Source organism: Pinus tabuliformis, chromosome X (assembly GCF_031772625.1).
Source record: "Pinus tabuliformis cultivar Carrire ecotype Pingquan chromosome X, CPIR1, whole genome shotgun sequence".
NCBI classification, from domain to species: domain Eukaryota; kingdom Viridiplantae; phylum Streptophyta; class Pinopsida; order Pinales; family Pinaceae; genus Pinus; species Pinus tabuliformis.
In genome coordinates this window covers 1,190,011,984-1,190,084,072 of record NC_142308.1, presented here as the reverse complement: position 1 = coordinate 1,190,084,072, position 72,089 = coordinate 1,190,011,984, and positions in this window count along the sequence as shown.

Genomic DNA, 72,089 nt, shown 5'->3' with positions numbered 1-72,089 from the left:
AACCCTTAACATTCCAAAAACTAACCCTAGAAGATGAAATGCCAAACTATGGGCCCCGTTTGGGTAAATTGGTACATCAACTTCCCGGGGTCGTAACATTGGCATACGATCTCCGTTTGACGCGCATGATAGCCCGTTGGAAAGATCTCTCCGAGGACTACAATGGAAAAGATGATTTTTTACCTAAAAGAACATGGAGGTATATTTCCCAAAAAACGTTGTTTAGGGCCTCAAAATGGCTCCAGAAATTTAGGACCCGAAAAACTGCTAAAAATAGTAAACTGCGCTATAATTAGGGAAACTGAAAAACTGAAAGAGATAGTTGTGGGGGTCCAAATGGGATAGGTGGGTGGCCACCAAAATCCACCTGGATCAAAACTTCCCACTGACAGCTTAACCATCACCTCACCATTCACTTGATCAACTGTGACCTAGAACAATGCAAAAGCACCAAGCAATTCTTTCCAAGTTGCACTGATCGCAAGCGATTCAACCAAATTTCATGTTGGCCACCCAGAGTGTCGGACCCGACAGTCACCCCGAGACTGACTCCCCTCAAAAACTGCACAGAGGCTGTTGACCTTGCCTTCTCTACTAACTGAGGAAATTGCACAGATAGGTCATATAGACATCAAGTGCCCATCCCTGTCTCCCTCAGAAAATTGCACAGTTTTCCCAGTCAGTCTTCTTGACAGTTGACCAACTGCTCATCTAGGAATTTTCGTAGTTTTCATGAGTAGGCCTTCTATTTCCTAGCAGTACTTTCATCTCAGAAATTGCATAGAGATGATTAGCAGGCTAGCCTCCTAGCCTTAGTGCAGTTTCCTTCGCTAGCATCTCCTAGCAGCAGACTGCCAGTTCCCTCCAGGGATTGTGCAGTTCTTACTACCAAGCTCTGAACAGCTGATTACCTATTCCCCTTAGGAATTGTGCAGTTTCTACTACTAGTGACCCAACGACCAACTGCAAGTTTGCTCTTGGAATTACGTAGTTTTGGCTGAGAGGCTCCTGGCCAGCTCCTCCAAAAAATGCGTAATATTTGTCTATTGATCCTCCATGCAACTCGACCTGTTCCCCCAAAAAAATGTGCAAATTTTGCCTTCCATCTCCTGTTTCCCGCTCATTCCAAAAAATTCACAGATAATGTATGCCTTGCCTTCCTACATCCTAAACTTTCGCTCCCAAAATTTGTGCAGTTTTTCCTTCTAGTTGAGCCAAACCTTGCAAACAATCACTGTCGACTTGGATTGCCCATCTTCGTCACCTAGTGACTCTTGCAAATCTTTCATCAGCAGTGCCAGGAACCATCATCCCACCTTGCAACCTTAGTACCTCGCCCAATCACCTGCATCCTAAATGATCATGTGTCATGGTAGACTAGGAGGTTTTTGGATTTGATGTCGTCTTGTCATGAGCGAATGTAGGAACAGGTACACTAGCAAGCATGGCACGATGAGGAATGGGATGAACGAAGGGAGAACATGTAGAAGGATAGATTTACCAATGGACGAATGAATGATGCATTTGAAGAGATGTGATCACGAATAGAGGATCATGCAGACATGTGTTCACGGATGGATGGACAAACAAACATGCAAGACATGCTCATGGATAGACGAATGGACAAACATACACCTTTTGTGAATAGATGAGCCTGTCAAGCCTTCCAACATACAAGTAAGGAGCAATGTGCCAAAGAAAAATCAAGAAAACTAACAACCATTGAAGACTCTATGCACTTTTCCATGCGGAGGTGAAGATGTGATACACCATGAAGACATCCATCACCCAACAACACTATAGCTCAACATGCACTACAACATCAACACGAATGTACTAGTAATTTCATGTTGATTCATGTCATGATTCATGTCGCCCAAATCTCTACTATGGGCTATGTTGTCAATCAATGTAATGTAACATGGAAGTCCAGGAGACCCACTTGCTGGACAAAGAGACATGCAAAGTTGAAAATTCATGGAAGTCAAGTAGTCATGAGGGTACTTGAACAACCATAAGGGTTAGTTTCAACCTTGGCTATAAATACCCCCTCATTTGTAAATGCAAGGGAATTTTCACCTCACCTCCTCCCACATAGCCAAGGTAGTCTGTAATATTTTCTTTGACGAGTAAGTAGTGGCTCCAATGCCACACACTCAAGGTTGGTGATGCATGGTGTAACGATGTGTCTTGGAACTTTCGCTTAATTCAGAGGCCTGCTAGTAGGCCAACACATTTTCTCACATGTATTGTAACTATCATAAGACTAATCTTGGACACTTGTACTGCATGTTTCTTTAACCTGTGTTGAACACTTGAACTTATTTCACTTGTTGTAATACATAATATGTTAATGAAAATGTTTTGTATACGTTGTTAACGTTGTCTTGCCCGTGGCAGCTACCCTCCCAGATAGAAGAAAAACATTTCACATAAAACTTGTGGTAACAACCAGTACACTCATGCGGACTCATCCACTCAGTGTTGTACGTGTTATCTTAACTTGTATGTTGTGAATACCTTATCCATGTGAACTGCTCCTCCAGAAGCTATGCACTTCCTGTTGTGTTGTGTGTTCCTATCCAAGTTGGGACTCGATCCCAAACAACTTGGGACTCACTTCCACCCTCTCCCTCTATAGTGAACGAACCATTTACACAAGTACACTAGCATTCACCAGGCACATGAACATCACTTCTCGAAGACAAAGACAACCACTTTCCTGTGCTGACAAACAAGAGTTGAGGCAAATCCTTAAGACAATGGGAACCGGGCCATCATACCAGATGGGAATCCAATACCAAACAATGTGATGTCTAGTTGGGACTTCATACCGAGGTGATCCCCTGAATGTTGGCGGGTTTAGCACTGTCAATGGGTCTAGACTAAACCCCTACTAGCTAGGACAAACATTTCATCAACCATGTCACAAGTATATTATCTATAGTTTTAAGCAATATATTTGACCATAGTGGTATCATACTTATCTGAGAATCACTAAGAAGCATTGTTTCCTTATATCATTAGTTTCACTATCATCTATTAGGTATGTTGTTGCACAGATTGTCACAATAACCCTTAGACTGGGGGCTGTCACCCTAATCCCCGATCTCTCCGTTTAATCCATCTCCCGAGGCTAAGGTGGGTAGACCCTATGGGATGAAGGAAGACCAACTGTCGACCAATTGGTTTGGCAGACATAGCAAGGTGATTTAGCACCTGCTTGATTTTTGGAAATTAAAGTACCAGTGCCTTATGGAGATAATGATTAAATGATTGTTTATCAAAAGCTGTAGAAATATGAACTTTATAATTCCATGATTACTAATCATTTATAAGAAAAATAAAGATATTCAACACATGAACAATGCCTTAAACAATAATCCAATGATTAAATTTATAAAGATTGAATACATTAAACCACAAAATTTAAATGCTAACCAACTATCACTTTTATATAGCTAATATTCAAATGAGCATTTGAGCACATTAACCACATAAAAATGATAAATATTAATCCCATATCAAAAGTCTATTAGCCTTAGCGAAATATACCAAAATTTGGAAACATGACAAAATATGCTAAGACTAAATGCGACACAAATATATATATATATATATATATATATATATATATATATATATATATATATACATTACTTTTTTAATAAAACTGAAAATGCCTGATTTAAAACTAAAACCTAAGTCAAAAATTAAACTAATAAATCAAAGGCTCATGACAGTATTAAACAAAAAAAAAAAAACCTAAAGATTAAACTTTTTATGCTTTTTTAGGATTTTTAATTTTTAACTTTTATATTTTAAAATTAAAAAATAGAATAAAGCCTAAATCTATTCTAAACTAAAGTTCTTAAAAAAAAAAAGGGAACTTTTTAACTTTTTACGAATTTTTTTGTTTTTTATTGAATTTTTTATTATTGTTTAAAATCAAACTTTAAAAAATTCAAATGTAAAACTAAATCTAAATAAATCCTAAAAATAAACTAACCCTTTTTAACTTTTTTGTTTTTTATGAATTTATTTATTTATTTTACATATAAAGTCCTAAGTTAAATATACATATAACTTAAATAAACAAAATGAAAATTAATATCTAAATTAAAGAAATCTAAAACTCAACAAAACTTAAAACCTAAAAAGAGCTACGCTAAAAGGAACTACCACCTAATACCATCGAATATACAATGAAATCGATTTTTTTTTTTTATTATATATTATTTTTTATGTTTCTGAGTTTGGAATTAAAATGAAGCTAAACTAAAATGAAATAAATTTGAAATCAAAACGTAACCAAAGAAAAAAAAAATTCTAATCCTAAACTAAAATCAAATATATGCCAACTTAAAATGTAAATACATAAACGCATGTAAAAAAAGAAGGAAACCTAACCAAAAAATTGAAAGGCATTTTTATTTGTAGGTTTGACATGCAGGACGGACGAGGGAGAGCGAGGGAGCTGGAGTGGATTTGAGTATAGTTCTGGCAATGTGGAATGGTGAAAAGCATTGGACGACGGCAATGTTTCTTGATAGCGCAAGACACAGTGAGCAGCAGGGAGCTGTGGATGAGGCAGTGGGCACATTTTTTGCAGGTGATGGTACACAGGATGAATGAGGGAGAGCAGCGCAAAGGCATCGGTGTTCACTAGTAAATGCAGCAGATAGGTAGCATGCAAGTGCAAAGAAACTTGGCCGCTAACGTAGGGATGACTGCGTGGATGGCACAGCTGCATGAAGAAAAAATGGATACTGCATGAAGAGTGAACGCGTTTCTGCTGCATGGGAGGTGCGTGAATGGCAGCGTTGAAGAAAATGTGGGCTTCAAAGTTGCATGCTGATGTATGGAAATGGATGAGGGAGAAACTAAGCAGTGTGGGCAGGGACAAGTGAGAATTACAGGTATGGCAGCGTGATGGCTTGTGTGATAGAGCAACAGAAATGGGATAGCTACGTGACAAATTGTTGAAGGTTAAGTAGTGGCAGGATAGATGGAATAAGGAATCACACAGATAAGTAGAGAAAATGAGGCATGGAGAGAATGGTGAACAACAATCGCACAACCTCCCTAAGAAAAATTTGGAAACTTTCCTGTACCACAATGAAACCCTGAGTAACAAAACTATACACCTATAGAAAACTGGTTCTAAGGCTAGATCTTACCCTCCAGGGCCTAGATCTAGCTTCAAACAAAATGTTTTCTTCCGACCTGCAACTTGCAATAACAAAAACCGAACACCAAAAATAAAATGTGCAAGAAATAAAACTAGAAAACCTAAAACCAGCTAAAAAAATTTACAATATTTACAGATTTTCGACTCTTAAGCAGCCAGATTTGTCAACAATCCATAGTAATATTTCTAGAATTTAAATTTAATGTGAGATACTTCATAAAATCCTTCATGCATTCATAAATTGTTTTCAAATGATAAGCTCGAGATCAAAACTGATTGGGCTCTTTCAGAAAACACAATCCAGGAGTTGGTTGGTTCACCCGAGAACTTCCTTGAACGCTCGGTAATCTAAAAAAAAGGATTTCCTGAATAGCTCAAAATCAACCATTAACATAGAGGGATAAAAAGATAGTGAAATCCAGATCAAATGGAGATACCTGGCATTATATTTCAGAATCTAAACTATCATTCAAACCCCAAAGATCAGACAAGATACCTGTGCCTAGATTGATCTTCATCAAGCTATTATCAATGGTTGAAAAATAAAATTATGCAAAAAAATAAAACATCTTACAGCATTTCCAGAATAGTAACACTAGTAAGATTTTCAACCCCAAGGTCTTTATTTATTGCACAAAAAACGACTACAAGAGAGCTTTCTTTAGCACAAGACTCGAAGATCCAATCTGATCTCAAATGACCCCTGACACCCTATTTAGAGGAAAAATTCCCAACGGCTAGTTCGAGTGATCCATGTCAAAATGATCTCGACCGTCGATGAGGATCAAGATTTCTTTTAATCTCATCCGTCAAATTTTTAAATGCTTTTTAATATTTTAAAAAATTAAAATTTTGCATTTATTACTCAAAAATTTGACTTATTATTATTTTATTATTATTTTTTTAAATTTTATTTTATTCTATTTTTTATTTTTTAATTATTTTTTAACTTTTTAAATTTTATTATTATTATTATTATTATTTATTTTTTAATTTTTTAAATTTCTTTAATTTCTTTAATTTTTATTTTTTGGATCCTCTAACTTAGCCTTTGGAAACATTACCTAGGACCTAGGACTTAGGATTCAAGACACATCAGGGGATTAAAACATTTTCTAACCCTCAAGACACTTTACATCATGACTTTTACAATTTTACATCTCAAGGGCGAAAACCCATTTGATATAGACCCTCATAGACCACCCAATTCTACGACACAAATATAATCTAGCAGATCAACACACTAGGATTCCCCTAAGATTCTAATGACAAAATCCATTCCGACTTTGGGGTTAGGCTGAAGGAAAACTCTGCCATTCATGGATCGGTGAGACAAAAAACCTTCTGGAATGTAGATTATCACTAGAAAATTATGTCCACCTAGGCAATTTAGATACATGACTCTGATCCGCTAAAATTATTTATAATTTACACATGCAAACTGGGTTTACAACATAAGATGATCAAGTCGACGATGACTGCTGAATGGCACAAACATATGGATCAAACGCTATCCCTTTTTTGAAGAAACGGGGGTGTACTGCTATGGGTAGTTGACACATAGTGGTCAACAAGGTCATAAATACATTATTCATTCATTTATAAATAAAAACATGAAGACAACCATACATCATAATTGCCACAATACATGATTATAACCAGCATAATAATAAAAAAATATCAAGGATACAATAGTCATCGAATCCACATATAAACCAAAACATTTAGACATAAGATACCAAGGAAAGAACCTCTTATTAATGAATGCAAAAGCCAATTGGTATGGGACTACCACATTCTTCCTAACCACTGATTGACTAAGCCAAAACTATCTTCTTCCAATCACCCCTATGACGTATTCCAAACATGACTGTGGGACTTTAACCAAAAGAAACAACCCGGAGGCTAAACCACCTCAACCTCATCAATAGAAATGAGGCTTTACTGCTATCCACACTAGATCACTAGACCAAAACAATAAACACGTAATAACAATCTTTACCATAATCTCCAATAGATTACTAGGTTAAAACAAGCATGGATTCCATTGATCTGTCCACCTACACCGTGAGTAATTTTCCTATCTCCTAGTATTTTAGGATTTATTGCAATCCACATTGGATCACTAGGCCCTAAACTGAGATTCCACCCTTTAGGCTTTACCATATATCCCCCCAATGACCGCCAATTATTCCAAGGATTAATCAAGGGAAACCACCTCTAGAGTATATCCCACCATTAACCAGCCGAGGATTCCTAGGCCCACCAAGGCACACAATACCTCTCTTTACCATAATCCATAGTCCATTTTAGGGGTTACTAGGCTAGTGGCTTTACCATAATCCATAGTCTTCTTTAAGGATCACTAGGCCATGTTTTCTTTCTTTCACAGATCCACCTCACTTAGCTTCGAATCCATCTAGATATCCATCTCAACCAAGACATGAGAACCCCATTAGACCATGGCTATACAGAAATGGCAAGTCTATGCTGAAAACATTGTAACACCTAGAAAAACCCATGCCATGCCAAATCTATTAGGAAAATCACACATGCAAAGAATCATGTTTTAGTTTCTTGATCCTTCTCTTCCTTACTTTCTCCTTCCTTCCTCTTTCCTTATTTTCCTTTCTTGATCTAATGCGAAAGTTCTCCAAGAAAAAATTAAGTGAGACTTAGAGAGAGAGAGAGAATAATGAGAGAGCTCCAAAACTAAACTAGCAAAAGGTTACACTAACCAAGCCCTTCTCGCTGATCCTCATAAGAATTTTTATCAATTAAGCCTCTATTTTCTTCATTTTCCTCCTCATATGCAACATGTGACCTTTCATCTTCCTTTTCTCCTAATTTCCATTAATTTAATAAATAAATGTGTCAAAATGCCATTTTGCCTTTCCAAAGCCTTTTCCATTGCCTTTTCCAATTTCCTTTAGCCATAATAAGTGAAATGAACACCCACTACGATGTTTTTCCCACCATTTAGCCTGGAATATATGTCCCATGACCATGGTCTTATATATTTTTACATGGATTTTTAACCAGGGTTGTTATAAAACCCTACCCCTTGGGGGAACATTATCCTCAGTGTTCAATGACACCTATAACCAATAAAACCATTGAAAACAAAACATACTTCCCATGGAGCTTTATAGCATATCTTGTCATAGTATTTATAATGACCACCACTAAAACATGACAATTTATTGTTTACTGGACCTTTCTAATGTAGCTCATTACAATATTTACAACAAAACCACATATACTTAAGCACATTTTCTTCAAAAAACAAATAAGGATACTTTCTATGGAGATTTATAAACTAAATAGATAGAATATTTATAATAATATATACATATGCACATTTGCTAAACCAGCAAATAAAAGGATATGATGTTTGCATCTGCAACAAGGGAATCAAAAGGATCACACCTCCACCCACAAAGTAATACCGTGATTCACCTTCTTCCAAGGAAGTCCAGAATCCACTGTAAGGTTATATCTATATCCAATGTCCAGTGCTACAATCCTACTCCACTTTTCCTCTCAGTGAATAATTACCCATTCATTATTCAAGGGCGCACTCCCAAGCTACATCTAATTAAATCTACAAATGTTAATGACCAAAAAAAATCCATCCCTGGCCTTCCCTTCTCTACTACACAGTCCCTCAGGAAATCTGATCACCCTCTTCTGTGCAGTCACACACTTTCTAAGTTCGACTAACACCCCCTTCCCAGGAAGTCCATCCCTCAACAAGGTTTCCTCGCATCAAAGGTCCATAAATCAAGGAAAAGACCTGCCTCAAACCATCATACCAGTCATAGTATGCTTATGGAAATCAATGGACAATATTAGGTACCAGCTGGTGAGCTCCTGTATTGTAGCAATAATGCTACAACTCCTGGGGCTTCCTATCTCTAATTTTATCAACCCGGTAGTTCGTACAAACTTGGAAGCGACGGTGCTGTATGCACAAGTACTAGCTCTTGTCGCAGCTGTCACTTGGTCAGCTGGCACAAGTCCGCTAGGGCTCAAGCCAACTTCTATATTCTCTCAGAAGAAGATTTCTAAATGATGGACGAAGGCTATCTCAAAGGAAATTAATCTACTTTGCAAAAATGAACTGAAAGCCAACCAAAACATGGAAACCCTAGTAAACCCTAATCTGACTAGCTTAATCTCTATGATGCCATGGTGGGAGTGCAAATGTCTAAGAATGATGCCATTACCTCTAGTAATACGAAATGCATGAACTTAAACTACTTCTATTGAAAAGAACATTGTTTTTGTGTTTTTGCTTAAGTTGTTGGAGTGATTATGATTTTGTTTCTTATTAGGGTTTGGCTGTGCAGAGGTGGTGCGAAGGGAAGGAAAGCTTGGAAAAGGTCAGGGGGGCTGGGAGAGGTCCCAGGGGATCCCTAGCATCAGTCCACAGAAGTCCACAACGTTCAGATGCTCGGCAACCAAGTTTGCAGGCTCCTACAGGATGTCTGCAGGGGATCCTACAGGAAACTCGGGAATTCTACAGGAAGTCTGCTAACTCCTACAGGATGCTCTACCATGGGAGTTTTGGGTGATGGTGAAGTGATGGAGCGGTATGGGTGGATAGGTAAGGTGGAGATGGAGCTGTGATGGCTCAGGGACAGAGAAATAAGATGGAGAAAGAGTGCATGAAGTTGGTTGGTGGATAGAAGGATGGAAGCAACGAAAGGTCAAGAAAATGGAGCTACGTGGACAATGGAAGAGTTGGAAGGTAAACGAGCTGAACAGAGGTCGAGTAGGTGGCTTTAGGCGTGGTTAAGAAGAAGAAGAAGGAAAGGGAATGATGCTGAGCAGTGTAAATAAAACAAATTGCTTATGTCTTGCACCAAAAACAAGAATTCATCAACCTGTGCTACCTGTGCTATTAAACAAATGAACAGCAATGTAAATCGTGAAGAGAAGTCGTGCATGGAGTTAAAATGAAGAAGTATGGTTCAAGATCAAAGTGCATGGATGGATCTACAATTAAAATGACTGTATTGCAGCTTGCATGAAAGTAAAAGACTACGTTTTTTTGGTGGTTGGGATAGACTGCACCCAAATCTCTAAACAGAGATGGCAGTGAAGGCACTATCAACCTTTTCTTGGAGCTCCAATGAATTACAATCCTTCTATTCTAATCTAAGCAACTGAAAGCGTTTTAACCATAAGCTAATCCTACTCAATCTCATTAAAGAAACCAAATCAGCAGACTGTAAATTCTAAATGCATGTCAAACAGAGGAAATAAAGTGCTGCAACGAAAGGCAAATAACACTACAAAGAAGAGGAGGTCTATTGCTCTCAGGTTGGGCCCTAACCTGAGAGCTATAGCTCCCTTAAAAACTCAGAATTAGATCCAAATCTGCTTGCCTTTATTCATAATCAAGAGTCTAATGTCATGCCAAAACTGGCTTACAAAACAAACAAACACCGAGCTGTAACTCGTGCTCAGAAATTACAATAGTAATTCAAAAGGTCAAAAAGCTCCTATCAAAGGCTACGGCCTTCATATTTATACACAATGAAAATTAAGTTGGCTTCCTCCATTCGTGGAGCTTGGCTGTCCAACTGAAAGTTAAACAGCTGATCCTGTAGAATCTGTTGGCTGCCTTTAAGCTCGGTGGGGAGAGCTGTTGGAGCTCGGAGTTAAGGTGAAAATCACGAGGGAAGTCATTTAAGGCTGTAGACAACCTCCCTATAAACCTGCAATGCCACCTTTGCTGTCTCCTTGTCTCCTTCTGCGTGGTCTTTTGCTCTCTTTAATGCCAAAAACCTGAAATCATCATGTATTAGCCACATAGATATAATGCCTGCCCTTCTTCCTACAAATAACACAAATATACTAAGAAATGAATGCATAAGTGATAAAAGATGAATGGTTGAGCAAGGTAAGTAGGCCCAATGAGCCCAAATTGTACCAAAAATTGGGGCTCATCATCACCCCCCAGCTAAAACATTTGCTCATCCTTGAGCAACTAGTCCAACTCTTCATCCTTCATTGCTTTGACTGCTACCCTTACATCCCAAGCCTCTATGGTAGTGTCCTCCTTGCTGATATGAAACCCAGCTTTCCTGTTCACCTCTTCCCATTGTTCACTGTCATCCTTCTCTGTGCTACCTTCAGCCAATCCTAGCAGCAGTGGTGGGCTGAGTTTAAGGCCAATCCAGCTGGCCTGGAGGCTTTGCATTGATTTCTTGTAAAGGTCTACCCTTACCAAAGCTTCCCTCATCCGAGTTGGGGTATGGTACTCTCGGATCTTTAAACTGTGTGCCAAGGTATTCCATCTGCGTGCACATGCTTGGGCAGCAGTTTCTCCTAGCAGTCTTTCCATGTCTTCAAAATGAGCTATGGCTTGGGCCTGTTGGTCCATAAATCTCAAGGAAGCTGTGGGATCAGTAGACAAGTGTTGGTGTGCTGAGATGAGTGCTACTGGATCCTCTGGTTCCGCTCGAATGAGCAATGGTTCGTTTATTTCTCGGCTCATGACCGATTTTTCTTCTGCTGCTCTTTGATCCTCATGGTTCAACCATGAAGCGAACGCCATTAATTGCATATCACCCAAGGCAGTATTGGGATCCCAGGAAGCTTCATTAGGCAAGACCAAATTGTGGAGGTAGAACTCTGCTAATTTAGCCTTATCCTCTGACGAACTAGTACTGCACAATTCAGAAAATTGCTGGGGGTTTTGGATCTGAGAAATACCTCTTTGTGCCAAGGTGTTTATTTGGAACTGCAGCCATTGGTCTTTCAAGTACAAACCATAGGATTTTGCAGGTTGTCTGCACCTTATTGCCTCCATGGCCCAACTGGCCATGCAGGCCAATTGTGCTTCCTTTTGCTGCAGCTGTTCTTTTAGAGCTTGCACTTCAATTTGGCCTTGTTGTTCTGCTTCCTGTAGAAGTGTCATTGGCTCCTCAAGACTGGTGGTCAGCTCCTTTTTTCCCTGTTGTTCTTCTGTGGTGTCTTTGGAGGATGTACCTACCCCTGCCCTTAGCTCCTGTAGCTGCAATCTCAGCTTCTGGTTTTCTTCCTGTAGAAGCACACGTTGGCAATTAGCCACATGCTTAGCCATGGCGAATTCACTCCTGACCTCCTTGAGTTGCTCTTGTAAGGGACCTATGTCCGCCACACCCTTTGACTTGGCGATCTGCATCCATGTGTGGGTACGGACTCTTTCTTCCTCTAATGCAAAAAATAGAGGCACAGTAAATTTCTGCGGTATGATTTTGCCCGCCTCTAAAAAGGTGTAGTATGAACTCAGACTAGGCGAAGGGCTAGGTTCTGGTATATGTTCTTTTTCTACCTCTTCAGGTGGCTCTACCTCACCCTCCCTTGGTGGTGATGAGGGTCCTTCTTCTTCCCTCCTTTCTGTTTCCTGTAGCCGGGTTAGAGTTTCCTGTAGAACATTTTCAGCTTCCTGTAGCCGAGCTTTTTCGGTCAACAGGTCTAACCTTTCTTGCCACTTAGTCTTCTTTGGGCTCCCCTTCTCATAGGTGACTGTGATCCTTGAGGGAGACTTTTCCTTGGGTGAATTAGGGGTATCTTCAATAACAATCGGGCTGTTGGACAGAGGTTGTGGTTTTCCTGTCTTTATTCGGACACTTCTTCGAGCTTTAAAGTATAGAGGGGCCTCCCTCTTCCTTTTCTCTTTGGGCTTAGGTGGCGTGCTGAGGGCGGCCAGCACAGCTGCTGCCTCCCTCTCACGAATATCAGCCTTCTTCTCCTTGGGTTTCACTTTGTCAGGGCTTCCTGTAGAAGACCCTGTTTTAGCAATTTTCGGGCTTCCTGTAGAAGACCCTGTTTTGACCAATTTCGGGCTTCCTGTAGAAGACCCTTTCTCTGTTTTCGGGCTTCCTGTAGAAGCCTGTTTCTGCTTTCCTGTAGACACAGGTGTCGCCACCTTGGCTTGCTTTGCTGCCTGGGTTTTGCTTTTTGGTTTGGTTGCGGGTGCTGATGAGGTACTTGGGCTGACGTGGACCATCTCAGCTTTGTCCGTTCTGCTCTGCAACCTCTTCTCTCTTGCTGACAAGATGGGTGTGTCACCTTTTTCTTTGTCCTCCTTTTTCTCGTGCTTCCTCTTTTGTTCTTTCTTCTGCACTGTGGTCGGGGTCTTCTGGCCTGTTTCTCTCTTTCCCTCGGCCACTGATTCTTTTTCCTCACTGCTGGAGGAACCACTTTCTTCAGTCAGCATCCTTATGTCTCCGTCTCTTGTTAAATTCCTGAATGATTCCCATGAGAGGGGAACCTTATATGAATGAAGTGCATCCTCCACAAGAATTTTGATCAACCCATGGTGGGCTACCTGATCTGGTATGCCTTCTTTTAGCTTTGTAGCACACTCAATCAAAGACTGTAGCAGGAAATAAGGAATGCTCAGTTTCTTTTCTACAGGAAGATCAATCCGGTGCCTCAATTCAGTGAGCAACCGAAAGTGATACCCGTACACGATGCTATAACGGCCTTCACAGGTTATATACTTCATGATTTGCAGGCCAACTTCGTTCCATGGTGGCAACAAACTTGTTCTTCGCACCCCATTTTTGTCCTCCGAGAATTCCTCCTCAGGTGGAAAGAATTCTTTCTTGGCCTGCTGGCTCAACTTCCGTTTTTCCTTATCCCATGGTAGACCCATTGGAAGTTCAGTGACTCGACTGATATATTGCGGGGTGAGCTTGAGGCTTAGGCCGCTGAAATTTACTGTGGCCAGTGTCTTGGATTTCGGCCTCAGAGCCTGCAAGAATTCTTCGGCCACTTCATCGTCGTAACCCTGCAGCTTATCACAAAAGGATATCCATTGTGCTCGTGTGAAGAGCTCCACCACCTCCTGATTTTCCCTTAACTTGGCTGAATCAGTGGGTTCTCATCTAATAAACCCACCCGGCATGATAAAACAGTTTCCTTAACCAGAGGTGGTGATTGTGGAAGAAATTTGGTCTACTGAGACAGAGCGTAGAATTACGCTTCTGTCATGTACATAATCCACAAAACTTATCCCTGAGGAACTTAACACAGTTTAACTACCCTGACATCCTGTAGAATGACAGTATAGGCACAGCAGACAATAATTTCACCAATTTTCTATGACCAGACTGTGGACGACGATTCTGCCACCTTTAAAAACCAATTGCATGAGGAGTTCAGGGTTACCTTTTAATTTGCCACCTTTTTACGTGAGGCACCCGCCTTCCTGTAGCAACTGCGTTCCTGTAGGAGCAGCTTTCCTGTAGAAGCAGCGCGTGATTCCTGGGGAAGACTGCAGTTGGTCTGCGCTCTCGGTGGTGCTTCTCAGCCGTTCTGATAGCCAAAGGCTCGGAGTTTCGAACTGCAGAGGGATCTGAATGTTCACTCGAGGTTCAAACGGCGCATGATAAATGCATGCGGTCAATCTAGCCGATTAGATTTGAACCGGCGGAATCCGTGGCGCGGAGGTGAGCTGTCCCCGCCGGACCGTTGGATGACGTCGTCCCATCATTTGTCTGCGCGTTCACTTACTACCGCATCATCCCTTCAGCAGATCCGCCGCCGTTTCTTCTGCTAAATCCGTTTTTTCCGACGGGGGTTGTTCTCACGTGTGTGCTGATCATTCCTTTTGTCACGGCCGCCACCCAAACATCTGACTGGACCATTAACCGGTCGATGTGGCCAGTCAACTGGCCATACAGCCACTCAACCCATTCACCTTTACACTTTGCAATCAATTCAAAGTAAAATTCATGCGATCTGATGGAAGGAAGGGTCGAGACACTTACCTGCGCGGCTGCACACGATGTTTCGGTTTTTGGACGATGATGAGTGGATCTACCTGCTGCTGGCGAACTTACACAGGCCCGGAGGTTCACGGTTACAGGCTGCCGACGATGGATTTGATGCTTGGCTGCATGCATCCGCGTTCACTGCATATGGCCAGCGCTGTGAAGAGTATACACTCTAGCGGGCTCAACTGTTACAGGACTCCGCGGGATGTCTGGTAACAGTTCTTCCTCCTTGGGTGCATGTTGCACGATGAAGGATCTGGCCTCCCGATCACACTCTCAGGGCTTCTGGATGACTGAGATGGATATGGTATGAGATCTCCAGCGTTTTTTCATTTAGAACTTGCTTTTTCTTGAGAACTCATCGATCTGCTTTGCTGGTGCAGGTAACTTCGTTGCATGTTGACAAGGATAGCAGGACGAGGTGACAACAATGTGCAAGGGAGATAACAATAGCTTGCATGCGTCCAAACCGATCCTTAGTCGTTAGATCTCCTCATAAAATGGATTCTGGGCCGTTCTGAGCTTCTACAGGAAGTTTCCTGTAGAAATACAGAGCTTCCTGTAGAAAGGTTGCGTTTCCTGTAGAGAGTCTGCACCTTCCTGTAGAAAATCTGCATCTTCCTGTAGAAAATCTGCGTCTTCCTGTAGAAGACTCAAGCTGTAATAAAATTGCACATACCTTGGAGAAAATGAGTATTCCTGGAGGAGGGGCTGGTGAGGTGTCTTGACAGCATGATGAGGACCTTTGGCTTTGAGTTGAGAGGCTTCCTCTCCTCCATAGACACCTGCAACCTGCATGCAATTTTTACAATATGAACTTGCTAACCTTGTTTTTTTCTTCTTTTCTCTTTTTCTTTTTATTTTTTCCTTTTTTTTTTTTTCTTTTTTTTTTTGAAAGATAACAGGGGTGCCCCAATGAGGTTTTCACCCTTGCCATCTGCCCTGAGCGCCTCGGAGAGGTTTTCACTCAAGGATCTTTTCAAATCTTTATCTTTTTTTTTTTTTTTGAAAGACAATAGGGGCGCCTCAATGAGGTTTTCACCCATCCCACCTGCCTTGGGCGCCTCAGAAAGGTTTTCACCCAAGGATCTTTATTTATTTATTTATTTATTTTTATTTTTAGATTCTTCAGGGTATGCCCAAAGCAGAGGCAGAACCCTTCTCTATGACCAACACTGACTTCTCCATAGTTTTGATGAACTCTTGTCTTGAGAGAGGCTTCCTGTAGATCTTCAATCGATGCCCATTGACAAGCATGGGGATGGATTCCTCATCAATGGTCCGAATAAGAAAAGATCCATTGTCATGGCATTTTTCCACTGCATATGGCCCTAGCCATCTGGTTCTCAGCTTCCCCTTGAAATATTTGTATCTGGAGTCATACAACAAGGCCCAATCTCCCGGCTGGAATTGCTTGTCATGGAGATGTTGGTCATGCCACACCTTTCTCTCAAGTTGAACCACTTCCGAGTGAAGGAGGGCCTGCATCCGGTGCTCATCCAGTCCATTCAGCTGCATTAACCTCTCTTGTTGTGCATGGCTGAGATCTAGGTCCAGCTGAGCTGCCATTCTCAAAGTGTTGTATTCAAATTCAATGGACAGCAAAGCTTTCTTCCCATAGACTAGCTCATAAGGTGTGAAGCCGGTGGTGGTCTTCCAAGTGGTGTTGTAAGCCCATGTGGCTTCAACCAGGCGATCTGCCCAGTCCTTTCTGCTGCTGCTCACCACCTTAGTCAAGATCCCTTCTAATGCTCAATTGGTGACTTCCACCTGCCCATTTGCTTGAGGGTGATAGGGGGTGGAAGTCCTATGCTTGATCTTGTGATGAGCTAGTAGATCTTCAACCAGGTTGGATGTGAACTGGCTCCCTTGATCGGTGACTAGCTCTCTTGGATAGCCAAACTTATAGAAGATGTTTTCTCTTAGGAACTCGGCCACCTTTTCTTCTGTTGCTGCTTTGATTGCTTTAGTCTCTGCCCACGTTGTCAAATAGTCAGTACACACAATGATGTAAGACCTTTGCCTCGAAGGAGGGTTGATTGGGCCCAGAAAGTCCATACCCCACTTCTCAAATGGCTCAAGAGTCACTTGAGGTTGGAGAGGCATCTCATCCCTTTGGGTCGGTTTCCCCATTCTTTGGCATTGGTCACACTGGTTGACATATCTTCTGACATCTTGATGAAGTGTGGGCCAATAGTAGCCTGCCTGCAGGATTTTGAAAGCAGTTCTCTTTGCTGCAAAATGTCCTCCACAAGGCCCATCATGATAGGTGAGGAGGATATCAAAGACTTCCTCCTCCCTTACACAACGCCTTAAGATATGATCGGGGCCAAGCTTGAACAGATTGCCCCCGATCCAAGTAAATGAGGCACTTTTTCTGATGATTCTGCTCTTCTCTCTTGAAGATAGGTGCGGAGGGAACTGTGCTGAAACAAGGTAGTTTGCTATATCAGCAAACCATGGAGAGAGTACTGAAATAGAAAACAGATGTTCATCGGGCATCTGGTCATCCACTGTTCCATCCTCATCTGCAGACAAATCCAATCTAGATAAAAAGTCAGCAACAACATTTTCTCTACCTGGTTTGTCAACAATGGTCAAATCAAACTGCTGCAATAAAGGTAACCATCTAATAATACGAGCATTCACATCTGGTTTATTCATTAAATATCTAATTGCAGCATGGTCAGTATGTACAAATGTTTGATAGCCAGTGATATAATGTCGGAACTTGTTCAGTGCATGGACCACAGCCAAGAATTCTTTCTCGGTTACAGTGTAATTCAGCTCAGCTTTGGACAAGTTTTTGCTAACAAAGTAAATGGCATATGGAAGTTTTTGCTCAACTTGTCCTAAAGCTGCACCTATGGCTTTGTTCGAGGCATCAGTGTGGATGTGGAAAGGTAGGGCCCAGTTTGGACCTCTCAGGATTGGGGCTGACACCAACTTGTCCTTTAATTCATTCAAACTCTTCTGACAATCGTCAGTCCATTTAAACTCCACATCTTTTGCCAACAGGCCAAACAATGGCGAGGCTAGCTTGCTGAAGTCTTTAATGAATCTCCGGTAATATCCTGCTAATCCCAAGAAACTCCGAACATCCCTTACCTTTTGAGGAGGTGGAACCTTCTTGATGAGAGCAATTTTGTTAGGATCCACCTGTAACCCTTGGCAAGAAATGGTATGGCCTAGCACGGTCCCTTCAGTCATTAGGAATTCACATTTTTCAGGACTAAGGGACAAGTTCATCTCAATGCATTTGGTTAGGACTTTTCCCAGATTGGACAATGCTTCCTGGAAGTTGGCCCCATAAGGAGTAAAGTCATCCATATAGATTTCCACTGCATCATGGACCAGCTCTGAGAAGATGCTCAAGACAGCTCTCTGGAAGGTAGCAGGAGCATTGCATAGCCCAAAGGGAAGAACTCGGTAGGCAAAGGTACCCCAAGGACAAGTGAAGGTGGTCTTATCTTAGTCTTTCGGGCTGATTTGGATCTGGTTGTACCCGCTAAACCCATCCAGGAAAGAGAAGAACTTCTTTCCTGCCAGTCCATCCAACACTTGATCTATGAAAGGTAGAGGGAAATGGTCTCTCTTGGTAGCTTTGTTCAGTTCTCGGTAGTCCACACAGATTCTCCATTTCCCATTTTTCTTGGGAACCAAGACCAGAGGGGACACCCACTCACTATCTGAGATGGGGTCAATGAATCCGGCATCCAACAGTTTTTGCAATTCTTCCTTGACGATGTCCTTAAGGGCTGGATTCATTCTCCTCTAAGGTTGCCTAACCAGTTTACAATCCTCTTTGATGTATATATGATGGGTACAGACCGAAGGATGGACTCCTTTCATCTCCTTATAGCTCTAAGCAAAAGCATCTAGGTGGCTGGCCAACAGGCTACACAGCTCCTTTTCCTGGGAAGGAGATAGGGAGGAGCTGATCTTCAATGCTCTCTCAGGGCCGAACTCCACATTCTTGACTCTGGGAGTAACAAGGTTGGTTGTACAAAGATCCACTAAGGTGCTAGCTTGGGCATCCTCCACCAATTTCTCTAAGGGTAGTGCACTGGAAGGTGGATTCTGGATCAAGGTCTCAATCAAGTCATCCTCGGTTGGGGGGTCTCCTCTAGTGGTATCTAGGGTGCACAGAGGTGCTGAGTACACCTCGTCTTCCTCTCCTTCTTCCAACCAGAGTGGTAAGTCATGCTCTAAGGAGGGTTGGGCAGGAGGGTATAGGACTAGCTGCTTGGACATGGGACCATTTTTGATGGTCATGTTTCCTGCACGACAACTTATGTAAGCATCTGCAGTAGCTAACCAAGGCCTTCCCAAAATGAGAGGATATCCAGTAAGCTTTGCCTTTGGTTGCAGAACCAGGAAGTCTGCAGGGTATTCCCAAGAGTCAATAGAGACCAAGACATCCTCCACAATCCCTTCGAGAGTCACGGTGGAGTGATCTGCTAGTTGCAGTACTGTCGAGGTCTTCCTCAAGGAACCCTGAAGATTGAGTTTGAGCATGGTATCCCTGGTCATCACATTAATGGCAGCCCCCAGATCAATCAAGGTGTGAGGTATGATGGTGCCATTGATGTGGACATCTACTGCAGGACTTCCAGGATCTAGGTACTTTGGGCAGATGACTTGTCCTAGCATAAGGTCAGACAGTTGTCCTATGACATTAATGGTTGAAGCATCTTTCTTCCGCCTGCCTGGGTGTTTGAAGCACTTTTCCTTAACCAGTTTGTTGTATATTGGCACATCCTTGATGGCTTGGAGAAGTGGTATTTTCACACACAACTGCTTGAGCTCACCCAGAAGCTCGTCCTCCTCTGGGTTGGGTTGTGTGGTGGCTGTTAGTCTCTCAGGAAAGGGTGGAATAGCCTTTGGTTCACTTTCCTGTTTATCTTCCTCATCCTCTGGGGGAGGAGGTTGGCGATCTGGAAGAGTCTTTCCAGATCGAAGATTGATCTCCTGGATCTCCACAGCATAGGTAGGGCATGAGGTTTCCCCAGTGTATACCTGCTGAGCCTGTCTATTGTTGGGGTTCGGGTTTGGTTGAGCAGGCATTTGAGGTTGCCTTAGAGGAGCAGGAGGTAAAGGCTGAGGTTGAACTGGTGGTGGAGGCAAAATGGCAGGAGGAGTGTTGTATTGGGGCCTCCACCCCGACTGAGGTGCATTCCACTGAGGCTGTGGCTGGGCATGTGAATGATATGAATGAGAAGTAGGTTGAGTAGGGTACTGAGGTGGATAAGACCATGGAGGAGGCATGGACCAGGAAGGATGAGCAGGGGGACCCCAGGAAGGCATAGGAGTCGATTGGTTGGGGCTGTAATAAGATTGAGGTGCCCCTTGCATTCCCTGCTGATAAGGTCTAGATCCTTGTGGCCTCCTTTGGTTGATGAAATAGAGAGGTTCGATGGGGGCTTCTGTCCCTTGGTACATGGCTTTAAACCCAAGTAAGGTTGGACACTGATTTGTGGGATGGTCCTCCTCACAAACGAAACACACTTCGACCGAATGCAATGGGCATTCGTTCTTAGGGTGTCTCCTTGTGCACCTAGGGCAGAAGATAGCCAAGGCTCTCTCAGCTTCTTCTTTCTTCTGTTGGATCCTGAATGTGTCCAGCTGCATGGCAATGGTCTGTCTCACCTCACTCTTAAGATCTTCTAATTGATTTGCAAGCTCATGTTTGGAGAAAGGGACACCAGTTGAGAGGAGGTTTCCTCTACCTCGTTTCCGTGCTGCCCTGGAGTGGTTTCTAAACACAGTCTTGATGTCCTCATAAGGCAGTTGGTAAATGTCCCCCCAGCTAACATGTGAAGGGTATCTAAGAGGTCTTCAGGGACTCCTCGGAGTAGAACCAACTTGAGGCATTCAGGGTCAAGTGTGCACCTGGCCCGCTTATAGCTAAGTTGGAACCTCTCCTCATAATCCTCTAAGGACTCATCATTTCCCATGGTCATCTGAAAGATTTCTCCCTTGGTTTCCTTGGACCTACAGTAATCCCGGTACTTGGTATTGAAAGCTTGTTGCATCTGAGCCCAAGTGGTGATACTATTCCCAGGTAATCCCATGAACCAGCGCAATGCTGCATCCTTAAGAGTTGAAGGGAAGAGTTTCAGCTTTTGCTCATCTTCAGTATAGTCATAGGTTCTACAAAGGACAACAAACTCAAACAGGAAGGTATCAGGATATTCAGTGGTCAGTCCATGGAAGTGAGGTAAAGCAGAGGGGCTAAAGTTCTTCATTTTCATCTCTCCATTGGTCTCTCGGATGGGAAAGGCACCCTCTATTCTCTCATCTTCTCCTCTATTGTCAGCCATAGCTTCAGATGGAGTGGTCTCTAACTCTTCTTTTTCTATAGGATCTTTGTATATCTTAGGATGTTCACCTATAGGTTCTTCTGGGTCACTATCACCAAAGAAGAGAGAAGGGTGACTCAGTGATGTAGTGGGGGTGTTGGGTAGGAATTTGCCTGATTTATCTCGGTTCCTACGAGGCATGAAATGGAGAAAACTTCTTTTTGATTGCTTTTGCTTTTTTCTTGGTACCTGCAAAACTGAAACAGATTGATCTACAACTAACTATCTTACTGAAATAAAGATGCGGAATTGAATTGAAAGCAGGAAAGAACTAGTCTACTTTGCTCAAATGAAATTGCAGAAATGGAAATGCTAATCTACGCTTGCAGAATTGAAATTGCGGAATTGAAAGGCTAATCTATGAAAGAAGGAAATGCTAATCTATGAAAGCAGGAAATGCTAATCTATGAAAGCAGGAAATGTCTATGCTACTTTTGCAGAATGGAAATGAAGTAAACTACTGAGCAGAAGGTAAGAGTAAGAAAATAGAAGAATAGCAACAATCACCAATACTCTGCCGCTTCCCCGGCAACGACGCCAAAAAGATGGTGGGCTCCAGTATTGTAGCAATAATGCTACAACTCCTGGGGCTTCCTATCTCTAATTTTATCAACCCGGTAGTTCGTACAAACTTGGAAGCGATGGTGCTGTATGCACAAGTACTAGCTCTTGTCGCAGTTGTCACTTGGTCAGCTGGCACAAGTCCGCTAGGGCTCAAGCCAACTTCTATATGCTCTCAGAAGAAGCTTGCTAAATGATGGACGAAGGCTATCTCAAAGGAAATTAATCTACTTTGCAAAAATGAACTGAAAGCCAACCAAAACATGGAAACCTTAGTAAACCCTAATCTGACTAGCTTAATCTCTATGATGCCATGGTGGGAATGCAAATGTCTAAGAATGATGCCATTACCTCTAGTAATACGAAATGCATGAACTTAAACTACTTCTATTGAAAAGAACATTGTTTTTGTGTTTTTTCTTAAGTGGTTGGAGTGATTATGATTTTGTTTCTTATTAGGGTTTGGCTGTGCAGAGGTGGTGCGAATGGAAGGAAAGCTTAGGAAAGGTCAGGGGGGCTAGGAGAGGTCCCAGGGGATCCCTAGCATCAGTCCACAGAAGTCCACAACGTTCAGATGCTCGGCAACCAAGTTTGCAGGCTCCTACAGGATGTCTGCAGGGGATCCTACAGGAAACTCAGGAATTCTACAGGAAGTCTGCTAACTTCTACAGGATGCTCTACCGTGGGAGTTTTGGGTGATGGTGAAGTGATGGAGCGGTATGGGTGGATAGGTAAGGTGGAGATGGAGTTGTGATGGCTCAGGGACAGAGAAATAAGATGGAGAAAGAGTGCATGAAGTTGGTTGGTGGATAGAAGGATGGAAGCAACGAAAGGTCAAGAAAATGGAGCTACGTGGACAATGGAAGAGTTGGAAGGTAAACGAGCTGAACAGAGGTCGAGTAGGTGGCTTTAGGCGTGGTTAAGAAGAAGAAGAAGGAAAGGGAATGATGCTGAGCAGTGTAAATAAAACAAATTGCTTATGTCTTGCACCAAAAACGAGAATTCATTAACCTGTGCTACCTGTGCTATTAAACAAATGAACAGCAATGTAAATCGTGAAGAGAAGTCGTGCATGGAGTTAAAATGAAGAAGTATGGTTCAAGATCAAAGTGCATGGATGGATCTACAATTAAAATGACTGTGTTGCAGCTTGCATGAAAGTAAAAGACTGCGTTTTTTTGGTGGTTGGGATAGACTGCACCCCAATCTCTAAACAGAGATGGCAGTGAAGGCACTATCAACCTTTTCTTGGAGCTCCAATGAATTACAATCCTTCTATTCTAATCTAAGCAACTGAAAGCGTTTTAACCATAAGCTAATCCTACTCAATCTCATTAAAGAAACCAAATCAGCAGACTGTAAATTCTAAATGCATGTCAAACAGAGGAAATAAAGTGCTGCAACGAAAGGAAAATAACACTACAAAGAAGAGGAGGTCTATTGCTCTCAGGTTGGGTGGTGGGCTCCAGTATTGTAGCAATAATTCTACAACTCCTGGAGCTTCCTATCTCTAATTTTATCAACCCGGTAGTTCGTACAAACTTGGAAGCGACGGTGCTGTATGCACAAGTACTAGCTCTTGTCGCAACTGTCACTTGGTCAGCTGGCACAAGTCCGCTAGGGCTCAAGCCAACTTCTATATGCTCTCAGAAGAAGCTTGCTAAATGATGGACGAAGGCTATCTCAGAGGAAATTAATCTACTTTGCAAAAATGAACTGAAAGCCAACCAAAACATGGAAACCCTAGTTAACCCTAATCTGACTAGCTTAACCTCTATGATGCAATGGTGGGAGTGCAAGTGTCTAGAAATAATGCCATTACTTCTAATGATGTGAAATGCATGAACTTAAACTACTTTTATTGAAAATAACATGTTTTTGTATTGTTGCTTAAATGATTGGAGTGATGATGATTTTGTTTCTTATTAGGGTTTGGTTGTGTAGAGGTGGTGCGAAAGGAAGGAAAGCTTGGGAAAGGACAGGGGGGCTAGGAGAGGTCCCAGGGGATCCTTAGCATCTGTCCACAGAAGTCTACAACATTCGGATGCTCGGCAACCAAGTTTGCAGGCTTCTACAGGATATCTGTAGGGGATCCTACAGGAAACTAAGGAATTCTACAGGAAATCTGCTAACTTCTACAGGATGTGTTGTAAGTGGAAGTTTTGGGTGATGGTGAAGTGATGGAACAGTATGGGTGGATAGGTAAGGTGGAGATGGAGCTTGTGATGACTCAGGGGCAGAGAAATAGGACGGAGAAAGAGTGCACGAAGTGGTTGGTGGATAGAAGGATGGGATCAATGAAAGGTCAAAAAGATGAAGCTACGTGGGCAATGGAAGAGTTGGAAGGTGAACGAGCTGAACAGAGGTCGAGTGGATGGCTTTAGGCGTGGTTAGGAAGAAGAAGAAGAAAGTAGAAGGATATGGAGCAGTGTAAATAAAACAAATTACTTATGTCTTGCACCAAAAACGAGAATTCATTAACCAGTGCTACCTGTGCTATTAAACCAATGAAAAACGTTGTAAATCATGAAGAAAAGTAGTGCATGGAACTGTAGTGACGAAGTATGGCTCAAGAGCAAAATGCATGAAAGGATCCACGATTAAACCAACTGTGTTGCAGCTTGCATAAAAGTAGAAAAGACTGCGTTTTTTTTGGTGGTTGGTAAGACTGCACCCCAATCCCTAAACAGAGATGGCAGTGAAGGCACTAACAACCTTTTTCTTGGAGCTCCAGTGAATTACAAACCTCCTATCCTAGTCTAAGCAACTGAAAGTAATTTGACCATAAGCTAATCCTACTCAATCTTGTTAAAGAAATCAAATCAGCAAACTGTATTCTTTGAAATGCATATCAAAACAAGGAAACACAATGCTGGAAAGAAAGGTAAATACTACAAGAAGAGGAGATCTATTGCTCTCAGGTTGGGCCCTAACCTGAGAGCTATAGCTCCCTTAAAAGCTCAGAATTAGATCCAAATCTGCTTGCCTTTATTCATAATCAAAAGTCTAATGTCATGCCAAAACTGGCTTACAAAACAAACAAACACCGAGCTGTAACTCATGCTCAGAGATTACAATAGTAATTCAGAAGGTCAAAAAGCTTCCGACAAAGGCTACGGCCTTCATATTTATACACAATGAAGATCAAGCTGGCTTCCTCCATTCGTGGAGCTTGGCTGTCCAACTGAAAGTCAAACTGCTGTAAAACTGCTGATCCTATAGAACGTGTTGGTTGCCTTTGAGCTCGGTGGGGAGAGCTGTTGGAGCTCGGAGTTAAGGTGACAATCACGAGGGAAGTCATTTAAGGCTGTAGACAACCTCCCTATAAACCTGCAATGCCACCTTTGTTGTCTCCTTGTCTCCTTCTGTGTGGTCTTTTGCTCTCTTTAATGCCAAAAACCTGAAATCATCATGTATTAGCCACATAGATATAATGCCTGCCCTTCTTCCTACAAACAACATGAATATACTAAGAAATGAATGCATGAGCGATAAAAGATGAATGGTTGAGCAAGGTAAGTAGGCCAATATGAGCCCAAATTGTACCAAAAATTGGGGCTCATCATCACCCCCCAGCTAACATATTTGCTCATCCCTGAGCAACCTTACTCCAGCTCGTCCTTGGCCGAGAACTAGGGCCTAGAGCATGCTTTTCCTTTCCTATTCTCGGTGGCCCTGCCTCTTCTGCCCCTGGTGGTGACGAGGGTGGCGCTTCTTCCCTCTTTTGCGTTTCCTTGAGCCGGGCTTCGGAAGCTAATTGGCCTATTTTTCGTGTCCAGGAAGTTATTTTTGGGCTTCCCCTCTCAGGGGTGGCCGATGTTTTGGAGGGGGATCTCTTACTGGGTGAAGTAGGGACACCCCCTAAGATGGTTTGGCTGTTGGGTGGAGGCTGCGGCTTGCCCGTTTTTGTTCTCTGACTTCTCCTAGCTTCAAAAGGTAGAGGGCTCTCCCTCTCTCTCTTCTCCTTTGGCTTTTGTGGTGTACTGAAAGCGGCCAGCGCAGCTGCTGCCTCCCTTTCGAGAATGCCAGCCTTCTCTTCCTTGCGTTTTGCTTTCCCAGGGCTCCCTGTAGAAGGCCCCTTCCTTTCTGACTTTGGGCTTCCTATAGAAGACCCTGCTTTAATCACTTTCGGGCCTCCTGTAGAAGACCCTTCCTTTACCAATTTTGGGCTTCCTGTGGAAGACCCTGCTTTAACCCCTTTCGGGCCTCCTGTAGAAGCCCCTTCCTTGACCGATTTTGGGCTTCCTGTAGAAGACCCTGTTTTGACCAATTTCGGGCTTCCTGTAGAAGACCCTTTCTCTGTTTTCGGGCTTCCTGTAGAAGCCTGTTTCTGCTTTCCTGTAGACACAAGTGTCTCCACCTTGGCTTGCTTTGCTGCCTGGGTTTTGCTTTTTGGTTCGGGTGCAGGTGCTGATGAGGTACTTGGGCTGATGTGGACCACCTCAGCTTTGTCCGTTCTGCTCTTCAACCTCTTTTCTCTTGCTGACACGATGGGTGTGTCACTTTCTTCTTTGTCATCCTTTTTCTCATGCTTCTTCTTTTGTTCTTTCTTCTGCACTGTGGTCGGGGTCTTCTGGCCTGTTTCTTTCTTTCCCTCAGCCACTGATTCTTTTTCCTCAGTGCTAGAGGAACCACTTTCTTCAGTCAGCATCCTTATGTCTCCATCTCTTGTTAAATTCCTGAATGATTCCCATGAGAGGGGAACCTTATATGAATGAAGTGCATCCTCCACAAGAATTTTGATCAACCCATGGTGGGCTACCTGATCTGGTATGCCTTCTTTTAGCTTTGTAGCACACTCAATCAAAGACTGTAGCAGGAAATAAGGAATGCTCAGTTTCTTTTCTACAGGAAGATCAATTTGGTGCCTTAATTCAGTGAGCAACCGAAAGTGATACCTGTAAACGATGCTATAACGGCCTTCACAGGTTATATACTTCATGATTTGCAGGCTGACTTCATTCCATGGTGGCAACAGACTTGTTCTTCGCACCCCATTTTTGTCCTCCGAGAATTCCTCCTCAGGTGGAAAGAATTCTTTCTTGGCCTGCTGGCTCAACTTCCGTTCCTCCTTATCCCATGGAAAACCCATCGGAAGTTCAGTAATTCAACTGATATATTGCGGGGTTAGCTTGAGGCTTAGACCCCTGAAGTTCACTGTGGCCAGTGTCTTGGATTTCGGCTTCAGAGCCTGCAAAAATTCTTCTACCACTTCATCATCGTAACCCTGCAACTTGTCACAAAAAGATATCCATTGAACCCGTGTGAAGAGCTCTACCACTTCCTGGTTTTCCCTTAATTTGGTTGAATCAGTGGGTTCTCGTCTTATAAACCCACCCGGCATGATAACACAGTTTTCTTAACCAGAGGTGGTGGTTGTGGAAGAGGTTTTGGTTTACTGAGACAGAGCGTAGAATGTCATGCACATAACCCACAAACTTATCCCTGAGGAACTTAACACAGTTTAATTACTCGACATCCTGTAGAATGACAGTATAGGCACAGCAGACAACAATTTCACCGTTTTTCTATGACCAGACTGTGGACGACAATTCTGCCACCTTTAATAACCAGTTGCATGAAGAGTTCAGGGTTACCTCTTTAATTGGCCACCTTTTTACGTGAGGCACCCGCTTTCCTGTAGAAAACTGCGTTCCTGTAGGATGACAGCGTTCCTGTAGAATGCAGCGCGCGATTTTCGGGAGAGACTGCAGTCGGTCTGCGCCTTGGGTGTGCTTCTCAATCGTTCTGATGGCCAAAGGCTCGGCGTATCACACTGCAGAAGGATCAGGATAGCCGCTCGAGTTCAAAACGGTGGTTGATAAATGCATTAGTGTAATCTAGCCAATTAGATTTTGAATTCGGCGGAATTCGTGGCGCGGGGGGTGAGCTGTCCCCGCCGGACCGTTGGGTGACATCAGCCCATCATTCAACTGCGCGTTCACTTGCTGCCGCACCAATTCCCGCAGATCTGCCGCTGCCTCTTTGGTTAAACTCGTTCTCTTCGACGAGATCGCTCTCACGTGCATGCTGCCCATTCTTTTTGTCATGGCCGCCACCCACACATCCAACTAGACCATTAACTAGCCGACGTGGTCGGCCAAATGGCCATACGGCCGCTCAACCCATTCACCTTTACACTTAGCAATCAATCAAAGTAACATTCATGCATTTTGATGGAAGGAAGGGTCGAGACACTTACCTGCGCGGCTGCACACGATGTTTCGGCTCTTTGGACGCTGATGAGTCGATTTACCTGCTGCTGGCGAACTTACACAGGCCCGAAGGTCCATGTTCACGAGCTGCCGTCGATGGATGGGATGTTTCAGTTGCATGCGCTCACGTTTCACTGCATATGGCTAGCGCAGTGAAGAGTATACACTCTAGCGGGCTCAACTGTTACAGGACTCCCGCGGGATGTCTGGTAACAGTTCTTCCTCCTTGGGTGCATGCTGCACGACGATGGATGGCCTCCCGATCACGCTCTCGGGGCTTCTGGATGACTGAGATGGATATGGTATGAGATCTCCAGTGTTTTTTGTTTACGATTTGCTTTTTCTTGAGAACTCATCGATCTGCTTTGCTGGTGCAGGTAACTTTGTTGCATGTCGACAAGGATGGTGGAACAAGATAACAGCAATGTGCAAGGGTGATAACAGTGGCTTGCATGCGTCCAAACCGATCCTTAGCCGTTAGATCTCTTCATGAAATGAATTCTGGGCCGTTCTGGGCTTCTACAGGAAGTTTCCTGTAGAAATACAGAGCTTCCTGTAGAAAGGCTGCGTTTCCTGTAGAGAGTCTGCACCTTCCTGTAGAAAATCTGCATCTTCCTGTAGAAAATCTGTGTCTTCCTGTAGAAGACTCAAGCTGTAATAAAATTGCACATACCTTGGAAAAAATGAGTATTCCTGGAGGGGGTGCTGGTGAGGTGTCCTGACTGCATGATGAGGACCCTTGGCTTTGAGTTGAGAGGCTTCCTCTCCTCCATAGAACACCTGCATGCAATTTTACAATATGAACTTGCTAACCTTGTTTTTTTCTTCTTTTTTTTTTTTCTTTTTTTCTTTTTTTTTTTTTTTTTTTTTTTTGAAAGATAACAGGGGCGCCTCAATGAGGTTTTCACCCTTGCCATCTGCCCTGAGTGCCTCGGAGAGGTTTTCACTCAAGGATCTTTTCAAATCTTTATCTTTTTTTTTTTGAAGAGACAATAGGGGCGCCTCAATGAGGTTTTCACCCCTACCACCTGCCTTGGGCGCCTCAGAAAGGTTTTCACCCAAGGATCTTTATTATTTATATATTTATTTACTTATTTATTTTTTAGATTCTTCAGGGTATGCCCAAAGCAGAGGCAGAACCCTTCTCTAAGACCAACACTGCCTTCTCCATAGTTTTGATGAACTCTTGCCTTGAGAGAGGCTTCCTGTAGATCTTCAATCGATGCCCATTGACAAACATGGGGATGGCTTCCTCATCAATGGTCCGAATAAGAACAGATCCATTGTCATGACATTTTTCCACTGAATATGGCCCTAGCCATCTGGTTCTCAACTTCCCCTTGAAATCTTTGTATCTGGAGTCATACAACAAAGCCCAATCTCCCGGCTGAAATTGCTTGTCATGGAGATGTTGGTCATGCCACACCTTTCTCTGAAGTTGAACCACTTCTGAGTGAAGGAGGGCCTGCATTCGGTGTTCATCCAGTCCATTCAGCTGCAATAACCTTTCTTGTTGTGCATGGCGGAGATCTAGGTCCAGCTGAGCTGCCATTCTCAAAGTGTTGTATTCAAACTCGATGGACAACAAAGCTTTCTTCCCATAGACCAGCTCATAAGGTGTGAAGCCGGTGGTGGTCTTCCAAGTGGTGTTGTAAGCCCATGTGGCTTCAACCAGGCGATCTGCCCAGTCCTTTCTGCTGCTGCTCACCACCTTAGTCAAGATCCTTTCTAATGCTCTATTGGTGACTTCCACCTGCCCATTTGCTTGAGGGTGATAGGGGGTGGAAGTCCTATGCTTGATCTTGTGATGAGCTAGTAGATCTTCAACCAGGTTGGATGTGAACTGGCTCCCTTGATCAGTGACCAGCTCTCTTGGGTAGCCAAACTTATAGAAGATGTTCTCTCTTAGGAACTCGGCCACCTTTTCTTCTGTTGCTGCTTTGATTGCTTTAGTCTCTGCCCACTTTGTCAAGTAGTCAGTACACACAATGATGTAAGACCTTTGCCTCGAAGGAGGGTTGATTGGGCCCACAAAGTCCATACCCCACTTCTCAAATGGCTCAAGAGTCACTTGAGGTTGGAGAGGCATCTCATCCCTTTGGTCGGTTTCCCCATTCTTTGGCATTGGTCACACTGGCTGACATATCTTCTGACATCTTGATGAAGTGTGGGCCAATAGTAGCCTGCCTGCAGGATTTTGAAGGCAGTTCTCTTTGTTGCAAAATGTCCTCCACAAGGCCCATCATGACAGGTGAGGAGGATATCAAAGACTTCCTCCTCCCTTACACAACGCCTTAATATCTGATCGGGGCCAAGCTTGAACAGATTTCCCCCAATCCAAGTAAATGAGGCACTTTTTCTGATGATTCTGCTCTTCTCTCTTGAAGATAGGTGCGGAGGGAACTGCGCTGAAACAAGGTAGTTTGCTATATCAGCAAACCATGGAGAGAGTACTGAAATAACAAACAGATGTTCATCGGGCATCTGGTCATCCACTATTCCATCCTCATCTGCAGACAAATCCAATCTAGATAAAAAGTCAGCAACAACATTTTCTCTACCTAGTTTGTCAACAATGGTCAAATCAAACTGCTGCAATAAAAGTAACCATCTAATAATACGAGCATTCACATCTGGTTTATTCATTAAATATCTAATTGCAGCATGGTCTGTATGTACAAAGGTTTGGTAGCCAGTAATATAATGTCGGAACTTGTTCAGTGCATGGACCACAGCCAAGAATTCTTTCTCGGTTACAGTGTAATTCAGCTCAGCTTTGGACAAGTTTTTGCTAACAAAGTAAATGGCATATGGAAGTTTTTGCTCAACTTGTCCTAAAGCTGCACCTATGGCTTTGTTCGAGGCATCAGTGTGGATGTGGAAAGGTAGGGCCCAGTTTGGACCTCTCAGGATTGGGGCTGACACCAACTTGTCCTTTAATTCATTCAAACTTTCTGACAATCGTCAGTCCATTTAAACTCCACATCTTTTGCCAACAGGCCAAACAATGGCGAGGCTAGCTTGCTGAAGTCTTTAATGAATCTCCGGTAATATCCTGCTAATCCCAAGAAACTCCGGACATCCCTTACCTTTTGAGGAGGTGGAACCTTCTTGATGAGAGCAATTTTGTTAGGATCCACCTGTAACCCTTGGCAAGAAATGGTATGGCCTAGCACGGTCCCTTCAGTCAATAGGAATTCACATTTTTCAGGACTAAGGGACAAGTTCATCTCAATGCATTTGGTTAGGACTTTTCCCAGATTGGACAATGCTTCCTGGAAGTTGGCCCCATAAGGCGTAAAGTCATCCATATAGATTTCTACTGCATCATGGACCAGCTCCGAGAAGATGCTTAAGACAGCTCTCTGGAAAGTAGCAGGAGCATTGCATAGCCCAAAGGGAAGAACTCGGTAGGCAAAGGTACCCTAAGGACAAGTGAAGGTGGTCTTATCTTGGTCTTCCGGGCTGATTTGGATTTGGTTGTACCCGCTAAACCCATCCAGGAAAGAGAAGAACTTCTTTCCTGCTAGTCCATCCAACACTTGATCTATGAAAGGTAGAGGGAAATGGTCTTTCTTGGTAGCTTTGTTCAGTTCTCGGTAGTCCACACAGATTCTCCATTTCCCATTTTCCTTGGGAACCAACACCAGAGGGGACACCCATTCACTATCTGAGATGGGGTAGATGAATCCGGCATCCAACAGTTTTTGCAATTCTTCCTTGACAATGTCCTTAAGAGCTGGATTCATTCTCCTCTGAGGCTGCCTAACCGGTTTACAATCCTCTTTGATGTATATATGATGGGTACAGACCGAAGGATGGACTCCTTTCATCTCCTTATAGCTCCAAGCAAAAGCATCTAGGTGGCTGGCCAACAGGCTACACAGCTCCTTTTCCTGGGAAGGAGATAGGGAGGAGCTGATCTTCCATGCTCTCTCAGGGCCGAACTCCACATTCTTGACTCTGGGAGTAACAGTGTTGGTTGTACAAAGATCCACTAAGATGCTAGCTTTGGCATCCTCCACCAATTTCTCTAAGGGTAGTGCACTGGAAGGTGGATTCTGGATCAAGGTCTCGATCAAGTCATCCTCGGTTGGGGGGTCTCTTCTAGTGGTATCTAAGGTGCACAGAGGTGCTGAGTACACCTCGTCTTCCTCTCCTTCTTCCAAGCAGAGTGGTAAGTCATGCTCTAAGGAGGGTTGGGCAGGAGGGTATAGGACTAGCTGCTTGGACATGGGACCATTTTTGATGGTCATGTTTCCTGCACGACAACTTATGTAAGCATCTGCAGTAGCTAACCAAGGCCTTCCCAAAATGAGAGGATATCCCGTAAGCTTTGCCTTTGGTTGCAGAACCAGGAAGTCTGCAGGGTATTCCCAAGAGTCAATAGAGACCAAGACATCCTCCACAATCCCTTCGGGAGTCACAGTGGAGCGATCTGCTAGTTGCAGTACTGTCGAGGTCTTCCTCAAGGAACCCTGAAGATTGAGTTTGAGCATGGTATCCCTGGTCATCACATTAATGGCAGCCCCCAGATCGATCAAGGTGTGAGGTATGATGGTGCCATTGATGTGGACATCTACTACAGGACTTCCAGGACCTAGGTACTTTGGGGAGATGACTTGTCCTAGCATACGGTCAGACAACTGTCCTATGACATTAATGGTTGAAGCATCTTTCTTCCGCCTCCCTGGGTGTTTGAAGCACTTTTCCTTAACCAGTTTGTTGTATATTGGCACATCCTTGATGGCTTGGAGAAGTGGTATTTTCACACACAACTTCTTGAGCTCACCCAGACGCTCATCCTCCTCTGGGTTGGGTTGTGTGGTGGCTGTTAGTCTCTCAGGAAAGGGTGGAATAGCCTTTGGTTCACTTTCCTGTTTATCTTCCTCATCCTCTGGGGGAGGAGGTTGGCGATCTGGAAGAGTCTTTCCAGATCGAAGATTGATCTCCTGGATCTCCACAGCATAGGTAGGGCATGAGGTTTCCCCAGTGTATACCTGCTAGGCCTGTCTATTGTTGGGGTTCGGGTTCGGTTGAGCAGGCATTTGAGGTTGCCTTGGAGGAGCAGGAGGTAAAGGCTGAGGTTGAACTGGTGGTGGAGGCAGAATGGCAGGAGGAGTGTTGTATTGGGGCCTCCACCCCGACTGAGGTGCATTCCACTGAGGCTGTGGCTGGGCATGTGAATGATATGAATGAGAAGTAGGTTGAGTAGGGTACTGAGGTGGATAAGACCAGGGAGGAGGCATGGACCAGGAAGGATGAGCAGGGGGACCCCAGGAAGGCATAGGAGTCGATTGGTTGGGGCTGTAATAAGCTTGAGGTGCCCCTTGCAATCCCTGCTGATAAGGTCTAGATCCTTGTGGCCTCCTTTGGTTGAGGTAATAGAGAGGTTCAGTGGGAGCTTCTGTCCCTTGGTACATGGCTTTAAACCCAGGTAAGGTTGGACACTGATTTGTGGGATGGTCCTCCTCACAAACGAAACACACTTCAACCGAATGCAATGGGCATTCGTTCTTAGGGTGTCTCCTTGTGCACCTAGGGCAGAAGACAGCCAAGGCTCTCTCAACTTCTTCTTTCTTCTGCTGGATCTTGAATGTGTCCAGCTGCATGGCAATGGTCTGTCTCACCTCACTCTTGAGATCTTCTAATTGATTTGCAAGCTCATGTTTGGAGAAAGGGACACTAGTTGAGAGGAGGTTTCCTCTACCTCGTTTCCAAGCTGCCCTGGAGTGGTTTCTAAACACTGTCTTGATGTCCTCATAAGGCAGTTGGTAAATGTCCCCCCCAGCTAACATGTGAAGGGTATCTAAGAGGTCTTCAGGGACTCCTCGGAGCAGGACCAACTTGAGGGATTCAGGGTCAAGTGTGCACCTCGCCCGCTTATAGCTAAGTTGGAACCTCTCCTCGTAATCCTCTAGGGACTCATCATTTCCCATGGTCATCCGAAAGATTTCCCCCTTGGTTTCCTTGGACCTACAGTAATCCCTGTACTTGGTATTGAAAGCTTGCTGCATCTGAGCCCAACTGGTGATACTATTCCCAGGTAAACCCATGAACCAGCGTAATGCTGCATCCTTAAGAGTTGAAGGGAAGAGTTTCAACTTTTGCTCATCTTCAGTATAGTCATAGGTTCTACAAAGGACAACAAACTCAAACAGGAAGGTATCAGGATCTTCAGTGGTCAGTCCATGGAAGTGAGGTAAGGCGGAGGGGCTAATGTTCTTCATTTTCATCTCTCCATTGGTCTCTCGGATGGGGAAGGCACCTTCTATTCTCTCATCTTCTCTTCTATTGTCAGCCATAGCTTCAGATGGAGTGGTCTCTAACTCTTCTTCTTCTATAGGATCTTTGTCTATCTCAGGATGTTCACCTATAGGTTCTTCTGGGTCACTGTCACCAAAGAAGAGAGAAGGGTGATTCAGTGATGTGGTGGGGGTGTTGGGTAGGAATTTGCCTGATTTATCTCGGTTCCTACGAGGCATGAAATGGAAAAGGCTTTCTTTTTCTTTTGATTGCTTTTGCTTTTTTCTTTGGTACCTGCAAAACTGAAACAGATTGATCTACAACTAACTATAAAAGATGCAGAATTAAACTGAAAGCAGGAAAGAACTAATCTACTTTGCTCAAATGAAATTGCAGGAATGGAAATGCTAGTCTACGCTTGCAGAAATGAAATGCTAATCTATGAAAGCAGGAAATGCTAATCTATGAAAGCAGGAAATGTCTATGCTACTTTTGCAGAATGGAAATGAAATAAACTACTGAGCAGAAGGTAAGAGTAAGAAAATAGAAGAAAAGCAACAATTACTAATACTCTGACGCTTCCCCGGCAACGGCGCCAAAAAGATGGTGGGCTCCAGTATTGTAGCAATAATGCTACAACTCCTGGAGCTTCCTATCTCTAATTTTATCAACCCGGTAGTTCGTACAAACTTGGAAGCGATGGTGCTGTATGCACAAGTACTAGCTCTTGTCGCAGCTGTCACTTGGTCAGCTGGCACAAGTCCGCTAGGGCTCAAGCCAACTTCTATATGCTCTCAGAAGAATCTTTCTAAATGATGGACGAAGGCTATCTCAGAGGAAATTAATCTACTTTGCAAAAATGAACTGAAAGCCAACCAAAACATGGAAACCCTAGTTAACCCTAATTTGACTAGCTTAACCTCTGTGATGCAATGGTGGGAGTGCAAGTGTCTGGAAATGATGCCATTACTTCTAATGATGTGAAATGCATGAACTTAAACTACTTTTATTGAAAATAACATGTTTTTGTATTTTTGCTTAAATGGTTGGAGTGATGATGATTTTGTTTCTTATTAGGGTTTGGTTGTGCAGAGGTGGTGCGAAAGGAAGGAAAGCTTGGGAAAGGACAAGGGGGCTAGGAGAGGTCCCAGGGGATCCTTAGCATCAGTCCACAGAAGTCTACAATGTTCGGATGCTCGGCAACCAAGTTTGCAGGCTTCTACAAGATATCTGCAGGGGATCCTACAGGAAACTAAGGAATTCTACAGGAAATCTGCTAACTTCTACAGGATGTGCTGTAAGTGGAAGTTTTGGGTGATGGTGAAGTGATGGAACAGTATGGGTGGATAGGTAAGGTGGAGATGGATCTTGTGATGACTCAGGGGCAGAGAAATAGGACGAAGAAAGAGTGCACGAAGTGGTTGGTGGATAGAAGGATGGGATCAACGAAAGGTCAAAAAGATGAAGCTACGTGGGCAATGGAAGAGTTGGAAGGTGAACGAGCTGAACAGAGGTCGAGTGGATGGCTTTAGGCATGGTTAGGAAGAAGAAGAAGAAAGTAGAAGGATATGGAGCAGTGTAAATAAAACAAATTACTTATGTCTTGCACCAAAAACGAGAATTCATTAACCATTGCTACCTGTGCTATTAAACCAATGAACAACGCTGTAAATCATGAAGAAAAGTAGTGCATGGAACTGTAGTGATGAAGTATGGCTCAAGAGCAAAATGCATGAAAGGATCCACGATTAAACCAACTGTGTTGCAGCTTGCATAAAAGTAGAAAAGACTGCGTTTTTTTTGGTGGTTGGTAAGACTGCACCCCAATCCCTAAACAGAGATGGCAGTGAAGGCACTAACAACCTTTTTCTTGGAGCTCCAGTGAATTACAAACCTCCTATCCTAGTCTAAGCAACTGAAAGTAATTTGACCATAAGCTAATCCTACTCAATCTTGTTAAAGAAATCAAATCAGCAAACTGTATTCTTTGAAATGCATATCAAAACAAGGAAACACAATGCTGGAAAGAAAGGTAAATAACACTACAAGAAGAGGAGATCTATTGCTCTCAGGTTGGGCCCTAACCTGAGAGCTATAGCTCCCTTAAAAGCTCAGAATTAGATCCAAATCTGCTTGCCTTTATTCATAATCAAAAGTCTAATGTCATGCCAAAACTGGCTTACAAAACAAACAAACACCGAGCTGTAACTCGTGCTCAGAGATTACAATAGTAATTCAGAAGGTCAAAAAGCTTCCAACAAAGGCTACGACCTTCATATTTATACACAATGAAGATCAAGCTGGCTTCCTCCATTCGTGGAGCTTGGCTGTCCAACTGAAAGTCAAACTGCTGTAAAACTGCTGATCCTGTAGAACGTGTTGGCTGCCTTTGAGCTCGGTGGGGAGAGTTGTTGGAGCTCGGAGTTAAGGTGACAATCATGAGGGAAGTCATTTAAGGCTGTAGACAACCTCCCTATAAACCTGCAATGCCACCTTTGCTGTCTCCTTGTCTCCTTCTGTGTGGTCTTTTGCTCTCTTTAATGCCAAAAACTTGAAATCATCATGTATTAGCCACATAGATATAATGCCTGCCCTTCTTCCTACAAACAACACGAATATACTAAGAAATGAATGCATAAGCGATAAAAGATGAATGGTTGAGCAAGGTAAGTAGGCCAATATGAGCCCAAATTGTACCAAAAATTGGGGCTCATCATTGGGCCCTAACCTGAGAGCTATAGCTCCCTTAAAAACTCAGAATTAGATCCAAATCTGCTTGCCTTTATTCATAATCAAAAGTCTAATGTCATGCCAAAACTGGCTTACAAAACAAACAAACACTGAGCTGTAACTCGTGCTCAGAGATTACAATAGTAATTCAGAAGGTCAAAAAGCTTCCAACAAAGGCTACGGCCTTCATATTTATACACAATGAAGATCAAGCTGGCTTCCTCCATTCGTGGAGCTTGGCTGTCCAACTGAAAGTTAAACAGCTGATCCTGTAGAATCTGTTGGCTGCCTTTAAGCTCGGTGGGGAGAGTTGTTGGAGCTCGGAGTTAAGGTGAAAATCACGAGGGAAGTCATTTAAGGCTGTAGACAACCTCCCTATAAACCTGCAATGCCACCTTTGCTGTCTCCTTGTCTCCTTCTGTGTGGTCTTTTGCTCTCTTTAATGCCAAAAACCTGAAATCATCATGTATTAGCCACATAGATATAATGCCTGCCCTTCTTCCTACAAATAACACAAATATACTAAGAAATGAATGCATAAGTGATAAAAGATGAATGGTTGAGCAAGGTAAGTAGGCCCAATGAGCCCAAATTGTACCAAAAATTGGGGCTCATCACCAGCTTCCCACAACTACCCTCTTCTTAAAGTGCTTTACCAACATACTTCTACCTGTTCCAATTTCTTTCGCTGTTGCTGCTAATTCTTGCAGTCATTTTCAACCACCCAATGTGGGAATTTCCCATGCTTTCCTGTACCAAGCACATAAATACCATTAGATTTAAAATAAATTGAAATAAATTCACAACATACCTCATTGGTGGCTGATCAATAAGGCATACTTTAAATTAGGTTCACTCCCTGTCACAACAAGTCAAACTAGCATCTTTGACCAAATCATCATGTATAAACATATCACATTAGTTTAGCTCAAAACACAACCATCATAGATAAAAATCATAAATAACATGTAACCATCATAAAATAGAATCATAGATCACATGCATAATAAAACTAAATTAGATACTGATACTTATCCTTTGGTCAAAACTTAGCTTCTATCTTTTTCTATATTCCGTACGTAGACCAGATCGGCTGCCACACTCGAAAAACACCCAGTGTCTTCTCCTCAACCATGTCCAAATACACATAGTGTGCATCACACAGATACAACCATAAACAACATAAAACACCATATAATACATGCATCTATACCTGACATAAAATACATACACCTACACCCAATGTACAACACAACATAATACATACACCTACATCTGGTGTACACCACCACACAATACATACCGCTACACCCGATGTAGAACAAAATAAATATACATACATAGAGTACAACAAAATTAATACACATGTCATGATACTATGACTACCCAATGCACATACATAGTACCTCATGCCTGCAACACAATGTGTATGACATGGACACAATACCATATGTACACAAGTCCCATATGTACAAAATCACATGTACATGACAACACCTTCACGACATGTACACAACACCATATGTACACCTCACCACCTGTACAATTTGTAGACAATACCACATGTACACAATGCCACATGCACGACATGTACATGACACCACATGTATACAATGCCACATACACGAAATTCACACACCACCAGTTGCACATGGAACCACATGTACAACATGTACACAACACCACATGCACACAACACCATATGTACAACATAAAAACACAACACTATATGTACATAGCACTACATATAAAACATGTACATAGCATCATATGTACACAGCACTGCATATCCACATGCACGACATGTACATGAAACCACATGAATACAATGCCACATACAGAGCATGCAAACAACACCACCTGCACATGGCACCACATGTACAATATGTACACAACACCACGTGCACACAACACCACATGTATAGTCATGCACACAACACCATATGTACATAGAACTACATATAAAACATGTACATAAAATCATATGTACACAACACCGAATACCCAACATGCGCACAACGCCATATGCACGCAACACCACAATCCAACATGCACATAGTATGATATTTACATAACACCATATATCGAACATGTACATAACACCAACTATGACCAACACTGCATATGTAATATACACACAACACCATGTATACAACATGCATACAACATCATATGTACACAATGCTAACATTACACATCACCATACATTCAATCATTGAATATACAACATGGAAAACATATACACAACAATAACACTACACATCTAAAACCATACTACCTCTACCAATAAACCTTGCTTCTAGGGTCTCTTCGCCATCCATGCTTATTCAAGCATGTTGTGGATCAAGCTATCTTCATTCCGCTAATGTATCTCTCAATATTGGACTTTCCATAACATAAACGTAATACAATCACATAATATCAACTCATAACCACATCATAATGACATCGTAGATTTGTCAGAATTACTCTTCCCACTTGATTCCTCATAAACTAGGAACCTCTTCATGTCATTCACCTATGTAAGAAATCATTCCTATAGAAGAATGATTTGTAACAACCTTGCCCGACATCAACATACATACATACATATATATACATATAAACATACAAGCATTAGCATAAAAAAAATCATGATCCATGATGACCCTATCAGGCATGACATACATACATGCATACATATATAGACATCAACATAATCATGATCACAACATAATTACCATATAGCATAAGCTCAAGGTTAAGAGAACTCCCTTTATCTATTTGTAACATGCACAACATTGAGAACAATGATTCCCAACATAGCTAAGGCATCTAACAACTCAGGTCCATTTACTTTAAACCTTTCATATTACCTTTTTCATTATTATTCTCCCATCATTCATTTATCCCTACAGACTTGACCAACTCAACTAGGTGTCATGATGTTGCCTTCAACTTCCCTTATACATGCATCGACTTCATCTGAGTCTAACATTACCTCCTATATTTCATTTAGCTCTCCTTGAGATTGACTAACTTTCCTCTTTTCCAACCAATTCCCTATACCCTAAAACATAAAAGGAAAGAACAAGAAACAATCAAGAAAAAACAAGAACCAACAATTAAATGACACCACAATCAAAGTGGCATAGATATGCACCATACATAAACAAGTCATGATAAAATGCAACAAATCACAAAATACCAAAAGCAGAAGACTAACAATAGACACCATGACTCAATCCTATGGTTACCAAGGAAAGCTCAACCCAAGCCCTCTTCAAGATTTCATGGCAACCAATCTTACCATTCAACTCCCTGTATCACACTACCATAAACACATAATTTTCAGTACATAACTAAACATAACAACATATTAGTTACCTTGCCATGTCATACTAATGCCAAGAATGTTACCCTAAACTACTCACACATGTCAACCACATGCTCCTAATATCAAGAGAATCATATCTCTCAATTTGAAATCAACCTTTACCAAGACTAACAATCTTGTCATAATCCATAGTCAACTCGTAGTCATTAGACATAATACTACAAATGTCATGTATTACACTCAAGTACATGTCAACTATCTCAACACATATGTGTTAGTATGACTATATTAAAAGAATATCATTTCTTCATGCAATCTTACAAACACATACTCATATCATGCAATTAATCAAACATTCAAACAAACTATAAATGTACCATGTTAGATAAATCAACTATATAACAAAATAGACACTGAACACTCAAACACCAAATAAAGAACATAATCAAACAATCAAGCACCAAATATATGACATAAGCAAAATCATACCTTAATGTGTCTCATGGGAGGCTATCTTGTCTGCACAATCAAGCTATATTAGCAAGATATAGCTTCACAACATATCAAGTCAACTATAAACAAGGTCATGATGTCCATAACAGGAACTAGCTAACATGTTCACATCATAAACTCATAAATAATTTTCATTCATACATAATAATCACATCTGCACAATCAGTCTATATTAGTGTCACATAATAACACAATATATTAACTCATACCTGAATGTCATAACCCTAACCATTTGCATAGACCAATCAAATTTAGCATGATACATATAACATCAAGATATTAATGCTATAACCCTAATAATCAATTTAATTGACATATAACAACAATAATTTAACATATAACATGCTCAGTAACAACATATAACATAATCATCGAGCTAACTACAATTTAACATATAACGTATTCATCAACGACATATAACATAATAATCAAGTTAACTAACATAAAACAAAAACAACAATTCATAAAACCACAGGTTACTATCATTCATGACTATCTATGATCTAGGTGGATATTGGTGGTCACCCACCTTTTCCACTTGGACCCCCACCATTGTTCTGTCAATTTTTTTTAGTTTCCTTAATTGTAGAAAAGTTTACCTTTTTTGGCAGTTTTTCGAGTACTAAACTTCTGGATCGGTTTTCATGCCCTAAACGACATTTCTTTGGAAATATTATTCTAGACTATTTCACTAAAATCACATTTTCAGTTGTAGTCCTGAGGGAGATATTTTCAACGAGGTATCACGTACGTCAAACAGAGGTAATGTGACCAAATTATGACCCTAGGAAGTTGGCTACCCAACTAACCCCGATGGGGCCCATAAACTCTTGGTGTTACATCTCCTCGGGTTATGGTTTTGGTTGTTTATGGTTTAATATTATTTTTCAGTAATAAAAGGCACTTGAGCCTCATTGTAACTCAGTTGAGAGGCATGTAGCTACCACATCTCTTCTCAGAGATAAGATACCATCGCCCGAGCTAGTCTCATTTCCATTCTATTTGTAAGTGTATTTCATTATTTGATATTAATGAAAGGAAGTGTTATTTATGGTTATATATGTAATTTTTTTTGTTCCTATGTAAATTCGAACCAAGAGTATTAGAGCGGTCTAATATCTCTCTGTTTTTCTTCGCATGTCCCCAATGAGGTAGGGATATAAGGAGTTAGGGCTCGAACTGGTTGAACCTTTGTAAGACCAGCCTCATAAATCTCGACGACCTCCCATGGGGAAAGAAAAGAAAGATGAGGGAGCAGGAGATCATATCAAAATATTGCTCAAGGAGGCCCTCGAGAAACAAAGGAATGCAATGATGGATAACGTTTCCTAGATCCTTCAATGGTTAACCATCAGTAGTGCATCCACATCCAAAAACCACTCTGGAGGCTCCACACCTTTTAAGGTGCAACTAAAATTTGACATTCCCATATTTGAGGGCCAAATAGATGCATAGGTCATAGATAAATGGTTGAATCTTCTCAAAGCCACCCCCCAGGTCAAGGATTGGTGGAAAACCTATTGTGAACAGAAGGATGAAATTACGACCTCACTATTTTCAGCATTTCCCACTTGGAATTCATTTTGGGATGCCATTGAGGAGTAATACTACTCCATCGGGAGCTATGAGGACAAATACATAAAGTGAACCATGTTGTGGCAAGGAAGGGACCAAGATGTATTGAATTTTACCAATGTTTTTCATACCCTTTGCATGAAGTTAGGTATTAAGGATTTTGAGAAACGTTTGGTACTCAAGTACCATGGCTACCTATGTAGATACATCTAGGATGAGATGAAGTTCCTGGACATCTCCTCACTCGCCATGACATACCAATACGCCGTCAAGATCGAGCAGAAGTTTAAAGAAAAGAAGCGAGACTTTGAATATGTGAATTCAAACCAAGGGAAAGGTGCCCCCAAACCACATAATAAAGGACAAAGCCAAGGAAAGATGTCCTAGGACAACCCGCCAAGCCCACAAGCAAAGGAAAACACTATGAAGCCAAAGAAGGACATGGGAAAGTGGTGTGAGTTCCATAAGAGCTCGACGGAACACATAAGTTAGTGTCGAGCCAAGAAGTCATTGGTGGCCCAGCTGAAGGCTTCAAATTAGATGAATGTTCCAACTCTGAGTTAAAACCTAACAAGGGGATTGACAAAGGGAAGGAGATTATTGATTCGGAGCCCAACGCCACCGTCACCACTACAAATATCCATAAGGAGGAACTCAAAGGTCCATGGAAGGAGGAGCATCTCTTCCACTCCCCGATGTCGGTAAAGGGTTCCCCACTATAGTTCATTATCGATAGCAGGAGCCAAAAGAACCTCATTGCAGCAGAGGTCATGAAGTGGTTGGGCTTACCAACCACAACACACCCACAACCGTACACCATTGGGTGGCTTCACGAATGACAGGATCTGTGCATGAGCCAACAATACCACCTTCCATACAACATCAAGCCCTTCATGGATGAGGTATTATGTGACGTTGCTCCTCTTGATGTTTGGGATGTCTTATTAGGCCAACCATACTTGTGGAAAGGACATGTTGTACATGATTCAAGACCTCGCGTTGTTATTGTTACATTAGGAAATAAGTTGTACAGGATACCGTAGGTAGCATCTCCTATCCCCATCTCTCTAGTTACTGGAAAACAATGCAGTAAGCTCATTTCAAAAACCGGGAAATTTGTTTTCCTGATGATACACCCTCAAGGAAAGAAGAACGCGGTGGCCATGACCTCTAGATAGAGCCCCTCCACATGACAACAACAGATGGAAAAGGTCATGGAGGAGTACGAGGAATTAACCTCCTCCGTAGGGGTGTATCTGCACTATCAGGTAAAGCACTCCATCGATCTGACCCTAGGTGCATCGTCACCCAATGGACCAATCTATCAGTGATCCATTCTACAGAACGATTAAATCAAGAGGTAAATTCAAGAGCTACTACAGAAAGGTCACATTTGTCCGAGTTCATCATCTTATGGGAGCCCAATGGTGTTGGTATAGAAGAAGGATGGGACTTGGAGATTTTGTATTGACTATTGAGTACTGAACAAGATCACTGTCTGGAATAGGTACCTGATCCTATAGATTGATGACCTTCTGGACCAAATCAAGGGGGGAAATATTTCAGCGAGATTGACTTGAAGTCCAGATATCACCAGGTACCAATCAAACCCTCCAATGTGTGGAAGACTGCATTCAAATCCTAGGAGGGACTTTTCAAATGGTTGGTTATGCCTTTCGGGTTGAGGAATGCTCCTAAAACCTTCATGAAGATGATGGATGACATCTTGCGGCCATTCACCAACTCATTTGTAGTAGTATACTTGCATTACATCCTGATCTTCATCCAAAGTTGGGAAGAGGATCTCCACCACATCCGATAGGTTCTCCAAACACCGTGGAAACACAATTTGTGTGCCAATTTGGTGAAATGCACTTTTGGCATTACTCGAGTTAAGTAGCTAGGATACATTATTTATGAACGAGGTTCATATGGATCCAACCAAGATCAAATTCATTTAGGATTGGCTTGTGCCAACCACTCTGAGAGAGCTCCGCAACATTCTGCACCTTGGCAATTTGTACCACACGTTTGTGTTGTGGTTCTCTCATATCACTTAGCGATTGAGTCAAGTCACCAAAGGAGGAGCGAAAGAAAAAATATTTTGGTCTAAATCTCAATAGAAGGCATTTGCAGAGTTGAAACATCACCTCTACTCTACATCAATGCTCACATTACCAGACCTGCAACAACCATTTGAGATCAAGATAGATGTCTCTGAGTATGTTATTGGGGCAGTCCTTACTCAATAGGGGCATCCATTAGAATATCATAGTGAGAAAATTTCAGACATAGTCCACAAGTATCCCACTTATGACAAAAACATGTATTCCATGATGCAGGCCTGTCGACAATGGAAGGATTACATTTTGGGGAAGGAAATGGTCATCCACACAAACCACTGATCCATGCAGTTCATACAAACATAAGGGAAGTTGCATCATGATCGCCATCAGAAGTGGTCCACATACCTATAATATTTCCATTTGAATATCAATTATAAGAAGAGCAACACAAATAATGTTGCAGACTGCCTCAACCGATCATGACGTTAACCATCGTGCTCAACTCTTGTGGGCACGAGTCTTTTTATTGGCCATTTCTCTACAAACGCAACCTAGAATTTGGCCACACATACCACACACTCTTGGAGGGTCAACAATTTCCAGTTATTCACCTCCAATATACTCTATTATGTCACCTGGGACACCTTTGTGTTCCTTCAAGTGACCGTGTGAAGTTTATTTGGGAAGTGCACTATAGTCGGGCCATTGGAAATTTAGAGGTCGAGAAAATGGTGGCAGTACTACAGAATTATTTCTATTGACCGAATATCTGATAGGATGTCGGGAAGTACATCAAATCCTGCACTACGTCCACCATTTCCAAAACAAAAATCAAGAAGCAAGGTCTCTATACTCCATTGCCTACCCCTCGTCGACCTTGCGAATCCATCTCCATGGATTACATGTCATGCCTTCCTTCTACTAAGCATGGTACCAACTGTGTTTTTTTGGTCATCAACATATTCTCGATGATGGCCATTATGGCAACCTGCAAGAAGAGTATCACAATAGAAGCCACTGCTAAACTCTTCCTTTAATGACTGTGGGTACACTTTTGGATCCCAAAGTCTATCATCTTAGGTTAGGACATCGATTTCCTCAGTACATTTTGGTCTAGTCCCTGGTCAATGCTGGACACCAAGCTCACTAAGTCCACAACTTTCCATGCCCAAACTGATGGCGAGACAGAGATCGCCAACAAGATGATCATACACATTTTTTGCATGTAGAACTCAAAGCATCCACGCACATGGGATGAGAGCCTCAACTATGTCCAGCACAACTACAACCGGGCTCTCCACAACTTGAATGACCACAACCCTTTTCACGTGGGCTTGGGATTCCAACCACTATGCCCCATTGATGTCGCCATACCATTTGCAATGACTTAGGTAGATTCGCCTCATGTCTAGTCCGAAGCCGAAAAGACAAATAACTTCATTAATAACATTCAACACATTCGTCAACAGGTACATGACATATTAGACAAAGCCAATGCTAAGTACAAGTAGCGACAAGATCAGCATCGGGTGCCACACAAGTTCCAGGTGGGCAACAAAGTTTGGCTACATTTTTAGAAGGAGTGCCTTGTTGGGCCCCACTGCAAGATTCGCCCGCATTGATATGGGCCATACACCATCACCAAGGTTGTGGCAGATAATGATTTTGAGCTTAGCATTCCCCCATTCCTTGGCCTACGTGTAGTGTTCAATATGGATTGTCTTCAGCCATACTATGCACCATTACTGGACACATTCAACAATGTAGAACATTTCACACCAATAGATTTAAATCCAAAGTACATGGAACAAACTACAACTTATTGGATCATGGACACGCATATCAAGAACACTCACCAGCAAAAGATCCAACTGTATCGAGTTATCAAATCCATCCAACTCCTGCACCAAGGAAAATGGCTCACTATGGACCAAGTTCAGCAGAAATTTCCTCATCTCACAGACGAACTCAATGCAATGGAGACCATAGCTTCCTAAGGGGAGAGGAATGATCTAGGTGGATACTGGTGGCCACCCACCTATTCCGCTTGGACCCCCACCATTATTCTGTCAGTTTTTTTTTAGTTTCCTTAATTGTAGAAAAGTTCACTATTTTTGGTTGTTTTTCGGGTCTTGAACTTTCGGAGCTGTTTTGAGGCCCTAAAAGACATTTTTTTGGCAATATTCCTTCAAGTGATCTCATTGAAATTGTGCTTTTAGTTGTATTTCTCGGGGAGATATTTCCAACAAGGTGTCATGCATTTCAAATGAAGATAAGGTGACCAAGTTACGACCCGAGGACGTTGGCTACCCAATTAAGCCCAACGAGGCCCATAAACCCTTGGTGTTACGTCGCCTTGCATTAGGGTTTTGGTTGTTTAGGGTTTTTTTTCTTATTGTCCAATAATAAAAAGGCCCTTGAGCCTCATTGTAACTTAGTTGAGAGGCATGTAGTTGCCACATCTCTTCTCAGAGATAAGCTATCATCACTCGAGCGAGTCTCATTTCCATTCTATTTGTAATCATATTTCATTATTTGATATTAATGAAAGGAAGTGTTATTTCTCTTGCATCTCTATATTTATGGTTATATCTGTAATTTTTTGCATTCATGTTTAAGTTTGTATCAATCTAACACGTGTATATGACTTATTAATCAACTATCATTTATCATATATGTAACCAGAATAATAATATAATGACCATACCAGTAACCCTAATTCTTATAACAAACATTAACCAACATACCTGCATTCCCACCATACAAACCTATATCATGATCTTCTCTTACCTTGAATTCCTTTGTGGAAACTTCACTTTAATGATTTTCATCTCTTCCTCTATCTCAACCAAGACATTAGCATCATAACATACCAATATCATCGTGATTACCTAATTGCATATGATGACCTTATGCACAACAATATTCACCATGAAAATGCATGCATAGTAACATATAGGCATTGACATGCATAATACATATATATACAACCATACACTCATGACGGGACATTGCACAACAACACTATCAACATTCACATGTTGACATCATTACGACCATGATCCACGCCATGCAAATGCAACAAGCACATGGACTACAAGCATAAGGAACACATATGAAACCGACATGAATGCATGACCAACACACTACCCATCTAGTATGAGGAGTGAACCATGCTCTGATACCACTATGTAACACCCTCCCCTCATATCTACCCACTTTAACCATCTTACCTGGGGTAAACATGAGATGAGGGGATTCTATGATATGATTTGACTCCCTATGTGTTAGTTAAGGAAGTGGAATCGATGGAAAAACATCACACAAGGATTCCACATAAGAAATAGAACTCCCAACTACTCAGCTAACTACACCCTAAGCCAATTGAAGTTTTAGTGCATCAAACCCATAAACACTCCCTTGATATGGACAAGGGTGCATCTGGGATGCTCCAGATGCTCTCACATCATGGCATGGTTGCATCTAGGGACTTTTCTCCTCAGTTCTGTGCCTGCAACTCCAAGATTTATGCCACTTTTCCCAGCCCAGGTCACTTCCGAGAACTCAACGACTAGTTCAGAAATGAATTTACACAAGAGAACAATGATACATTTGCAAAAACATTGACAAGTTCTACAATGGTCCCCTACTAGCCAGGCTAAACATTTCATCAAACCTGTCACAATTACATAATATACAGGTTTAAACAATAGATATGAGAATCAGCAAGAAGCATTATTCCCTTATATCATTAGTTGCATTATCATCTATTAGGTCATAGGTACATTATTCATTCATTTACAAATAATAACATGAGGAGAACCATACATCATCGATCTCATCATGCATTCTTATAACCAACATAATAAAAAAATACAAGGATACACCAACTATAGAATCCACATATAAATGAGTACATTTACACATAAGATACTAAGGAAAGAAACTCTTATTAATGAATGAAAAATCCAACCCAGTATGGGACTACCACATTCCACCTAACAATAGATTGGCTTAGCCAAATTTCTCTTTAACCAATCACCCCCATGCCATATTGCAAACATGAATGTGGGAAACAAAACAAAAGAACCAACAAGGGCATCCTAAGGTTAAACCACCTCACCGTCACCAATAGAAACCAGGCTTTACCACAATCCACACCGGATCAATAGGACGAAACAATAAACATGTAATGACATGTTTTACCATGATCTCCACTAGATCAATAGGACAAAAAAAGCATGGGTACCACCAAATTTCTCCACCTACACCTTAAGTAATTTTTCCATCTCCTAGTCTCTTAGGCTTTACGATAATCCACACTGGATCAATAGGCCCTAAACCGAGACTCCACCCTCCAGGATTTATTGCATATCCCACCATTCACCAACAAGGATTCCTAGGCCTAATCACGGGAATCCACATCTAGGCTTTACCGTACATCCTGCCATTAACTGGTCAAGGATTACTAGGTCCACTCAGGTGCACATTACCTGGATTTACCACAACCCAAACTCTTGTTCAGGGGTCACTAGGCTACTGGCTTTACCACATTTAACAGTCTGCTTCAGATATCACTAAGCAGTGTGTTCTTTATTTTAGAGATCAACCTCACTCATCTTTGAATCCATCTGAAAGTCTAGCTCAAGCAAAAAATGAGAACCCCATCACACCATGGATATTAGAAAATTACAAGGCTAGGCTAAAAACACTATCATACTTGGAAAAAACCTGTCCATGACAACAAAGAACCACGTGCAATACCAGGCATGTGAAATCTAGCAAGAAATCACACATGCAAATCAATACCTGCAAATAATCCTATTATAGCTTCTTCATTATGATCTTCCATTCTTGCTCCTTCCTTCCTCTTTCCTTATTTTCCTTTCTTAATCCAATGTGAAAGTGCTCCAAGAAAACTCCAAGTGTCTAAGAGTGGGAGAGAGAGAGAGAGAGAATAATGAGAGAGGTCTGAAACTGAACTGATAAAAGGATACACTAACCAAGCCCTACACACTAATACTTAGAAGCCTTTTTGTCAACGAGGCCTCTGTTTTCTTCATTTTTCATTATTTTCCTTCATTTCGCCCTCACATGCAACCTCTGACCTTTCACCTTCCTTTTCTCCTAATTTCAATTATTTTCATAAATAATTGTACGAAACTGCCATTTTTCCTTTCCAAATCCTTTTCCATTGCCTTTGCCAGCTTCCTTTAGCCATAGTAAATGAAATAAACACCCATTACGATGTTTTTCCCACCGTTCTTCCTGGAATACATGTCCCATGACCGTGGTATTATATATTTTTACATGGATTTTTAGCGAGGGCTTTAACAAAAAAATAGGGAACAAACGCCACAACTGTAAGAAGATCTTTTGAGGTGGGAAACCTTGAGTGAGGGTTTCATGGGCACAAAATACAAATGTTAGTATGAATATTATCTCTTGTATAGAATTGGTAAAGAAAATCAGAGGTTGTAGGGAATTTTACCTGCTATGTCCAAGTAGTAACTTGGAAAATGGAAAAACCCTAGAGAAACTGTGCCAGTTTGAATCCTATGCTATTATGGAAAAATTCACAAATTAGTGCGAGAGAGTAAGTAACAGATTTAGAAGGGAAAATTAATCTTGTAAGCACATTAGAGTACCTCAAGAAATTTGGTGCAAAACCCTCATTTTGCCAGAGTTTAGAGTGAGACACTTGGACCTGGAGGAAGAGCAATGATGAACAAACTCACAAAGAAAATTTGTTAGTTACCAAATACCGCGAGGACACTATTGGACCGTTGTATTTAAGCCTTATAGGATCAAGGGTCAGATTGACATGACCGACCCCATCGACATTATAATATATATGGTTTGGCGAGTGGAATCCAAGGTATTGGTTTGCCATAATATTTATAACTATAGCTCGGGAGGGTAGTAAAGACTTGATCAAATATTACAATTTTAAATTATTGAAAAATAATACAAGGTGAAATAACATTGCTTCAATGATAACACATGGAAAGAAAAGGACAACTAGGAAAGAAAATGATAAGACTTGTACCACAACGAGTAATTGAAAATAAAATGAAATGTATCATTTTTAATAAACATAAATAACATAGATTAGGAATCCTTCTAAATGCTTAGATTAAGGAGCCCATGGTGATAAGTGAAAGTGTGTTTTTACTCGTTCATGGTATGTGGGAATTGATAGATGTTACAAGTGGTATAAGAGACCAAGTTTCAATGTTGCAGCATATTTGGGTAACCATGAATAACAAAGTTTGTAATGCTACATAAAGTGGAAACAAGATGAGGAGAGGAGCGAGATTCATACAACCTTTTACAGGGAGCTCGAAAAAAATGCAGAGGCCTTGTTTATTAATATGAATAAATATTTTCAGATCTACAAATGTGACGATAATTTAAAGGTTAGGCTAGCCATTTTCCAATTTGAAGGAAAATCCACCTTATGGTGGGAATAAATTAAGACGGCGCGAAGAATCGATGAGCAAGAGGTGACATGGGAAAGTTTTCAGAAACATTTTAAAGAAAAATATTTATGATAGTGATTTTATGATGAAAAAGCCAAGGAATTTCATGATTTGAGGTTGGGACAACTAACCATGGATGAATTCATAACTAATTTCACATCCTTATTGTAGTACATTCCTTGCATTCACGAGGAGAAAGGTAATATATAACACTTCATTAGTAGTCTACCTCCATTTATGAAGGAAAGATTGGAATTTGATAATGCTAGGAAAATGGATAAGGAAATCCGTAAGGCTCAACTTTGCTACCAATATATGAGGAAAAAAAGATAGGGTAGAAGGAATGGTTTGAATAAGAAAGGATAGAAGAATTATTGGAATGTGATAAATCCAAAACCCGTTGGTACCAAGAAAATACATAAAGGAGAAAAAAATAAAAAAAATTTGGGGAAAATCAACAACAATTTAGACTGCAAAATGAGTTGAAACAAGTTGAAGTTTCTAGCAAACCTTAACAGATTCAAGCAACATAAATTCACCCACAATGTTGGGGCTATGGAGAACATGACTACTACAATAACTCTTTACATCGCACTAGAATGGAACCATCTGCCGAAATTCAAGAGGCTTCTATGGTTAGAGAGAGCAAGAAGTATGCCAAGAATCAACGTTGCTCTGGAAGATCGCGAGGTGGAATATCAACCTTCGATGATAGAACTAGAAGGTAGAATAGTTGATTGCATTGTTTCTATTTTTGTAGATCTAGGGGCAAGCTTGAAATATGTTAGCCCAAAAAAGTTGAGTCATGTGAATTACAAGCTAGTAAATTTGAAAACCCTTGGTTACTACAACTATCCATGGGATCTAAACAAAGGGTGACTGCTAAGGTAGAAAATTGTCCTATTGAGGTAGCAAGACAATAGATTAGAGTGAATTTGAATATGTTACCGTTAGGGTCCTATGATGAATTAATTGGAATAGATTGGTTGGAAGTACATTGGTCCCTAGTGAATTGTAACGAGAAAACCATAGGCTTTCTCACTAAGGATGGTGGTAGGCAAGAACTTGCAGGAATCAAAAGGCCTACTAGGTTACGACCGATTATCGAAACCTAGTTAGGGAAATGTCTTAGAAACTTTTTCGTGATTTATGTTGTACAGGTTGGATATTCTAACACCAAGAAAATAAAGGTTACATTAGAAAATTTACCTATTGTTCATAACTTTATTGATATATTTCTGGAGGAAGTTGTAGGGAAGCCCCGAGAAAGGGATATTGATTTTATGATAGAATTGATTTTGGGAGAAACCCTAGTTTCAAAATCCCCCTACCATATTAGTATTCTAGAGTTGAAAAAATTGAAACTGTAGTTGCAAGAGTTACTTGAGAAAGGGTTTACCCATCCAAGTCTGTCTCCATGGGGAGCCCCTATACTGTTCATAAATAAAGAAGATGACACCATGTGACTATGCGTTGCTTATAGGAAACTTACCAAGTTGAAAGTTAAGAATAAATACCTATTGCCAAGAATTAATGATATGTTTGACCAATTTAAAGACCCCCCTATAATTTCAAAAATTGATTTAAGATCTCGTTATCATCAAATTTGAATAAAGAAAGAGGATATTGATAAGAAAAAAATTCTAACTCGATATGGATAGTAAGAATTTGTGGTGTTTCATTTGGACTTACCAATCCACCAGTAATGTTCATGAGATTAATGAAACAAATCTTTCACCCTTACTTAGATAAATTTGTTTTAATTTGTATTGATGATATTTTGATTTACTCAAGGAACTTGGAAGAATATAAAGAACATATTTAGATAATATTGCAAATGCCCAGTGATCATTGTTTATATGCTAAGTATAGAAACTGCAATGTTTATAAGGATCAAATACAATATTTAGGGCATTTAATCTCATCTGAAGGAATAATTGTAAATCCTAAGAATATCAAGACTATCTTGGAGTGTCCTATTCCCAAGAAGATGGCATGTATTCAGTCTTTCATGGGCCTAGTAGGATACTATCATCGCTTCATAGAAATATTTTGCGAAATTGAGTATCCTATAACTTCCTTACAAGGGAAAAACCATTCATTAGACAACATAATTTCAACATAGCTTTGACTATTAAATCAATTACTCACTACAACCCCTGTACTAAAAAAATTTGATCCTACAAAATAATTTAAAGTATGTATTGATGCTTGCAAAGAAAGATTAGGTGGAGTTTTGATGCAACGTAGTGATATAGCTTATGAATCTCAGAAGTTAAATGAGATTCAGAAAAGGTATTCTTCCTATGATCTATAGCTTATTGTTGTAATTCACACCTTAAAAGTATCGTGAAATTATTTATTGGGAAAAAACTTTATTTTAATGAATGACCATAACAGTTTAACTAGTTTTTCTAAAAACCTTACCTTAATGTTCGTCAAGCTAGGTGGACCTGTTTTCTAAGTGAGTTTGACTTTAACATAAAACATCTCTAGGGAAGGGAAGAACATGTAGCTGATGCTTTAAGAAGGAAGTTCCATTGTGTGCATGAAATCTCTTATTGTCAAATGGAAATTAGTTTTTTGGACCAAATTAAGGAGGTTGCCTCAAGGAATCCAAAATATGAATTTTTATGGCAACAAGCTAAATTTGCTCCTAACTCTGGAAGTCAAAACAGCTAAGGTATGGATGAAGAAGGTTTTTTAACTTATAAGGGTAAAGTTTATGTGCCTAATCAACTAATTTATAAGAAACTAATTTTGGATGAATTCTATAGAAGCTTGTAAGCTTCCCACCCTAAATATACTGAACTATTTACAACAATAAAGAAAAGTTATTTGTGGCCTAGAAAGAGAAGGGATATAACAAATTATTGAGAAAAATGTTTGGAATTCTAGCAAGTCAAGGTCGACTACTAACACCCTACAGGATTGTTGCATCCATTACCCATCCCTGAGTGGAAATGGGATGTCATTACTCTATATTTGATAACATAGTTTCCTAAATAAAAAAGGCACAATGACACTATCATGGTTGTTGTGGATAAGCTCAATAAAACAACCCATTTTATTCTTGTATAATCTACATACAAAATTGTTAGAATTGCTAACATTCTTATGAGAAAAATATTTCGGTTTCTGGACATACTAAAGGTGGTCATCTCAGATAGAGATGTGAAATTTACTTTTGGATTATAGAAGGATATTTTTGTAAATATAGGAAATCAAGTTAATTTTTTACCACTTACCATCCTCATATTGATGGGCAGACCAAAAGCATGAAAGAGGTACTTCCCATTTTATTCTTGTACAATCTACATACAAAATTGTTAGAATTGCTAACATTCTTATGAGAAAAATATTTCGGTTTCTCGACATACTAAAGGTGGTCATCTCAGATAGAGATGTGAAATTTACTTTTGGATTATAGAAGGATATTTTTGTAAATATAGGAAATCAAGTTAATTTTTTACCACTTACCATCCTCATATTGATGGGCAGACCAAAAACATGAACCAGGTACTTCAAGATATGCTAAGAATGTATATTATGTAGTAGCCATCCCAATGGGAGGATGACGTTCATCTTGTTGAATTTTCATATAAAAATAGTTATCACAAGTAGCTTTAAAATGATCCCCTTTGAAATCTTATATGGAAGGAAGTTTAAATCACCAACAAACTGAAGTAATCCCAACAAGAAACCACTCTTAGGGCCCTATATTGTAGCATAAATGAAGCAAACTATTAATAAGGTTTAGCAAAACTTGAAGGCTTCCCAAAATAGACAAAAGGCTTATGTATGTAAAAAAGGACTTTTAAGATATTTCATATTGGATACCATGTTTATGTATGGGTTAAACCAAAGAGAAGTACATTAAGGTGGGGTGGTTGTACAAAATCAGCTCCCTGTCATTGCCAAATACTGCAAAGAGTAGGACTTGTAGCATACCATCTTGCACTACCTAGTCATATATGAGTTCATAATGCATGTCATGTTTCCTTATTGAAGAAATATGTGTGTAACCCCTAACATATTATTAACTAGCACGAAATGTCTGTAGATGTCAAAATGAATTTTTGAATATACACATATTTTTTCATGATTTATAATTACTAAGAACTAATGACAAACTTGCAATTGTGTTTAGGTCGAGCCTCACTAAGAATTTTTGGTAGAACCTCTCGGTATTCTCAAGCAAATAGCATAGCAGAAAAAAACAAAGTTACTGAGGTGATTTATCACCCAAGTCAAAGTGCAGTGGCAACCACTTGGGAAGATGTTGAACTTATACATGCAGCATGTCCTGGTCTATTCTAGAGTTAGCATTGAACACCATGGACAGTGTTCTACATTGAGTGGAGAGATGTAACACCCCCAAGTACTGTGAAAAATTAATATTTACTTTACTATTCACACTTGGTAAATATTGGTAAGATTGTTATGGTTAATGATACATTATTTGATTATTGTTTTGGTTAAAAATTAACAAGTCTTAAAAGTTATTGGAAGAAACCCAATAATGAGATCAAACAATTAGAGATATTTACATCCTATCATTTTCCCTAGAGATGGGATATCTTAGTGGGAACATAACTATGTCAAGAATATAAATATAGGAAAATTGAGACATTTTTGAAGAGGAAAGAGATGAGAAACAAGGTAGCCTGGCATGCTCCTGAGCTGGACTATGAGCTAGTGGAGACCATGATTAAAATATGTATGATAATGACTGGACTAGAAGTCCTGAGGCTAGTATAGACCACAGAAGTAATTATAGACCATAGAAGTAATTGTTTCTTTACTATTCTAAAGGATGAGATATTGGGGAAATATCAGAAGGAATCGTTCTCCTCATGGTTGGGAGGCAAAATAGATTTCCCAATAAATTCCTTGATTTTTTATTTTCAGATAAGTATTTTGGAACTTTGTGTAGATACATAAAATTATTCTCTTCTATTGAATGAGATGTCTTGAAGAACAATAGAATAATAAGAATTTAATTAAGGACAAAGAAATTACTGTGACTATCAGTATGCGGTGACTTGACTCTTTTATCCTTCTTTTCAACAAATGTATACTTAAGAAAAACCTAGTGTTAGTGACTTGCGGGTTGTAAATAATTTAATGAGGCCAATTAAAATGTAAATTGTACCAAACATAGCCTCATGAAGAGCATGAGAAAAATCATGGAAACCAGCTAGTATCACGTTATAACAATAAATATATTGATACGACTCTAGCCATAAGAATTGGATGACTTTGTTATATGAAATTAAAGCTTATTGTGTATCAGAATCGACTGTGTATGCATGTACAGGAAATTCATCGAAATATTATCACCCATAATGTCTATAAAATTTATAAGCAAGCTTAAAGCTAAATGCCATCATCATTGTTGAAACCTAAAACGATAATTTGTGTAAAGTAATAGTGAATGATATTAAGATTCAGGATCCAGGGAAACATTTAGATTCAAAGTCAAGCCAACGTGCGTAGGCCACCCAAAATCCATTCGGAACCACAATGGAATATAATCTTTCCACCAAAAAAACAAAGTTGGAAATAACTTCTCATGTAAGATAATTTTCAAATCTAAAAACTGAGAACGTTATTGGCTATTAAAATTACCCAGAAACAGAGTTGCTAACAAAATCGAACACAATAAAATTTTCATTATGAAACATAACTGGAATGCCAATCATATCATAAGTTTTTATAAAAAGCTCAAGACCATCATCCAAACAACAAGCGAAAGGCATTATAAATTTTAAATAATTGAGCATACACTGTTATGGAAATAGCTAGAAGCGGCCAACGACTTTAACAAAAATATAACTGAGAAAGCTTGCAAAATTTGTAACATTTGCATGGAATGGTAAAAAGCCTAAATTAGGCCAGGATTCATAAAAGAAGAACAATTTCCCTAATTAAACTGGAACCTAGCCTACGACAGACCAAACCCCTAAGAAGTATCTCAAGTCATTAATCCAGAACTCATTAATGAAATCTAAACTCGTAAACTTTGAATGTCCTCAAATAAATCAAGAGATAGCACCCAAGGATCACCTGTGAAACAAAAGGGCTATCACTTGAGGTTGACTCAATTGTTATTTATCTCGTAGGAAAATATTGATATCGCTAGAGTTTTGGTAATTACCTACAACAACAAAAGGAGGAAACTCAAATAATTATTAGCCTAGTACAGGAAAAATATAGGCCCATGAGAGAACAAAAAACCAAGGAACAAAAGCCATACCTATAAGAAGCTCCTGTGAGGTGGGAGACCTTGAGGCACAGTTTCATGGGAATAGCATCCAAACATCAGTATGAAACTTATCTCCTCTGTATACCTAGTACAGAAAATTAGAGGTTCTAGGGAATTTTACATGCCACGCCAGAACAATAAGCCAAAAAATGGAAAAACCCTGGAGGAAATGTGCCACTTTGAAGCCAATGTTGTTATGAAAATATTCACAAATAAGTGCTAGAGAGTAACTACTGTATTTGGAAGGGAACATTAAGCTTGTAAGCAAGGCATAGTACCTAGAGGAATTTGGTGCAAAACCCTCATTTCGGCGGAGTCCAATGCAGAACCCTTCAACCAGGAGGAAGAGGAACGTCAGACGAATCGACAGAGAAAAGTGGTTAGTTACCATTTTCTATGAGGGCACTGTTTGGCCGTCTGATCTAACCCTTAGAGGATCAAGGGTTAGATCGACACCACCTGTCCCATCAACATTATAATCTATATGGTTTGGCGAGCGGAATTCAAGTTATTGTTTTTGTAAAATATTTATAAATACAGCCCTGGGAGGGCAGTAAAGACCTAATGAGATATTACAATTTTTAATTGTTGAAAAACCATAGGAGGTGCGATAACCTTATATGGTTGAGAACATATGGAAGTCAGAGTACAATCAAGAAAGAAACTGATAAGACTTGTACCACAACATGTAATTGCAAATAAAATGAAATGTATCATTTTGATATAAACATAAATAACTTAGCTTAAGAATCGTTCTGAACACTCATATTAAGGAACCCATGGTAATAAGTGCAAGTGTGTTTTTTTATGTTTTTCTACTCCTTCAAGATATATGGGAATTGAGGGATGTTATAGAGTCGAGCAAAAATCTCATCGCAATTAATCAAGTAGACAATATCATCTTGAAAGATGGACCAAGATAATTTATTTGTTTGATCTAGCTAAAACTTCATACTACCTTCATGCATTGCATCAACTCACTCAATTATAATTATAATTATAATTATAATTATTTGACTTATTTGATTTATACTATGATTTTGTTTTTATTAATAAAACCATAAACAATTTTTTTAGAAATAAGAATAATATACCTATTACATTTAAATAAATATTATTCATATTTAAAAATTTTAATTAATAAATATATATGTGTGTTATATTGTTACACAGTATTTTGTCACACTTCATTTTCATTTCTTGATCTATATCTCAAAGTGCCAAAACATTGACAACTGTGCAACATATCAAACACGATATACAAACCAAAACCTCCGTGAAGAATCAAAGAAAAATTGTCGTGAATCAATTCGTAAGAAGGTTAACTAAAAACCTAAATTTTAGGGTAAGGGTATTTTTCTACACTACCTGCCATTGTTGATGGAAAGTTGCACTATTCTACCTTAATGCTGCCAGCGTGGGTTTTGATATGAAAACCTGCGCTAAACCTCTTTGGCAAGTTTTCCTAAACTAAAGGAGAAGCTTCATGAACTAGAACCTTCGAGAATAATGAGATGGATATTGGTTGTTGATATGGTAGAGATCTTCCATTTGTACCTCTTGATCTTATCATCATGTGTTTTCCCCTTGATATGTGGACCTTCCTCCCTCTTTTTTAGACCCCTAACTACCTCTCCCTTCTTATAAATTCACTCCTTTCCATCCCGAAATGGATTTTCATTAATTGTTGCATCCCTATGTTGAGATTATGCCTACATGCTATCTAGTCTATCTTGGAGGAGGAGTCCTTGCGACGTATTTTCTTGAAATTGAAATCCACCAAAGGGAGGTCTCCAACATCAAGGCATAGGTTGTATGCTTCCATTTTTAGCTCATTAATATATACATTGATGTTCACTTTCCATGATTATGTAAATGTTTATGCTTTTAGCTTAATAATGCTTGATATATTAAGTAGTTTATGTTTTATGTATGCTATATATACTCTTGTATCTTGCATAGCTCCTTGATCTTCCTTACAGGTGCTCGGACATGAAGAAAAAGTAAGGAGCAAGGCCTTGAGCGAAAGAATCAAATTCATCTCCAAAAGGATTGGGCAATTAGCATCAGAACAAGGTAGGCCACTCTCTGTCTCTCTCTGCATTTGTTAAGCATAAGCTAGGAAAGTCTATGTTAGTTTGTCTAGTTTGTTGCTAGACCCACTCATTGGGCTAGACAGATCTATCTGCAAAGGGGATTTTCCTTCACACACACACACACACACACACACACACACATATAAATCCATCGTAATACATACTCATAGCCATTATATTTTATAATTTTATATTTACATTTAATTAAAAGACATATAATTCTTCAATTCATCGAGAATCTTGGAGCCCAAAAAATTATCCATTAATCCTTACAATGTTTTTCTTTAACTACATTTCCTAACATCATGAATCCAAGAATTCAATTTGATAGACATATAGAGAAAAAGAAAGGAGATTCTTCTTCCTACAACTAAGTGGGAGGGAAGTTACCATTGGTATTCCATGGCATTTAGATCTTCCCCATTCTCGTATTTGTATATAGCTACAAAACCTAGAGGAAGCTTAAGTACTTCTTTGGAAATAACATCCACCTTCATATTTAATTCTACATTTAATTCTGGAAGAATATGTTGTATGCGATGCACTCAAAAGTAAATACTTATCTTTTCCCTTGCATTTTGAGTATTTATTATATATAATTATATAAATTATATATAAGTATTATATCAATAAATCATTGAATATAAAAAATTGTTAACAAAATGTCATAAAAAATCAATATGTACAATTTTTCTTTTAAAATTATATATCTATATATACCATCAACCCTATATATATCACATTAAAAAGTAAATTAAAAAAATACAAAATATGTTATAATGTGTATTATCTATTTTTTTTTAATAAGAATTTTTTTATATGTTGAGATGTGAAATTTATAGAAATATAAATAATACTATTAAGAACCAATATAGTTTCATATTAATTCTATATCTAAATTCTTAAAAGTGTAAAATTTTCTTCAAAATTTACTTTCAAAAAGAGATTTTCACCTTAAAAGATTTGATCCCTCTCAGTGCTTAGCAAATCCAAAATTAAGATAAACATAACTCTATATTGATATATAAAAAATGAAGTAGGATGAGAAATCCAACATCAATTCTCAAACATTAATTCACTAATAATTAACATCTAACCCTCAAACTATAACCTTTAATTTTTAACCTACCAAGTTATTAACGCTTTAAAAATAATCCATATCTCATGAACCATGTAACAACTACCTTTGAATATTTAATCCACCATTGTAAATTTTAAACACTACAAATTTAAAAAATATAAATAAACCGATTTTTCAATATAAATAAAGCTCTAATATTATTTTATTAATAATTCAATATAAATAAAATACTTTGAAAAAACATTCTAGTCCATTATAAAATGATATAAAAATTTGTGAGTCTTATGATAAGATATAAATCCTGTAACGATAAGTGATTACTTATTTTCCATAAAAATTCCTCATAACACTTATTATATGGAAAAAGGATCATTTTAGTATCAAGAGGTAACATTTATTATTAATTTTTTCTTACAATATTATTTAAGTTGAAATTGTGTTTCAGTTTTGGAATAAGATGTAAAACTATTTCTAATTGGCAAAGAACTCATTTATCTTGAATGTAAGGAAATATGTTAATGACTTAAAATCTAGAAGCATCATGAAAGAGTGAAAATATAACTTGTCACTAACCACCAAAGTAAGATATCATATTTTTATTTTGTTTTGTTCTCAAATAAAAATACCTATGTCTTCATTAGGGGAATATATACATTTCAAAAGATTACAAAGTGTAGTCAGGTGAGGATTGTATTGGAATTTCATCAATTCATTGGGAATCCTGGAGCCTAAAAACTTCTCCGTTGATCTTTACAAATTTTTTCTTTAACTACATTTCCTAATGTCATATGTCTAGGAATTCGATTTGATGAGAATCTATAGAAAATAAAAGGATGTCCTTCTTCCTACAACCTCACCACTCTCTTATTTGTATATAGAAACAAAATCTAGGAAGCTCAAGTGCTTATTTGGAAAGAGCATCCACCTCCACATTTAATTCTTGAAGGATGTGGTCGCATGTGATCCACTCAAATGTAAATACTCATTTTCTTCATTGTATTTTAAGTATTTATTATATATAAGTATATACCAATTATTTATAAGTATTATATCAATTAATCATTGAAGGTAAAAATTAGTAAACTAAATTCCATTAAGAACTAGAAGATAAAGATAAATCACTTACATTATGTCAATTGACATATTCTATAACCTTTCCAACATAGATTGCCTCTTAATATTCAAAGATTTTCTTTCAAGTTCCAATATAAAATATTTGATATATTTAAAAAAAAATATGAGTAGATGAGATAAACTAAATAAAATAATATTAATTCATGAACAATATGATGACTATATTTCCATCAAGAATAATATCCAATGGGTGCTTCATTTAGCAATTGCATCTCATCGCTTTTTACTTAACAAATGTTGACTAACACGGAGAAACTCAATAAAAATTATTAAATGTTGAATGAAATTCACATGAAAAAGAAGTTCCCAATTGAAATATTTAGAAAACTAGAGTAAACATAACCATTAAACCACTTCGAAATGCTTCTTAAAGTGGAACAAATGGTATAGTTCTAAGGAGTAGTGTATTATGTAGGTGTCTTGAGTACTTTTTCCTTTCCTTATATTTTTTCCCAATGGACCACTATTGGGTTTTGGAAATTACCTTAAATTTTTTACTTGACCTCGTCCAAAACCATTTCCATTACAGACTCCCTTTCATAAATTCTCAGGTCATTTGAATGGATAGCCAAGAAGCACATTCTCCAATTCTTTGTTTAAGGATGACCACTTTCCTCTTTCAATATAGGTTCATGGGTAGTTTAGCAACAAAAAATCATGATAATTAACATATTATCATAGTGGTGTACTTCAAATGGAATGATGTGCAACAATCTACCAAATTTCTAGTTTATTTTCATATACTTCTCACATAATGCTTTTAGAAGTCACTAATCATTCCCATTGCTGACTTCTTTTTTATCTAATTCAATCCATCTCAATGTGTAGCCACAAAATATTCTCTATTATTTTTTTAGATGTGCTAGATGTTTTGCTTCAATGGGAGCTCATTTTGGGCAATTCTAAATCCCCAGACTAGAAAACTACCATACTATCACAACTGAGAATATCAAATGGAAAGATCCACACATATTTTCCAAAATCCCCTCTTAGTTTGTAGGTGAGATGATCTCTTTATGGGAAATGAAACACCTTTTAGATAATTCCTTTAGCTAAGCTATTGAAGTTACTCTAAGATTGCACCCAATCTGATTAGCATCCAATTTGAAAACTTGGACAATTGAAAAGATTTTTATTTTATTGGGGAATATCCCCTCACTTAATTGTTTATGCTGAACTCAAATTATGTTTTTATAAATTAGTATGTAGAGGTGATCTTGAAGCTCATAAAAACTTATAGAATGCTACTATTATTGATATATGAGTTATTTTCATTAATTCGTAATGAAATTTTCTATGAAATTCAGTAATCCATATTTCTAAAATTTTCAATCTCTCTTATTTACTTACGCTAAATACCTAGTGATGTTAACTACATATTCATGCCTACCCAGTTCTCTCTTGCTTTATGCTTTTTCTCTTTTCATTTTGAACATTGAACAATAGAGATGGACCCTTGGTTTCAATACTTACCAGAATAAGATGGACACTATGGGGTTGTATGTACAAAACCATAGTTACACAAGACCTACCTCGATATAAAGTCAGTTCATACAACACCCAACGTAAAGCATCACACATCAAACTCACAGAATAAGAAGAACCAGTCAGAGTCGATTTTTGATCCTTGACAGATAGTCTCGATTGCCAATTATTGTTGAAAGTCAATAAACAACCATTGTGATACTCGTTAGAATACTCCCACGTTCTTATTTTTTTAATCATTTTTTGTTGAATAGTTAAAGTAAATTTGAAATAAAAATTAAGTTATAAGTGATTGGTGGTTTATTAGATTGTGTGAATTTTACAAATTTAAAGAATATGTATGCCATAATCGAAAAGTATGTATGTAAGGTAAATATTGAATAATATGTGTGTAATGTTTGTGTTAAGGAATACATATTTTTCCCCTTAATAATTATGAATAATTATATTTTTAAATTTTAATGGGAGTTGGTTGCTTTAAAGATTATTAGTCATCCTTGCCTTTCGCAGAAAAAGTGATCTTCTTAAAATGCAATAGGGTTGGCACTTCAAATATTGTAATCACCCTTTTCTATATTTTAATTATAATTTTTAACTTTTGAATTTCTAAAGTTTATTATATATTTATTTTTATCAAGTATTTTATTTCCCTTTTCTATATTTTAATTATAATTTTTAACTTTTGAATTTCTAAAGTTTATTATATATTTATTTTTATCAAGTATTTTATGAATTCAAATAATATTTTTATGATTGTTTATCTTACAACTACTTAAATTTTCAATTTAGTTAATGTGAATTTTAGTTACAAATATTATTTTAATTGTTTTGAATTTCTTAAAAAGTAGTGGTGGTTATAAACAATAAAATTGTGAAAATAATTACATTGAATTGTAGTTAAAGTAGAGTCTAACTTTTGGAATTTTTCTTTAGAAATAAAGATTATCCAAGTTAACATTATCCAAGTTAGCATGGGATAGAATTTTGAGTAATTTTAAAATTTTAAAAGTTCATAAAATGAAAGTTATTTTATTAATTGAAATTTAATAATAAGTAATTCTATTTTGTTGTTCTCAATTTTTTCGGGCTATCAGGTGCTTGAAATCAAAGGTTCGGACTGTGGGCTGGTATGCTTGGATAGAAGCTGGAGAAGACCTAGTTGAAGCTAGCTCGAGGAGTTACTTTTTGTAGATCAACAATACATGCAATAAAACATGTTTCTCTTTTCATTTATAAATCACCACATGTCCATATGGAAAAGATGAGTTCAATTTGAGGAAGTTGATCTATCTACTGTTAAGGACTATACCTATGACATGGAATGCCTTTTAAGCTATAGAAACCTTAAGAAAACAATATAACAACTACAGATGCTTCCAAGAAATCATAAGAGGTTATCTACCTAAGAATGACACTTAACCTATGCAATAAACAAAACACAAACTCTGTTTTCTGGAGTTGTGAGAGTGGGGTTCCCTAATCATGAGCTCGTCAATTCATTTAGGCTATGAGGTGCTTGAAATCAAAGGTTAGGATTGTGGGCTGGTATGCTTGGATAGAAGCTGGAGAAGACATAGGTGAAGCTGGCTGGAGGGGTCACTTCTTGTATATCAACAATACACGCAATAAAACTTGTTTTTCCTTTCATTTATAAATCACCACATGTCCACATGGAAAAGATGAGTTCAATTTGAGGAAGTTGATCTATCTACTGTTAAGGACTATATCTATGACATGGAATGCCTTTTAAGCTATAGAAACCTTAAGAAAACAATATAACAACTACAGATGCTTCCAAGAAATCATAAGAGATTCTCTACCTAAGAATGACACTTAACCTATGTAATAAACAAAACACAAACTCTATTTTTTAGAGCTATGAGAGTGGGGTTCCCCAATCATGAGCCCATGAGAGAAATGAGATAGGGTCCACTGTCACAAGATTTTATGGTATAACTTCTTTCACTAACCTACAACACTAATCTACCTATTCAAACTAATGGAAACAAGGTTAAGGAAAAATTTAAGTAACTTGCTAAGCTAAACATAAAAACATAAATAAACTTCATTAGCTAACTATCATTCTAAGCTAAGAATACAACTCAAAAAGAGGAACTTTTGCTACCAGGGTTTGGCCCTAACCCAAGAGCTTCAACCCTCTGAGTCAATGCAGTGTTGGATCAAAACATAACTTCTCATTATCATCAAAATTTCAAGTACATCATAACAATAATAGTCAAATGTTTTAGCTCAAATTGCCTCTTGGCTACAACAAAAAACTAAATCCTAATGAGTACCTTGGCTCTCTTATTTATAGAAAACTTGAGTTACCAATAGATCCCTAGAAAATAGGGATTCTTGGCTCCCTAACTTGGGAATAACTCTTCCTTGACTGTGACTGGCTTGGTTGCTAATGAACCTGGCTTGCTTGGTTACCAGTGACACACAGTTGATGAGATAGAGTGGAGGAATCTTCGAATGATTTAAGGAGTTGAGGAGGGAGACAAAATCCTGAAACCTCTCTTGCCTACCTACTTTGAATTCCTACACTTAAGTCAACCAAAAGCTGCTCCAATTCCCACATTTAACACACCTAAGGCCACATGACATAGTATCTCACCTTTACTCTTCTCACTAAGAAAAATATAACAAAATATGTAAATAAATGTGATAAAATTCAATTTAATAAGCTGGAGAGTGGCATTGTGACCCATATAGTTTACCTATTGATGAGCCTTCTCATCACCTCCCTACTAAATTTTTTTCTCATCCTCTGAGCTACCTAGTCATCTATATCCATATCATTCATGACCTTGGTGGATTGTTTCACATCCCAAGCTTTAGTGGATGGTGTCTCTTTTTAAAGATAGAACCCTACATTTTTCTCTATCTCTTTCCACTGATTTCTTTCTTCTTCTTCCTTCCTACCTTCCAGCAAACCTAACAACAAAGGTGGAGTGAGTTTTACTCCAACCCAACTAATATTTAGTCTTTGCATGGCCTTGTTATATAGGGGTGTCCTTTCCAATGCATTTCTCAATCTCTCAAGGGAGTGGTACTATGATCGGGAAATCTAGTGTCCACTCGGAGCTGCTAGTCCCACTAAGATGGGTAGTTATCTTAGAAACAAACAAACTAAAACTACTTTTGCTTTCCTTTATAAGAAGTAGATAAGAGGGGAACAAAGGATACCAACCTCAGTCTTGCGCTTGGTCCCTTACTTGTTTCCTCTCCCTTCTGACAGATCTTTGTTGCTCCTTCCTTGCTTACCTCACTTCAGAGAGCACCTGTAGAGTCAAAGCAGGATAACACTATCAAAGTACAAAGATCTACAATCATAAACAATATAGGACCAGATATATATTGACCACACAAATGCATATATCATCAAACATACAAGAATGTGGAGGAAAACTCGAATAGCTTTATTAATAGAAAGAATAGCAAAGAGGATTACAACCCATTTATCTAACCTAGTGTCATCCTCCCAGCATGAAAGCTCTTCTTCACCTCATGAAAAGCTTAGATCACCCAACACTATGATATTCCACCAAGAAATCAACAACACTTCCTTACAAATACAAGATTCTAGCCTCTGGATCTCTGTGATGAGGGATCCATATATAGATGTTTGCAGGGGGGTGAGTCAGCTTTTGGGATTTTGATTAGTGTCCTCTCTCTGATAGTTCTTGGTTCCACTTGGAGATCCATGATCTCTTACTCATTCTTGGGTGAATTCAGAGAGGCAAGTGTCACAACAGAAGTTTCTGGAAGTTTTCATGATCATCCACCTTGAAAACTGTCTCTGCCATTTGTCTACTCTCACCCATCGCACCCTACAGAAGGGATTTCTAGTATGCATCGCACTTTTTGCACTCAGCAGATGAGATGCATCGCACCCTTAGCACGAGCAGTTTGTATGGTCCAGTTTTGACTAGTTCTGAGCAGTTTTCCATGGATAACATCTAGGAGATGATGTAATCAGCTGACCTTGTTCCTTTAGGGTGTGAAACAACACTTTTAGGGACTTAGAACCCCTTGGTTTATGGACATATATGATTGGGGTTGCAATGCCCAAAAATGTCTATAACAGTTTCCCCCTAAAGCATGAAGTCGTTAATCTTTTGATGTCGGGTGAAATGCTTTATCATAAGGATCCGAGGTTTCTCGAACTTGAAGGCGACCTGTAATAAGATACAATACAATACATTATCTTCATAATATTTTTATGATCTAGCTGAGGTGGGCATTCCCATGCTCAAATTTATAAATTTATTTCATGTACATAGGACAGACAACCGTCTGTGTAACAGACTGATGATTATGATAGAGCCATCATCCTTTGATTTAGATGATCATCTGTGCGGCAATGATGTACATTCGATGCCTTTATTTTCCTGAATATATCATAGCCCGGATGGATGAAACTAGATCCGGGGTCTTCAATCTCGTTCAATCTTCACCTGGAGTACAAGTTGATCCATGTGAAAGATGTTCTGGAGTCGAACATGGAAAGACATTGCCTGATTACCAGCCAATGACGTAAGTTGTTAACAGGCACGAGAGGAATCACCAATAATGATGATGACCCTCAAGGTATGACAGTACAATTCACGTGGCGTGAAAAAGGGACTTGGAATCGAACACCACGTAAAATCTTTTAGTCGAAGGCCATTGATGTAAACTTATCGTTGGAAGTGAGAAACTTGCCATTGAGGCATGCAAGCTTCAAAGTACTGAAAGGGTTGTTCCTAGGTTGACTTCTTGGATAATGAGCAGATGTCGACAAGAAGTGACCCGTCATAGGAGGGCCTTAATGAATCCCACATCTACGACACGGAACGAAGCAAATGATTTTGTGGAGGTGAAAACGATCTAATGATACAAGGTTCACGGTGGTGGTCATGAAAGAATGGAGCATGAATGTATTGTAGCGGATGAGACACAGTTGAATTCTCTGAGTGACTTCTCTTGAACATATCGGCGACACTGAAATGGATTGGTAGTGTTAACCCCAAAGATGGGTGGTGCGATGGGCCAATGGTAATATGATTGGTGAACAGAGTGAAAGTGTCATGTTCAAGAGCGACTTGCTACCAATAAAGTTTCTTCAAGTTTTCTTCCCAATTTTCCCCAGTCATTGCTGACTAGTACCTCTTAATTTTTATCAAGATTGAGGAGGATAACATATGCTTGTTCTATAATTTTCCCTTCAGGCAAACCCGTCGCTATGTTTTAAGGAGCCTAGTGACAGTGAAACTCATTCTTGTTTATATGGACGAATTTGTTGCTATTGATTTTAATGAGTTTAACGACAATGATAACTCGGTCCTTTTTCAATTTTGGAGAGACTGAAAAGGGGCGGAAAGGAAACTCCAATAGTCCTTTTTCTTCATATAATCCCTTAAGTCCAAAAAAGTATAAAATAATATGAAAGGGATGAATTTTTCATAGTTTTAACGAGCCGAACAAGGCAAGCACTCGATCTTTTTGTGTAATAATCCCTTAGGTCCAAAAAGATTAAAATCTACAGGAGGGATAGAACTTTCGATAGCTTTAATGAGCTAGAGAGGCCAATTGCTCGACAATATTTTCATATTTTACGATTCAGATGAAAAGAGCTTAAAGGAAACTCATTTTTGAGGAACGAGTGATATTTTTGGGTAGCAGTTGATTCTAGGTAAGGTTTGGAATTTTCCAATCAGAGCAGTGTCACAAGGATGGCTAACAGAATCACTCATCACAACTATTCCTCAAAAGGGTAAACAATCAAATGGAGGCATATGATCGGCTAAAACAGAGTGGAGGTGATGGTAAGAACATGACCAAGGCTCAAAAGCTGATGATAATGCATTCACAATGGTTATTTACCAGAGATTGGTTCATTTTTTAATGAGCTTAAACTCTGGGGGGGACATTTTCTCATCACTTAGGTTTAATTTTTAACGAGCTTGAACTTCGCACAAAAATTTCTCATGGTAATGGTCATTGATTATTCAGTTCACCGTTAACACTTTTTTCCTTTGACGGTTGTACTACCTGTTCAATTGCTTCATCAAACTGATTATAAATGAAAATACATGCTTGAAAAATGAGTTAAAACATTATTACCCTACTCAAATTACTGTTGGGTTGTGTTCTATTCTTTCCACGTAGTTAATAGGGGGTTTGAAGGGCACCCGTAACCCCACTTTATGGGATCCGAGGCAGCGCCCCGGAAAATTTTGGTTTTGGACCATATGTTAGGTTGGGCGGACCCACCTATGGTTTTGTGCATGATTTTTGCACATGTTTTTTGGACGCAATGGTTTTCGGTCCATGGTATTGAACGCGATGGTTTTCGGTCCATGGTATTGGATGCTTTGGCATGTATAAATATGTATTGTAACATTGAAAGGAACATAATGAAAAATCAAGCTGGTAGTCCCGGTTTTGGGATCCAGGGAAAAATCTCTGTGCATATGTGTTTTATGGGTTATGCTCTCGCATTGTTTATTTTCTTTGTTTAAGAATTCGTATGTAGGTAATTTTTGTAAAGGGTTAAAACCTACATTTGGTATCGGAGCTGTTTTGGCTTCAAGGGGACGCCTTTGTTGCTGAGGGGTTTCGCTCGGGCCTATGGTAGACCCTGTTCAGTGGGAGATCTGCGAGATCATTCTGGTGGTGAAAGAAGATGGCGAGCAGTGGAAAGATAGAGATTGAGAAGTTCAATGGTCAGAATTTTGAGTTGTGGAAACTCAAGATGGAGGATCTGTTGGTGGATAAAGATCAGTGGATCGCGGTAGATCCGGTTACTAAACCATCGGGAGTGACCGATGAAGAATGGAAGAAGTTGGATTGGAGGCAAAGAGCACAATATGATTGTGTGTCTCGGATTTAGTATTGCTGAATGTATCAGGGGAAGCTACGGCAAAGGCTTTGTGGGTCAAGTTAGGGACTTTGTACCAATCTAAGTCTCTGGTGAATAAACTGTTCCTGCGGAAAAAGCTGTATAACCTGAGGATGAAAGATGGAGACTCGGTGATAGAGAATCTAAATGCATTTAATACTGTGGTAAGTCAGTTATTATCTGCTGATATTAAAATTTCAGATGAAGATAAGTGCATCAGTCTGTTGTGTTCTCTACCAGATTCGTGGGATAGTCTGGTTATTGCAATAGGTAGCAATGCAACTGCTTTGCAGTTTGATGAAATAGTCTCAGCCTTGCTGACGGGGTAGATGAGACGGAAAAATATGGACAACCAGAATGGTGATGCCTTGTCTGTACGAGGACGGTCCCAGAACAGAAACAAAAATAAGTCATCGAGTGGGAGATCTAAATCTAGAGGGAGATCTAAATCTCCAGGAAAACCTACAAAGGTGGTGTGCTGGAAATGCAGAAAGGAAGGGCACTTCAGAAGGGATTGTAAATCTAAAGCTCCTGATAAAGGAAAGGGATCTGATGATGCTCCTTCTGCAGAGGCGAAAACCACCTCAGATGAAGGTGGGGATGTGTACTTGGCTTCTTCAAGTACACATGTAGATCATGAGGCATGGTTGATTGACTCAGGTGCATCCTTTCACTTCACTCCCCATAGAGAGTGGTTCTGCAAGTATGAGAAATACGATGGTGGTGATGTCTTCTTAGGAGATGATAGGAAGGTTAGAATCATTGGTCGGGGAAACGTAAAGTTGAAGTTGCAAGGTGGAATGGTTAGAACACTTCCGGGTGTTCTACATATTCCTGCATTGGCCAGAAATTTGATTTCTATAAGCAAGTTGGATAATGCAGGTGTAAAGACGGTGTTCGAGAAAGATACCTGCAAGATGGTTCGAGGAGCACTGATATTAATGCAGGGAGTTCGGATTGGAACTCTGTACAAGCTGCAAGGTAGCACTGTTGTTGATGGGTGCAATAGTTCTATGGTTCCTGAAAATGGAGTAGAGAATCTAGTGGTCTCTCGAGAGAAGACCATGTTGTGGCATTAAAGGCTTGGACATATTGGAGAGAAGGGTCTTCGAATACTTCATGGTAAAGGTATGGTAGAAGGTATGAATACATGGATATACATGGATATATTCTCTTAAGAAGAAATCTGAAGTCTTTGACAGGTTTAAAGAATTTAAGGCTCTGGTGGAAAATCAGACAGAGAAGAAGATAAAGGTGCTGAGGACAGATAATGGTGGAGAATTTTGTAGCAAGGAATTTGAAAAATTTTGTAAGAAGTGTGGTATAGCACGGCAGAAGACTACTCCATATACACCTCAGCAAAATGGAGTTGCAGAAAGAATGAACAAGACGTTGATAGAAAGGGAAAGAAGCATGCTCAGTGGTGCCGGGTTAGGACAGGAATTCTGGGCAGAGGCGGTGGATACTGCATGTTACCTGATCAACATATCACCTTCATCAGCGTTGGAGGATAAGACTCCACAAGAAGTATGGACTGGTAAGAAACCCTCTCTTTCACATCTAAGGGTATTTGGATGTGATGCATATGTACATTTTCCAAAGGAGAAACGAACCAAGTTGGATAGTAAATCTGAAAAGTGCATCTTTATTGGGTAAAAGGATGGTTTAAAGGGTTATAAGCTTTGGAACCCAGTCACACAGAAGGCTGTGTACAGCTGAGATGTGTTGTTCAGAGAGGCAAAAGATGTTATTCAACATGAAGTCCAACCAAAGGAACCTGAGAAGATAGAGTTTGAGCCAAAGGAGGAAGAATCAGACTCTGCAGCAGAGGAGGAATCAGAAGATGAAGAGCCACAAACTCCGGCTGTGAGAAGATCAGTTCGAGAAAGAAGGCAGCCAGAAAGGTATAGTCCATCCTCTTTCAGTTAAAATTTTGCTTTGTCTATTACTGATAATGATCCCAGAACTGTGAAGGAAGCAGTGGATTCAGAGGATGAAAAACTCTGGAAAGAGGCCATGGTCGATGAAATGGCATCTTTGCACAAAAATGAGGCTTGGGATCTGGTGGAGTTGCCGGCTAGAAGGAAACCCATTGGCAGC